The sequence below is a fragment of the Rhinatrema bivittatum genome, chromosome 1 (genome assembly GCF_901001135.1).
Source record: "Rhinatrema bivittatum chromosome 1, aRhiBiv1.1, whole genome shotgun sequence".
In the NCBI taxonomy this organism is placed as follows: domain Eukaryota; kingdom Metazoa; phylum Chordata; class Amphibia; order Gymnophiona; family Rhinatrematidae; genus Rhinatrema; species Rhinatrema bivittatum.
In genome coordinates, this window is record NC_042615.1 from 747,893,395 (window position 1) to 747,965,483 (window position 72,089).

Sequence of the window (72,089 nt, forward strand, 5' to 3'; positions counted from 1 at the left end):
CATTGAGACCATCCGCTTCTTCACCCCGAACTCCCACCCAGTCAGTACTGCACAATAAAACGTTTACTGTCACTTACACCAGATAATCAGCAGGTGTAAAATTACATGAGTAAATTAGCAAATCTGTGGGTATCTTTTAAAATAGTAACTTATGTACTTAAATGTGGCTTTTTTTTTTTTAACACGCTTGTATGTGCGTGCACAAGTGATAATGCAAAAGTATTTTCAACTTTTATAAAATATGGAATATAAGAGTACACGCTCCTTACATGCATATATGCTAATTTTTATGCACATAACATTTTAAAAATTCATCCCATAGAGTCTTGTTTCAGTACCTGTCTCCAACTGTGATGCAGTCTTTGCATCAATGTTGTTTCACAGACAGAGGTAACAAAATGTCTAACATGTTCCGAAACCTTAGTAAAAATCCAGTCTCAGGGATTGAAGTGTTGGTAAATGAACCTCTGGTTTCTTCTGACCCATTTCTGGTTCTGAATACCTACTCATCCCCCGCACATGGAGCAGCTGCGGGTTCTTCTGCTGCAGCCATTAAATGGGGCTAAGCCACATTTAAGGACATAAGTTGCTATTTTCTTTCAGGCTGTTAAGAATCCCGACTTGTCAGTGTTTCTCCTTTTCACTATTTTAAGAAAATGCTATGTGAATTGCTTACTGTAAAGCTACGCAGATGGTAAAAAGTGCTTCATTCCTAATGTAGAGTGCAGAAAGATAATCAAATAGTACTCACTGCCAACGAAGAAAACCGTCCCCACCGTTCTTTTTCTCAGACAAACTGCAAAAAACAATTCTCCCAGATGCACTTGAAAGTGCCACATCATGCAGGGGTGATTGCAACACTTCTGTTGCTTACATAAGAAAGTGGATAAGAGGAGCCATTATATTCCACAGACAGAATGTGTTGGCCTTTGCCTGCTACACAGCTGAAAGTGATGTTAGAACCCTTTTTCACGACTTTGTTTTTGGGGAAAGACGGACGGTTCTTTGCTGTCCGATGTGTCCAGCCCTGCAAGACAAATTAGAATGTAAAAGTACATTGCTCAGCGCCTGGAAAAGTTTCTGTGTACCTATTTGACATACATAGTCTGGTGCTTAGGGTATCAAGGTTTTTAAACCATAACATATGGATGCTGGTAAGCTGAAACTTTTTTTTTTTTTTAACTCCCACATCTGAAAGTATGGGGGGCAATCTTGAAAAACCTGCAGGCTGTTGCAAAACCTATGGGTACTTTTACCCTCTGATTTTGCACTGGTTCTCGAAGGAAAGCACGGATCTACTTTCCCTTTGAAAACCATGCAGGCAAAGCGCATGGTTTTGAAAATGCAGGACAACACATATTAATGCTTCCCCTGGCCTAAACCTGCCCAGAGAACCTCTCTGCCAGAATGTCTGTATAAGCATGCACGTTGTGGGATAGCACCACTTACTTGTACCACCCGCATAAAGTGTGAGCAATTTGCAGACAACCTATTAACCATTTAAAAGTCATTTAAATGGTTTTTGAAAATTGCTTTTGGATGTCCTTTTGTTCTGTTAATGAAAAACTGGAAAGTTTATGGTCATCTCAAAACATACAGAGGTCAATACTAAAAGACTCACTAAAAATTAGCCTATTATCTTTGGGTGATTAGATTTAGGGAAAACATTCAGATGATTAGACAGTCAAAATGTGCCCAACTAGACTTAGTGTAGCTATGTTCCCCAGCTACAATTAGCCAGTAAGAATATGTATTCATTGGTCCATTCGTTTCAGGTATGTGCACCTATTGTCAGTTTTTGTATGCCTACCTTCTGTTTGCGAGATATGTGCACACTGCCAAAACAAATGAAATGAATGGACCACAAATGCACATCTCTATCAGGCACTAAAGGGCTGAGTCCTCTAACTTCTTCCCATGCCCCCTCCTCTCATTACCACCACCAAGCCAGGATCTTCCCTCCAGATTGTATGTTTATCCAAAGAAAAAAAAAAAGTTCATTTCCCTTCCATTAAAATGTAAAAATAAAAGTCCCTACTGGCCACCTTCCCCAATCTCCCCATCATATAAAGATTATTTTTTATTATTATTTTTCCATGGGCCTCCGTTCCCAGTCTCCCTGCTTTAAAATTTTTTTGAAAATATCCCAGGCATCCTCCTCTCCCCCTAAGTCTCCCCACTGTCAAAAAAATAAAAGCCCTGCAGGGGATCTCCTGCTTTCTCCCTGCTTTACAAAAGAGGTGGTAGCAGCAATGATAAGGCCAAACATCCCCTGACTGTGCTTTTCCTAACATTTTTGACTGCAAAGAGGCAGGATGGCCATAGGGATATATATATATTTTTTAATGCTTTATGAAGCAAGGAGGCCTGCAAGGGAAATTATTTTACTTTTTAATGGCATGGACACCCAGAGGGAAGGGATCTTGCCAGAAATGTTGGGGGGAGGGGGGATATTTTTAAAATCTCATTGGAATGGGAGCACTGGAAGGAAGAGGAAGTGGCTAGGGAACATGTGTCTACTTTTTAAATGGCAGGGAGAGCAGTGGGACAGGTTTTTAAAAAAAATAAATTACAATGGAGTGGCAGGGAAGGCACCTAATTTTGGCCAACCAATGTAGGATACAGGCTTGGGGTGAAGAGGACTGAACTGAGGACTCAAGAAGGATTTTTCCAGAATTGAGTGATTCACCTCATCCACAGGATTTCCCTAGTCCTCTGGTTCAGTTTATGCAATCAGACCAGGCATGATGAGCCTTATCCCAGGAACCTGAGAGAAAGGACACATATACCAGAGAGAAGCATAAATCTGTGTAACCCTAGCTGTAAATTGGCACAGTAGTTATTAATTGGACATTGATTTTATTTCTGAAGAAATCAGTACATTTTATTTTGAATACTCACAAGAGTGTCTAACCTGCCTGTCCCTGCAGCACAGCACCACAGGAACAAGAGTGACTGTGAGATACATACACAAAACACAAAAGGGGCCACAAAGGTCTGCCCTTCACCCCGGACTGAAAGGACCCACACTTTGGGGACAAGCAGAAAGGGAAAGAGAACTAGTGGAAACAGTCCCCAGAAAAATGTGTGTGCGCGCCCTTTGGAAACAGTCAAATCCATGAAAAAAAGGGTTACACATACATTGCCTCCTTTTGTATGCAGATCTATTCCATGCATATTCATTGTGGGAATCCTGAAGACCTGAACTGGCTGGGTGTGCCCCTAAGGCCGCACTGTGCTGCAGAATTAACTGCTAAACACCCCATTTTCAACTGGTGCTTCTAGTGTACACTACAAAGAACTTTGTTGAAAATAGGACACTGAAAAGAACACATCAAAGCATTGCTAACCTAAAACAGTCTGCCAGGGGGTCCAATCACTCCAGACTGCAGCAGCAGGAAACCTGGGGTCATCCACTGCACTCCTGATTCTGACCGAGTGAGACGAGCATTGCAGGGGGAGATTTGAATCCCACATCCATCTCAGAACTTTATCTAACTTTGGAAAGCATTTGCTGTAGTTCCCCTACAAAACATCATCACAGTAATGTCAATACAGTGCCATGAGATCTTCCTTAACAGCAGGGTAAACAAGTGAAAAGCTGTACATATGTTAGCTACGGGCTTACAATTCAGTGGATGCAGCACACAATTTGAATGAGACAATTTTACTAATGCAAGGAAAATGTGCATCAATGTTTATGCTATACGTAGCGTGCAACTCTCCCTTAGCATGTTTTATTTCTCATTGGTCTAATTTATCCCTAAAAAATCCCAAATGTCTAGAGATATGGAGTTTTTTTTCACTTTGAATAAACTCCATCAAGTGTAAATATGTTTACAGTCAAATACTTTTCAATACATGTAAATGATTGATGGAGAAGACTTGGAACCTCTTGGCCTTATACAATCATATTAAACAGGGACCCCAGCACCTAACATTGCTATCTATAAGTTAGCTGATGATCTTAGGATCATTTTCAGCCACAAACCTTTGCAGCTGAAACGGAACCTAAATTTGGGTAGTCAATTGAGGGCTATCTTTTCTGTGCTCTGGGTCAGCAGCCACATGTGACTGTCTAGTGCCACAAATCAGTGCTAAAGGGCTAAGTCCACTCCAGGAATGTAGCTTGACCGTCCAATTTTTTGAGCAGCTAAAATTTAGGCTTCTAGATGCCACTGAAAATAGCACCATAATGCCCCGTCAACTCTAGTGTTAGTCAGTTTAGCAGATCCTTCACCAGTAGCAAATGTTAAGGACACGAATAAATGGCTTTCAAGATTTGTTTTATAAACACAGAGGAAATATTTCCAAAAATTAGAAAAAAAAAACTAATAGTATCAAACATGAAAAAAGCCAATTTGTATGACTTGACTTCAACAAAACAAATACTGCACAAAAAAATGAATTGCTCAAATTCTGGATAAATGCATTGTCCCACCCACTCTTTTTTAAGCCTTTGGTGTTCAGCATCACATAGATGGGTTTCCTGCAAAAAAACCACCTGTGAATGCATGCGATTAAAGTGGGTTAACAATTTTTTCCGCTTGATGGGGGAATGAATACCATCGACATTCAGCGTAGTCACTTTAACCTTTGCCATTCCAACCAACGACGCTTAACAGTACATGCACAGCCCCAAAAATAGGGCTGAAAATCACAGCAGACGTAGTCTCGCAGTTTCCCAGCCTAAGCCGCAAGACCCACACTTTGATTTTTTGTCCAGTAGTTTTCTCCTGCTCCTTTGGGTTAGTGGCTTAATTAGAACCAGTCTCTATTGGGCTTAAGTACCATGATCCTTTATTCACAACCAGGGCCAGTGCTAGGGTACAGTGCACTGTATTATCTTTTTTCTTCACCGCCACCAAACTAGTCTGGCTTAATAGAAAATTCTGTCAAAGTACCCTTAAGGGAGCCCTAGTTGAGCTTTCAGCATAGTGACTGCTCCCTTCTAACACCCCCAATATATTAACTGTAGCTAGCACCCACCCCCAAGGTAATGTAGTATCCTCTTGCACTCAGGATGTGTCTCCAGAGGAACATGCCCAGGAGGGAAGAATTAGGATGGCCATTGTACTTGGTGATTTGATCATTAGAAACGTAGATAGCTGGGTGGCTGGTAGGCATGAGGATCTCTTGCTAACTTGCCTGGCTGGTGCGAAAGTGGGAGACTTAATGCATTACCTAGACAGGATTTTATAAAGTGCTGGGGGAGGAGCAGGTTGTCTTGGTACATGTGGGTACCAATGACCCTGGTAAGATGCAGGAGGGACATTCAGGAAGCCAGGATAGCATTCCCAGAAATGCTCCCCATTCCATACCAGGAACCTGGATGCAGCAGAGCTCTGGAGTCTCAATGCATGGAAGAGGCGATGGTGCAGGAAGAGGGCTTTAGGTTTGTTAGGAAATGAACAAACATTTTGAAGAAGGGGTGGGGATGGCGGAGCATTTTCCGAAAGGATAGACTCCTTCTTGATCCAGGGAGAAGCCAGGCTACTGGCTCTAATCTTTAAAAAGGAGATAGAGTAGCTTTTAAAGTAGATAATTGGGGAAAGCCGACAGTCACTCAGGAGTGTATGATTTGAAATGGTGAATCTTTGATAGATACTAAAAAAAAAGAAAAAACAATCATAGAAATTACGGTATCCCAATAGGGAGATTGCAATAAATACTAAAGTAGCCTAGATGCCTTTAAGTAAAAAGCAGACAGAGCTGATAGATTCCAAATTATCCCATCAACTGATCAGCAGGTTGTTAACACAAAACAAAAAACATACTTTAAAATGTTAGTATACAAATGCTAGATAGGAGAGTTAGAATGTATAGCAGTGAACAAAGAAGTCAATAGAATGGCATCTTAGAGATCTGGTGTAAGGAGTGGCTGTGATACCAGGGAACAAATTATATCACAATGATAGAATGGATTTAAATTGGTGAAGGCTGGCACTATATGTAAAAGAGGCATTGAGTCAAACACGCATGAAGAAATGTGGAAGGAAGGCAAAACGATTACCTTCATGGTTAAAAGGTGAGGTGAAAGAGGCTATTTTAGCCAAAAAAATCATCCTTCAAAAATTGGAAGAAGGATCCATCTGAAAAAAATAGGATAAAACATAAGAATTGTCAAGTTAAGTGTAAAACATTGATAAGACAGGCAAAGAAAGAATTTGAAATGAAGTTGGCCATAGAGGCCATAGAGGCAAAAACTCATAATATCCAAAGCAAGAAACCTGTGAGAGAGTCGGTTGGACCATTAGATGACCGAGGGGTTAAAGGGGCTCTTAGGGAAGATGAGGCCATTGTAGAAAGACTAAATGAATTCTTTGCTTCCGTGTCTACTAATGAGGATGTTGGGGAGATAGCAGTTCCGGAGATGGTTTTCAGGGGTGATGAGTCAGACGAACTGAACGAAATCACAGTGAACCTGGAAGATGTAGTAGGCCAGATTGACAAAACTAAAGAGTATCAAATCACCTGGTCCAGATGGTATGCATCCTAGGGTACTAAAGGAACTCAAAAATGAAATTTCTGACGAGTGAGATAATCAAATTTGCAGATGACACAAAATTGTTCAGAGTAGTTAAATCACAAGCAGATTGTGATAAATTGCAGGAAGACCTTGTGAGACTGGAAAATTTGGCATCCAAATGACAGATGAAATTTAATGTGGATAAGTGCAAGGTGATGCATATAGGGAAAAATAACCCATGCTATAATTACACGATGTCGGGTTCCATATTAGGTGCTACAACCAAGAAAGAGATCTAGGTGTCATAGTGGATAACACATTGAAAATCGTCGGTTCAGTGTGCTGCGGCAGTCAAAAAGCAAACAGAATGTTGGGAATTATTAGAAAAGGAATGATGAATAAAACGGAAAATGTCATAATGCCTCTGTATCGCTCCATGGTGAGGCCGCACCTTGAATACTGTGTACAATTCTGGTCGCCGCATCTCAAAAAAGATATAATTGCAATGGAGAAGGTACAGAGAAGGCTACCAAAATGATAAGGGGAATGGAACAACTCCCCTATGAGGAAAGACTAAAGAGGTTAGGACTTTTCAGCTTGGAGAAGAGACGACTGAGGGGGGATATGATAGAGGTGTTTAAAATCATGAGAGGTCTTAGAATGGGTTAGATGTGTGAATCGGTTATTTACTCTTTCGGATAGTAGAAAGACTAGGGGACACTCCATGAAGTTAGCATGGGGCACATTTAAAACTAATCGGAGAAAGTTCTTTTTTACTCAACGCACAATTAAACTCTGGAATTTGTTGCCAGAGAATGTGGTTCGTGCAGTTAGTATAGCTGTGTTTAAAAAAGGATTGGATAAGTTCTTGGAGGAGAAGTCCATTACCTGCTATTAAGTTCACTTAGAGAATAGCCACTGCCATTAGCAATGGTAACATGGAATAGACTTAGTTTTTGGGTACTTGCCAGGTTCTTATGGCCTGGATTGGCCACTGTTGGAAACAGGATGCTGGGCTTGATGGACCCTTGGTCTGACCCAGTATGGCATTTTCTTATGTTCTATTAGTTAAAATTTGTAACCTATCATTAAAATCATCCATTGTACCTGGAGGGTGGCCCAATGTAACCCCAATATTTAAAAAAGGCTCCAGGGGCGATCCGGGTAACTATAGACCAGTGAGCCTAACTTCAAGTGCCGGGAAAAATAGTGGAAACTATCTCAAGATCAAATCGTAGAGCATATAGAAAGACCTGATTTAATGGGAAAACAGTCAACACGGATTTACCCAAGGGAATTCTTGCCTAACAAATCTGCTTCATTTTTTTGAAGGGGTTAATAAACATGTGGATAAAGGTAAACCGGTAGATGTAGTGTATTTGGATTTTCAGAAGGCGTTTGACAAAGTCCCTCATGAGAGGCTTCTTCGAAAACTAAAAAGTCATGGGATAGGAGGCAATGCCTTTTCGTGGATTACTAACTAGTTAAAAGACAGGAAACAGAGAGTAGGATTAAATGGTCAATTTTCTCAGTGGAAAGGGTAAACGGTGGAGTGCCTCAGGGATCTGTTCTTGGACCGGTGCTTTTCAATATATATATAAATGATCTGGAAAGGAATACGACGAGTGAGGTTATCAAATTTGCGGATGATACAAAATTATTCAGAGTAGTTAAATCACAAGCAGACTGTGATACATTACAGGAGGATCTTGCAAGACTGGAAGATTGGGCATCCAAATGGCAGATGAAATTTAAATGTGGACAAGTGCAAGGTGTTGCATATAGGGAAAAATAACCCTTGCTGTGGTTACACGATATTAGGTTCCATATTAGGAGCTACCTCCCGGGAAAAAGATCTAGGCATCATAGTGGATAATACTTTAAAATCATTGGCTCAGTGTGCTGCAGCAGTCAAAAAGCAACAGAATGTTAGGAATTATTAGGAAGGGTATGGTTAATAAAATGGAAATTGTCGTATTGCCTCTATATCGCTCCATGGTGAGACCACACCTTGAATACTGTGTACAATTCTGGTCACCGCATCTCAAAAAAGATATAGTTGAGATGGAGAAGGTACAGAGAAGAGCAACCAAAATGATAAAGGGGATGGAACAGCTCCCCTATGAGGAAAGGTTGAAGAGGTTAGGGCTGTTCAGCTTGGCGAAGAGACAGCTGAGGGGGGATATGATAGAGGTCTTTAAGATCATAAGAGGTCTTGAACGAGTAGATGTGACTCGGTTATTTACACTTTCGAATAATAGAACGACTAGGGGGCATTCCATGAAGTTAGCAAGTAGCACATTTAAGACTAATCTGAGAAAATTCTTTAACTCAACGCACAATAAAGCTCTGGAATTTGTTGCCAGAGGATGTGGTTAGTGCAGTTACTGTAGCTGGGTTCAAAAAAGGTTTGGATATGGGAGAAGTCCATTAATGGCTATTAATCAAGTTTACTTAGGGAATAGCCACTGCTATTAATTGCATCAGTAGCATGGGATCTTCTTAGTGTTTGGATAATTGCCAGGTTCTTGTGGCCTGCTTTGGCCTCTGTTGGAAACAGGATGATGGGCTGATGGACCCTTGGTCTGACCCAGCATGGCAATTTCTTATGTTCTTATGCTGGAAACAAAATGCCATGTAGAATTCTTATGGACGGAAATTCCATGTGAGAAGGGGAACAGAATAGCAATAGGGTTGTACTACCATTCATCTGGTCAAAATGAACAGACAAATGATGAAATGCTAACAGAAATTAGGGAAGCTAACAAAATTAGCAAGACATTAATAATAGGCACTTTAAATTACCCCCCAGTATATTGATGAGGTAAAGTCACATCAGGTCATGCTAAGGAGGTAAAGTTTCTAGACGAAATAAAATGACTGCTTTCATGCATCAGCTAATACAAGAACTGACAAGTGGGGGTCTATTTTTAGACCTAATTCTTAGTTGTAACACTGAATTTGGTGTGAATGGGGTGAGGCCACTTCGCAATAGTGATTCATAACATGATCAAATTTGACTTGATAACTGGAGGGAGGATACTAAGGAATTCTACTGCGCTAGCATTTTGACTTTCAAAAGGGAGGACTATTAAAATGAGAAAAATGGTAAGGAAAAACAGAAAGAAGCAGCTGCCAAGGTTAAGAGTTTACAAGCAAGCATGAATGTTGTTTAAAATACCATCTTGGAAGCCAGACCAGATGTATTCCATGCATAGAAAAGGTGGAAGGAAGGCCAAACCCAGTACTGGCATGGTTAAAAGATGGAGGTAAGAGAAGCTATAATAGCTCAAAGAACATCTTTTAAGAAATGGAAAAGGAATCCAATGAAGAAACAGAAAATAGCATAAGTTAGAAGCAAAGCACTGCCTAAAGAAGCCAAAGACAGAATTTGAAAGGATGCTTGCCGTGAAAGCCAAAAACTCATAATATAATCAAAGCATTCATAATACATTCAAGCAAAAGCACCTGTGAGAGAAACAGTTTGACTGTTAAATTGAGTGGTAAAAGGGGCACTAAGGGAGAACAAGGCCCATAGTGGACAGACTAAACTAATTCTTTGCTTTGATCTTTTTTGAAGATGATGTAAGGGAGGTACTAATTAAATAAATATGATCACCTAGAAATCAACAAAAACCTGTGAGCTGTTATTCAAAATATTAGTACCAACAGCTAAAAAAATCGTAAAATGTATAGATATTAATCAGAATTAAAAAACAGGTGTCGTCTACCAAATAGACAACACTATATTACACCATCATGTCCCCTTTCCTCTGGAAAGTCTTTTTTGTTAGTTTTTTGAAAATATTTGGAAATTTGCAAATTAAAAATATTACTATGTCTCTATATTTTCTTTAAACATCTTTATGCAAATATTCCAAAGCTCAACAAGTTTCCAGGTTATGTGATGTCATGAAGAACATGCCATACCTGGTCAAGACCAAGGGTCCATCAAGCCCAGGATCCTGTTTCCAACAGAGGCCAATCCAAGGCCATAAGAACCTGGCAATTACCCCAAATTAAGTCTATTCCATGTTACCGTTGCTAGTAATAGCAGTGGCTATTTTCTAAGTCAACTTAATTAATAGTAGGTAAATCTGCAAATTTGATTAACCTCACTCGTCGTATTCCTTTCCAGATCATTCATATATATATTGAAAAGCACCGGTCCAAGTACAGATCCCTGAGGCACTCCACTGTTTACCCTTTTCCACTGAGAAAATTGACCATTTAATCTTACTCCTTGTTTCCTGTCTTTTAACCAGTTTGTAATCCTCCTATCCCATGACTCTTTTAGTTTTCGTAGAAGCCTTCATGAGGGACTTTGTCAAACGCCTTCTGAAAATCCAAATACACTGCATCTACCGCTTCACCTTTATCTACATGTTTAACTCCTTCTGCTCATAGAACAGTCTTTTTTTGAACAGCTGTTTCTATAAAAGGGTTTCAGTTTTTTTCCTAGAGAGAGATGCTAAAGTCTGTATTTCAGATTTCCAGGCTATTTTGAATTCTGTAAGGGAAAAAAGGTACATTGCAGAGGACCAAAGTGAAACCAGATGGGAAGTCTTGATCAGGTTGACACTACTAGCTAGCTGTGCTCGAATCAAAAGATGGAAACCTGAGCCCCGATGGGGAAGGAGCCTTGGTCTCATATTCTCTGTATGTAACCCTTGGTATGGCTTGTGTGAGGATGAAATGGAAGAAAGTCTATTTCCCAACAGAAAATCAGAAACTTTATTAAATTGTAAAGATGCTAACATTTCATCAAACTAAATCATTAGTTTTCAGAGAGTTTTCTGCTTCTTGGGGATCAGTCTCCAAGCAATTATCTGTGCTTCTTCTTTCTAAAGGCCAGAACACTTCTAATTGTTTTTATTATACTCCACTTTAGATGGTGGTCTAGCAGGGCTGGGTACAACAATAATGCTTTGGGAAATGGTTGCCTTCTCTTCCATCCTCAAACCTTCGCACTGCTTTTCCCTCCTCCTGGGCCTTCACATTCCATTCCACTGCAGCCCTGCCCTGGCCTTCTCTCATGGGCCTTGTCATAGCTCCTTCCCCCCCTTCCCTCTCTGCTTCCAAAAATGGGAGAATCTGTTGCAGACAGTTCTAAGCCCACACGCAGACACATCACACACCACTTGCAGCTTAGCTCCAAATTATTCATATTACCCTTTAATAAAATGGGCAGAGTGGCATAGCCACAGAGGCCCTGAAAAGCCACAAAAGGAAAAATTTAAAGGTGCAGTTAATCATAAATTGAGAGTTCACCCTTTGTTATTTTCTTTCTCCAAAACCTTCCCAGACTCCCAATACCTTTCTATGTCCTCAAAAACATTCACATTTATGGCCTGCCTGACTGTGTAAGGAACCAGCCATGGGTGTATGGACTACAGAACAGGATTGCATAGCTCATGAACCAAAGAGAAAAAAAATCTAGAATTGAAAAAGCTTTCCAACCTACTCAGCAGTAAGGATACAGATGATACTGTATATAGAACTGACAGTTTTTGTGTGTGTGTGTGTTAAAAACACAGTCATGAAATACTGCTGGCAGTTCCCGATTTACTTCTGACTGCCATACTGTTTGCCACATCCATAACTATCGTGATATCCCCATAGCTAGTTCAATTTTCAGGATATCCACAATGAATAAGCACGAGAAAGATTTGACTACACTGGAGACCCTGAACATGCAGATTCACTACATGAGATACCCTGAAACCTGATGGGGCTATGGAGGTCACAGCCCTGCCCAACACACTGCCCGCCATCCTTATCAGGAGATTCATGCCAGGAACACCGGGATTCTGTGCTGGTCAAAGACTTCAATAACCCTCCTTTGAGGATGCAGCCTTAAAACTCACCCAGCCTCTCTTTCCTACCACCATCCCCAGAGCATATCAGCTTCAAGATGTGCCTGAATCAGATAACCCTCAGGGACAAAAGACTTGCATGTGCTTCCAACTTTGTTCATAGTTGGGTTTTTTGTTTGTTTTAAAACTTGCATTCTTCTTGCAAATCTTAGTGACTCACTAAGGAATAGGCAGGAACCTATAATTTGGGAAACCACTGGTATAAGTAACAGATGTGAATTAGTTTCAGGCCGAAATTTGGACAGTAGATTTATTTATCCTGATTTGACAGCTAATTTGTGTTACCATAACTGGCATGTGATTTCTTAATAAAAAGTCTGAATTACAAAAAGGGCGACCAAAATGATAAAGGAGATGGAACAATTCCCCTATGAAGAAAGGCTGAAGAGGTTAGGACTCTAGCCTGGAGAAGAGACGGCTGAGGGGAAATGTGATAGCAGTCTATAAAATAATGAGTGCAATGGAACGAGTAAATGGAAATCAGTGTTTACTCTTTCAAAAGGTACAAAGACCAGGGGACACACAATGAAGTTAATAGGTAATACATTTAAACATTTTTTACTCGAGGCATAATTAAGCTCTGGAATTGGTTGCCAGATGATGAGGTGAAAGCTATTAAGTATAGCTGCATTTAATATGGTCAATAGTTTCCAGGCTATTTGGAAGCCTCTGTTTCCCATGCTACCAGTAACAACGTTAAATAAAATCATATTAGAAGTGGGGATATAAGATGTTCTGCTACAAATGTATTTCAGTTGTTCATCCTAGACGCTAACGAAGTGAGCGCTACTCATTTTGAAGAGGGTGGGAAGTTACATTAAAACGTGGTAATGTGATTAGGAATCTTGTCTGCATGTAGATCTACTGGTTAAATGTTCTGAGCTAGGACTGTTTGGTTGTCAGTACTGACTGGATTGCAGTGGTACTATCTTTTGCTGTTTGAAGATGATGTTTTATTCCAAAAATGTATTAAAAAAAAAAACTTCTGGATAAGTTCCTGGAGGAAAAGTCAATTAACCATTATTAAGGTAGACTTGCAGAAATCCCACTGCTATTCTTGAGATAAGCAGTATAGTATATATCTATCCCTTGGAATTCTGACAGGTACTTGTGACCTGGATTGGCCGCTGTTGGATACAGAATACTGGGCTTGAGGACCCTTGGTCTGTCTCAGTATGGCAAGTCTTATGTTCTTATACCTATCTTTTACATGTGCTACTAACCTTATTTAATGAAAAAATATATACAATCCCTGTTTGCATTGATACACTCAATTTTAACACATTACAAATGGCACTTACCGTCCAGATAATGTCCCTCTTTTCAGTCTGACTTATTGAATCTGAAATAGCATTTTTAATTCAGATTCATAAGCCCAGTCACTAACATTCCACTCCAGAAATAAACGTTGTTGAAAGAATCATTAGAGACCTTAAGATGCAAAGGTGGAACTACAAGAGGCTCTAAAAGAAAAGAAAGTAAAATCTTACTTTGGTTATACAATGTCAAAGCCAGAAGAAGCCTCTAATTTGAGCTAGTCATTCTCTGCCTGCCATCACCATGCTACAAGGGCAATGGTGGAGTGCATTCGCAGTCACAGACTTTCCATGCTAAAGGTACTAAGTTGGGAAGAGCTGCAGGACAGGTTTATAGGACAAGTGGTGCACAAATTAAATGTACAGTTCTATCAGGCAGATCGGAAGAAGAGGAAAACTGGATCCTTTTCCAATCAGGATACCTTTTCATTGGGCTATCCAAAGAATTATCCACAGAGGGCCACGAGCTTTTGAAACCACGTATGTCCCAGCTTCAAAAGGTCATGAACAATATCATCTCTGCTTATGTTGGTGAAATGAAAAGTAAAAAAAAATGGAAAAAGGAAGCCACACAATACCACAACTCAATCTCAAAAAAAAGGTGTGGTATCAAAATTAAGAGAAACAGAAATCGAGAAAACGAAATTATGCTGGAAAAGATGGTTATACGATCTCCTTAGGCAATTATCAACTTTGATACAGCAGAATTGCTTACCTGTACAGGTGTTCTCCTAGGACAGCAGGATGTTAGTCCTCACTCATGGGTGACATCATCTGATGGAGCCCAGCACGGAAAACCTATGTCAAAATTTCTGGAACTTTGACTGTGCACACCGAGTATGCCCAGCATGCCCTTATCCATGTGTCCAGGCGGGATCCCTCTTCAGTCTTGTAACACAGAATTATGATTAAAATTTAAAAACAGAAGAAACCCAACTCCGCAGGGTGGCGGATGAGTTTCATGAGACTAACATCCTGCTGTCCTAGGGGACACTCTTGTTACAGGTAAGCAACTCTGCTTTCTCCTAGGACAAGTAGGATGTTAGTTCTCACACATGGGTGAATCCCTAGCTACAGGCTGCTCCCCACAACCAAAGGGGACCAACAAGCACAAATCAGGTGCCAGACACAACAACCTACAGTGCTGTTGGGTAACAGATGGGGACAACCTAAACCCAAACAATGGGCCCTAGGCAGGGAGAGTTCTGTTCTACCCCTCAAAGAGATTCCAAAGAACAGACTGGCCGAACCTACTGTTGAATCGTCCATCCCTATCCAGACAGTAGTGAGATGCGAATGTGAGAAGAGATAAAGTCGCAGCCTTACCGATCTTCTCCACAGGACCACCAATGGTGACATGGCTCTGACAAAATGAGCCTTGACATGACCCCCAAGATCCAGTGTCACCTAGGCATAACAGATGAGATGAAGTCTACTAACCAATTGGATAGTGTCTGTTTGGCAATGGCAACTCCCAACCTATTCCTGTTAAAAGAAATAAAAAGTTGGGTAGACTGTCTGTCGGTTTCTGTCTGCTCCAGATAGAAGGCTAAGGCTCTCTTACAATTCAAACTGTGCAGTGCTCATTCGCCTTGGTGCAAAACGGGAAAGAATGTTGGCAGAACATAAGAATTGTCATACTGCGTCAGACCAAGGGTCCATCAAGCCCAATATCCTGTTTCCAACAGTGGCCAAGTCACAAGAACCTGGCAGAGTACCCAAACATTAATAAATCTCAAGCTACTATACCTTATTAATTAATAGCAGTTTATGGATTTTGCCTCTAGGAACTTATCCAAACCATTTTTGAACTCAGTTACACTCTGCTGTAACCACATCCTCTGGCAATGAATTCCAGAGCTTAATTATGCGCTGAATGAAAAAGAATTTTCTTCTATTTGTTTTAAATGAACTACTTGCTAACTTCATGGAGTGCCCACCTAGTGCTATTATCTGAGAGCGGTAAATAACCAATTTTACATCTCACTTTTTCAAGTCCTTTCATGATTTTGTAGACCTCTATCATATCCCCCCTCAGTCTTCTCTTCTCCAAACTGAACAGCCCTAACTTCCTTAGCCTAGCCATGTCACTTATTTGGTCATCCTCTGTAGACAAGTGACTGGTTAAGATGGAAACCCATCACCGCCTTAGGCAGGAACTTAGGGTCCATATGCAAGACCATGTCATGATAAAACTTAATATAAAGTGGATAAGTCACTAAGGCCTGGAGCTCGCTGACCCTGCACGCTGAAGTGACCATCACCAAAAATATGACCTTCCAAGTTAGGTACTTCAGGTCACAGGAGCACAGCAGTTCAAAGGGAGCTTTCATCAGCTGAGCTAGCACCACGATGAGGTCCCAAGACACCGCAGGAGGCCTTAGGGGAGGCGTCAATTGAAGCCGGCCCTGCATGAAGCGTACAATTATCAGCTGTATAAAGATGGGCGTACCATCTACACCTTGGTGGTATGCGCCAATTGCACTGAGATGAACTCTGAGTTGGTCTTCAAGCCAGCCTCCAATAGGTGTAGTCAAGCAGTTTTTGTGTGGGGCAGGAGAATGGATCTAGGGCCTTCTGCTCACACCACACAGAAAACCACCTCCACCTCAGTCTATAGGACTTTCTAGTGGAAGGCTTTCTGGAAGCCACCAGGACCCAAGACACAACTCAGAGTGATTGAGCAGCTGCAGAATTAACCTCTCAACATCCACGCTGTGAGTGACAGGGCCTGAAGGTTGGAATGCCATACTCTGCCTTGATCTTGCTTGATGAGATCTGGGGAAGTACCCCCGTACTCTTTGGAAGCAGGAAGTACCTGGAGAAGAATCCCTGTTCCCTTTGCCTTGGTGGGACAAGTTCGACTGCTCTAGCCATTAAAGAGCAGAGAGCTCCCTTAACAGTACCTCCTGATGCACTATTGGCCCCCAAAACAGGCACTAGGGACAGTTTAGCGGCATACGCAATAGGTTCAATTAGTACCCTTGAGGAATGATGGACAGATCCCACTGGTCTGAGGTTATACTGGGCCACCGATCCGCAAAGAACCGCAGCCTGCCCACGATCGGGAGGGTCCAGCATCTCGGGTACAGGTGGATGGGTCCATGCTCCCTTAGATTCAGTCAAAACCTCATCCCTGGATTTGACTGGGGCACCAGCTGGGACTTGGGAGCTCTCTGCTGCCTGGGATGGCTGCGGGAGCCTTACCCTCCACAAACGGGAGCGAGGGGACAGAGGATAGTACTTCTGGTGATAGAAAGACCTCCTCTGATCCTGTCTCGCAGATCTCCTAGCTGAGGAGGGCAGATCTGAAATGCTGGCAGAGAGTTGCTGGAGGGTTTCATTTTGATGCCGTAATTGGGCCACTGTGTCCCTCACCTTATCTCTGAAGAGATTCTCTCCTGTACACGACAAGTCAGCGAGTCTTGCTGTACCTGTGGTCAGAGATCCGAGGCCTGTAGCCATGCCAGTCCGTGGGCACTGATTCCCACTGCAGAGACTCTCGATGCCATCACGAAAATATCGTTAAGTTGAATGAACATTGTGTTTTTCACACTCCAGGCCCTGACACACCAGCAATAAGGTGTCCTTACTGCTTTTGAGGCAGCCGCTCAGCCACCTCCTGCACCTGCTCCTAGAGTTTGCATGAGAATTGACTCATGTAGAATACTTTCCTCCCAAGAGCATCCATCACTCTGATTCTTCCCCGGGAGCACCGTGGCATGGGTCCAAGAGGGCTTAGCCCTCTTGAGAGCGGATTTGAATCACTTCCAAGTGGTATGACAGCTTGAATCCGGTAGCATGTTGGTCAAGGTAAACCCCATCTGCCTTCCTGTTTACAGGAGGTACCCTGAAGGGGTGTTCCTAGATCCTCAGCAGCAACTCTTTAAAGATCTTGTGCACTAGGGCCACCACAATCTCCTTAGGGGTCTCCATGAACTGGAGGATTTCCAGCATCTTATACCTGGCATCCTCCTCAGACATCAACTGAAAAGCGATGGCCTTGGCCATCGCCTGCACAAAACCTGTGAAGGTCAAGTCCTCCAGTGGAGACCTCCTTTGTTCTTCTGCAGGAGACTGCTCTGAAGGGAGACCCTTTAGAGCAGAGGATTTGCTCTGTAGTGTCATCCCCACAGGAGTGATATGGGCCCTCGTCCTCACTGTAATTTACAGAGGAATGGGCCCTAGGTGCTCGGCCTTCATCCAGAGGCATGGGCACCAGTGGCACCAGTGCTGGCAAAGCTGGACAGGGGGCTGAAGGCCTCTGTGTCCCTGCCAGCTTCACTGGAGCTTCCTTGGAGGAGGGGCCGGCAACGAGTGCAGGATCGATCAGAGGAAGCATTGGTGCCCTGCTGGGCATCGATGGCCTCCCAGAAACTGAAGCCAGCTGGGTTGCTATTACACCGACGAGCACAATGAGACATTCCAGTTCAGGCATTGACTCCCTTGGTGCCACCAGCTCGATGCTCTGCAATGCCCACTCCACTGTCAGCTGGTCCTCTGCGCTCTAACTCCTCCTCAAAATCTGCCGATGCCAAAATAAACTAGGAGGCAGGAAGGGTGGCCAGATCTTCCTCAGATTCCCGAGGTGAATCAGCGATTGGCACCAGATGGAGACCATCACAGAACCCTGGCATCGATGGAAGATGGGCACTCCTCGCCGAGGGGTCATCATGGCATGAGCCTGCGCCTTTCCGAGCCTGGCACCGTGCATCAAAGATGACCAGTTCCAATGCTTCCTCAGCTTCCCTCTGTGCTCGGCCCGGTCTCTTTCCAGTGCCAAGGTCTATGACAATGAACCCGACATCCTCGACCTGGAAGAGACCAACACGGGCCAGTCCCCAGCGCCCCTATCCACTAGTGGCATCGATGGAACCGACGGCTCCACCGATGTCGATGGGTTGGTGTCTACTGGTGCGGCTCCAAGGTCCATCGGTGCAGATGCTGCTGATGCCAATGGCTCGGACCTCCTTGACCAGAAGAATTTCTCCATCTTATTGAGTCAAGCACAATGTCCCTTAGGAATCATCTGGTGCACAAACGGCAACCCCGGACATTGTGCGATGACCCAGGCAGAAGACACACACCTGACAGGGGTCCAGAATGGACATGGTCCTTGAACACTGGGGGCATCGATGGAAACTGGACAAGCCCATGATGACCAAAAAAAATAGGAAAAACAAGAGACGGTGATGGCAGGTGGTCAATACCGGTGGGTATCAAGGCACTGCCGCCATGGGGGGGGATGGAAGTGAAAATAAACTTACCGAACTGCTGAAAAACCTGACTGAGGAGTCGAAGGAGAACCGAGAAAGACCCAGATGTCAATTGCAATGGGAGAGAAAAATTGGTTAAAGTTTTCCAAGGCAATTTTCTTGAAAAAAAGCCCAAAATTCACTTAACTGCGAGGCAAATGTTCCACGGCAAAAAAAAAAAAAAAAAGAGAGACTGAAGAGGGACGTGGGGTTTAAGACATGCTGGGCATGCTCAGTGTGCACAGTCAAAGTTCCAGAAAGTTTTCTGTGTCAGGCTCCATCCAATGATGTCACCCATGTGTGAGGACTACCATCCTGCTTGTCCTAGGAGAATCATCCATCTCAAAATATTTCAAATAAGTGCCAACTGCACAAAGGTGCTCCTTATGAGGGGTAAAACTGTGTAACAGCCTGCATAAGACAGCAAATATGTGCCTAGGTTACACCAATTTTCAAAGCAAACTTAAAATTATCTGACCAAACCTACCTACACGCACTACACCTGCTATTATGTGCTCACAACTTTTTGGGGACATTTTATGCAAATAATTTCTAAAATGCCAAAGTTTGCAGGTAAGCGAAAACCCCTCTGGGAACACTTCCACTCAGACAAACACGTGTAAGTTTACCCACATACCGTGTTTCCCCGAAAATAAGACATCCCCCAAAAATAAGACCTAGTAGGGATTTAGCCGAATTCTTAAATATAAGACCTCCCCCGAAAGTAAGACATCCCTTGTAAACAGGGGCGGATTGACCTATCGGGGGATCAGGCTTCCCCCGGTGGGCCGGTCAATCCTGTGACGTCATTTTTTATTTATTTTATTATTTTTTTTAAATAAAGTTTCCAAAGTATTAGGAGCAGACGCGAGCAGTGGTATCCGGAGGGGAGCCGATGCGCCCAGGCGCAAGGAGGCTCATGTGGCCACTGAGCCTCCTTGCCCGAAGAAAAAGATCGCGTTCAATGCACTGATGCTCTTCCTCCTTTCTGCCTGTGCGGCCCGGAAGTAAACGTTGCCGGAGCCGCATGGCAGGAAGCAGAAAGAGCATCAGCGCGTGAAGAAGAGGAGCCGCCGCGGGCTGCTGCGAATCCCAGGTCGCAGCGGCCCAAGAAGAGGAAGAGGCCAGAGAAGTTCAGGGCCGCTGCAGAGCCGATCCTGCAGCGACCGCGAAGAGGAGGCCCAGAGGTGAGAGAGAGGCTGAGGGTCTGTAGAGGGTGTGTGCGTGCGTGTATGAGATGAGTTGAGAGATTGTGTGTGGGAGTGAGGATCTGAATGTTTGCAGAGGCAGCATGTGAGAGCCTCTGTGTGTGTGAGAGAGACAGCGTGTGACGGTGAGAGCCTATGCTTGAGCAAGACAGCATGTGGGAGTGAGAGAGAGCCTGTGTGTGTGAGCGTCAGACAGCATGTGCCAGTGAGAGACTGTGTGTGTGTGTGAGAGAGAGAAATGCATGTGAGAATGAGAACCTGACTGTGTTTGAGGGAAGAAGACGGAGAGAAAAGAAATACGGAAGAAAAAAGGACAATATAAAAGGAATTGGCAAAAAAAATAAGAAAGGGAAGGTGGAAAAAAAAAAAGCCTGTGACCAACCGAATAGAAAACTAACATCAGCCAGCAAAGGTAAAAAAAAAAATAAAAATTACTTTTTAGTGATTGGCACATGTAATCTTTGGGAATGTGCAAGAATAGCACTTTCTCTATGCAGATCTCACAATGTACGAGATCAGCATGGAGGAAGTGGAAGCCCACGGGGCCTGCACAGAGGAGGCAGCAGAATGGGCTTCAGTGTCAGTAGCAGCAATCGGCGCCTCCCCAATAGCCAAGTGGCAGCAGTGACAGTGGCAGCAAGATTACAGACATCTGGGGATGGTGGCAGTACCAGTCGGGGGACCCCTTCCAAGCAGTGTGCAGAGGTTCAAAAGCAGCAGAGTCAGCCCAAGCTGACTACCATGAATGCTGCACACTCTTACCTCTCTCTGACAGCACACTGGTGAGGCATGGCTGACGCAGGGGCAGCCAGCAGCTCAACGGTATTAGACATCCCCTGAAAATAAGGCCTAGTGCATCTTTGGTACCAAAAATTAATATAAGACACTGTCTTATTTTCGGGGAAACAGGGTATCAGGATGCAATGTTACAGCAGACCATTTCCATAGGTAAAGCATATTACCGGAAGAAATGTCTTGGAAAATTGAAAAAAGGTTGTACAAAATACTTCAGTGGATTATAGTTTAAAAACAAATAGCAAAATATAGATTAGGTAGCCTTATAAACTCTTCTAAAAATAATCTTTTTTTTCTCTTTTCATAAACTATTCACAGAGTATGGTCAAACATTTGGAGATATCAATCTTACAATGTGAGCTTCCTTAGAAATAAACATGGCTAGATTTGCATAGCCAGTAAATCCACCGTATTCCTTATAGGCAATCTTGCATGAAGGAAGTAAACTGATATTTATTTCTACCCAGCATTATACTACATCATTCCAAAATAGACTCTTATATGCAGGTCTGTTGTATCAAATGGAATTGGAAAGAATATGGCAGATCTGAATTGGCTACTATTGCTGATCTCTAGTGTGGTTAGTGGTTAAGGAAAGAATAAGCTAAACCAGAATTATGTTTCCAGTTTTAGATGCTAAAGGATTATTTAAACTCTTTGATGTTTGTTACATAAAGGTTATGTCTTTACATGATGTTATTTTGTTGGTTTTTATTGTAACTCACCTATAATGCTATGGGTATAAGGCAAGAAATAAATCTGAAGAATAAATACATAGAATAAAGTCAGCCTGAAATCCATACCTTCACTTCGGGACACTTTGGGGTCCAGTATCAGGAGGAGGATTGTTGTTTGAAGTACCATTAATGGATCCATTTATCAGTATCCCACTGCTCCTGAAAGCAAAAATCGCAAAGAAATAAACACTGTGTGTGTTACTTGCCATGGTAGAAAACAAGGCTCAGTCCTCACCGAGAGACTTCTGTTTACTTTCAACCACCAGCTCATTTAGTGAGTCTATATATATAAGCAAGGATGAGGAAAAGAGCTAGGCAGGCAGGATGCAATCCAGCAAAATTACCCCCTTGTTTTGGATCTTGGTCATAAAAGATGGTTTAAATTAAACTCTCCTTTGGATAGGCACACATTACAGAACAAAAGTTATCTTTGAAGAAAGACACTATTAAGTTCAGTCAATGCTCCAAAATAAAGAGATCTTATTCTGCAGTATGCAGCATTTCAGAACAAAGAGCCTCAGCCCTGAGGATTTAAAAAGATAAAACTTATTCGAGTCACAGTGGGCTGTCAAGTTCATTTTCTTTACATAGGCAGCTAACCTAGAGTACTTTATTCATGTCTGAGCAATCCACTCACTCTAGCTTCCCTCTGTATAACAGTAGTTTGTGACTTATCCTTGCTAGGATTTTCAAATGTAAAGGATTTCCCTCTCTAAAGCATCACCTATGGATTGTTCTAATCCATAGGTCTCCTTTCTTTATGGAACCAATACATTTTATTGCAGGGGCTACAAGATGAGAAGAGACCTTTCTGCAGCCCCAGAACCAGATAAAACCAGCAAGAACTGGAGACCCAAGTGAAGACTTGCACTTACTCAGGGAAAAACTACAGAACCAAACCAGAAATGTTTCAAAATAGATGGAAAATTTATTGGAAATTCTAAAACAATCAAGGTCCAGACAGGACAGAATAACTGTAAATGTTCTGTGCACAGAAGGGATTGCAATTTCCCTGACAGTCTGGCACGAGGGCTCCTAGGTTCTAGCACATACTGGACAGGCCAAGACATAAATCCTACAATCCCCTGCAAAGGGAAGACCACAAAAAAAAACCTTGGAAATCAATTCAAAGGTTTTCTTGACTCCAGGATGTCTGGAGTGTTTGTAATTGTACCCCCATTTGAAGACATCTGGGTGGCATGTGTCTGGAACAAAAGTATGCCCAGTAGAAAACCCTACATGGAGGTTCCTTGAGCGAAGATTCCAGGTTCATTTTCTCCATCAGGTCACCCTTGACTGTGTTTGCAACCATCCTGAAGGCTAGTATAATAGGGCCTTTATCACAAGGTTCAGGAGTCTTCTCAGAAGAAAACTGTCGTGACAATGCATCAGCCTTACCATTCTTCGAACCAGAATGATAGGATATAATAAACTGAAAAATGGGGAAAGAACATGGCCCACCAGGCTTGCTGGGGATTCAAACATTTTGCGGCATCAATATAAAGTACATTTTTGTGATCTGTAAGGATTGTAATTGAAAAGGTGGCTCCCTCCAACAGGTGTCTCCATTCTTCCTAGGTCCACGTAATGGCAAGAAGTTCTCAGTTTCCCACATAATTACATTCTACAGGAGAGAACTTTCAGGAACGGTAACCACCTGGATGGAGCCAAGAATCTGAATCGGATCTTTGAGACAAGACTGCACTGCACTAACCTCGGAGCCATCTACTTCTAAGACGAAATGCTTGACTAGGACAGGGTAATGCAGGATTGGAGTGAATACAAAGAGTTGCTTCAGTTTTTGAAAAGCCCGCTGAGCCTGAGGATTCCAAGAATTCTTTTGTATGTCATTGCACGTAAAGGCTGTAAAAGGAGCCATTACCTTAGAGATGTTTTCAATGAAGTGCCCATAATGGTTAGCTAAGTCCAGAAAACTTCGGAGCGCCTTGAGACCTAAAGGTATCAGCCAATTAAGAAATGTGGTCACCTTATCCAGGTCCATTTCAAATCTTTGAGCCAAGATTATCCCAAGAAAGTGTACTTGCTTCTGTTCAAAAACACACATTTCTCAAACTTGGCATAAAGCTGGTACTGATGAAGTCAAGAAAGGACCTCTACTACATGCTGCCTAAGGTTGGCCAGTTCTGGGGAGAAAATAAAGAGATAATCAAGATAGACCTGTTATGGTCCCTGTCGAGAGTGTCGCGACCCGGCCCTTACCCTCCATGGTCCCGTTCCGCATTGGGGCGCCAATGGCCTGTTCCGCGGCGTTCCCGCGGGAGGGACGCCGCCGAGAAGCCCCTCCGGGATGCCTCCTTCCTAGGCGCACGCGCACAAGAGCCGCACTTATGAAGGCCTTTTCCCGCCACCGAAGACTCCGCCTCACACCCGACGTCAGACGCGGCGGCTTATGTAAGGCCGCCACGGATCCCAGAACTTTGCCTTGCAACAGGGTTCCTTGCGATTCTCAGTTGCTCCGAGCCCCGGAGTGTGCTTGCCCAAGCAACTCTGTTCCTGCCTGAAACTCGCTGCGCTCTGGCTCTCGAGTCTTGCCTCTGTTCCTGCCTGCTTCCAGTAACCTGTCTTGCTTCAGTTGCAGTACCCGTCTTGCTTCAGCTCCAGTCCGGTTCCAGTACCTGTCCTGCTTCAGCTCCAGTCCGGTCCCAGTAACCTGTCTTGCTTCAAGTTCCAGTCTGGTTCCAGTACCTGTCTCGCTTCAGTTCCAGCCCAGTTCCAGTATCCGCCCTGCATTGGATCCAGACTCCGATCGCCTAAGTCCCAGCGGCCAGGCTCTATGGGCTCCTCCCGGGGGAGTACCAGCTTCCAGGGTGAAGCCCGTCGTCCACCTCCTGCCTGGTATCCACCTCCCGCTTGTCCCTAGGAGAGACTATAGTCCATCTTCCTCCAGTCTCCTGCAGGCCGGCCCAAAGGTCCACTAAAACACCTCTCTCACAACAAGACCTCTACATAATGAGAAGGGGGTCTCAAAAAACATCATTGATAAAGGCTTGGAGTATGGCAGGAATGTTACAAAGTGCAAAAGGCAACTGGATACTCATAGTGCCCATCCCTGGTACTGAAGGCAGTCTTTCACTTATTCTGTCAGATCCAAATGAAGTTGTAGCCCCACTCCCACTCTGCAAGTCCAGCTTGGTAAAAATCTGGGACCTTAAAGTCTATCACAGAGGTCAGAGGTTAGTAATAGGGGATAATGAATCTTCATTATGATTTTATTGAGGCCCCAGTAATCAATACAGGGCCTAAGGGATCCATCAGTCTTTTATATGAAGAAGAACTCTGTGTTAGCAGAGGACTTTTTTCAAAATGAAGCCTCAAGCCAAATTTTCTTGAATATATTCAGACATAGCCAAAGGGTATGTCTGGCCACAAGAGGTTATGGTTCTGAAGCATTTCAATGCGTCTCCATTTGCTTCTTGTAAAAACATTTGCAATGCATGGTACTGCTAGGATGAGGAATTTTCCACTACAGAGGCCACAATAGAAACTATAGACCTCAGATATGGAACACAGAAAAGAAGCAAAGGAGACCATGAAACAATCTATCCTGCTCGCCAGTCAACAAGTAGGTTATGTAACTGAAGCCAGGGTAACCCCACAAGAATACAAGAACCCAAAAAGATATAAGTTCACAGTGCCACATACCCACTAGAAGATTCAGGTCCACCGTGACCTCTTTACACCCCTCCTTGGTTCAGGGGCCGACCATCAATGGCAACAATGGAGACTGGTGCAGGATTGGTTTGGATAAGAATTACGTGCTGGTGGACAAAATCCAGAGACTTACGAAATTACCCATTGTCCTGGAGTCAATAAAAGCAAGGGCTTCCACTAATCCCGATGGCCAGCGCAAGGATACGGAGACTAAGCAATGCTGAGCCACATGATTGAGGGACACGTCAAAGTTCAAGGGAATCTGCCCCTGTGAGACCAGTAATGAATGCTGATTAGACCTGAGTTTACTTGGACAATTTCTGATTAAGTGCCCGGAGTCAGAGCTGAGTAGGAGGGCTGGATAGTCCAAAACAACTCACAGCATCACCTGCAGTTTGAAAGAGAATCCAGCAGCGGATCCTTACAGTTATCAGATGTAGGGCATTCAGATAAATGAAAGATAGATATATGCACAAGAAGTAGTTATGATCCATAAGATCCTGTTACATTTTTAAAGGTGTATTTCTCTGATAAAATTCTGTAACATTTCTGAAGTACATTCCTTTAAAAGATGTGTTCTAAATTGTATTACTTTGCTACATTTCTAAATTGTATTATTTTAATAAATTTATATTTACTCAATAAAGTAACTGATAAAGAGCAAATTCCCCTTACTATTTTCATATCATAACAGTAGGGAATAAAATTTCAGGAGCACAAGTTCCCTTCTCACTTTCAAATCTCCAGCTCATCATATGTCACTCACACTTTTTTACTTAAAAAATTATCCCAAGCTGTGGCCTTAACACTCTTCCATGGCTTCCTCAAGATGCTCAGGCTTCAAATCCTCAGATCCACTCTAATCACTTCAGCAGGCTGCAAGTTTCAGCCTGTTTTACATTCCACTCCAGGCCTCTTGACTTGTGGGAGTCCCAGTCCTTGCTCCACTAACTCCTTAGTAATCCAAAACAGCAACTCCTCCCAAGCAGTGTTACCTTCACCGTGAAAAGTGTGCAGATTGGGTAAAAAGTAACTAGAACCATATTGTTGCCCAGTGGCATCAGCACAGCTGGTCACCCTAAGATTGGTGCAGTTTGGGAAAGAGGGCTGGCTCACACACCACACACACACTCCTGCTTTCTCAAAAACTAACACATAAATACTTTCTCAGACACACACATGCTTCTGCACTCAGCAAGTGCCATCACCCCAGAGTGGCTAAGCAAGGTACTACAGACATCATCATGCAAAGTTACTGCGCTTGCTGCCAGCCCTTACCCAGCCTACAGCAACCACCTTTACACTTCCTTCTCCCCCTTCCTGCATTCACTGTCTCCATTTGCTCTGTTCATGGTTGGCCCACTGCCATTTTCTGAGATCAGCCCAGCCAGCTGATCTCAGAAAATGGCACTCTGCTTCTTTAGCACACTTCTGAAACATCCCCACTCTTAAACGTTCCTCCTTTAAATAATACATCATTACACTAACAGTATGGACTGAGCTGCTTTACACATATAGAACATGGCAGTATAATTCAAATAAATACTGGGGTCCATTTTCAGCCACTGTGTGGCTGTGTTGAGTAATAGCATATACTAAACTGCAGGACAAATGATTAAGGTCTCAAAATGAGGAAAGTCAGTTCATACCTGATGTAATAGGGATGAATGGTGTAAGGCTGGTGCGAGTGTGGTGCGACTGTGGTTTTCTTCTTTTTGGGGGAGGGTATACAGGGAGAAAAAACTTAAGTATATTGGGTATCATGGAGTGCATGAGTTGTATCCTTCTTTGTTTTATATTATTGAAAAGATTATGTTACTCATTAATAAGCTCTAGAATTCATTACCAGAGCATGTGGTTACAGCAGTATAACTAGGTTTAAAAAGGTTTGGATAAGTTCCTGGAGAAGTCCATAAACTGCTATTAATCAATAAGGGATCTATTTAATGTTGGGTACTTGCCAGGTACTTGTGACTAGGATTGGCCACTGTTGGAAACAGAATACTGAGCTTGATGGACCCTTGGTCTGACCCTGTATGGCTACTTATGTTCTCTTATTGCTATCTACCAATCAGTTTTAAAATTAAAATTCCTGAGTATTGTCCGTACAGTATATTATCTCAGCAGGGCATGCAGGACTACAGGGTCCTGTGCAGTTTCAACTGCAGAGGGGAAAGCAGATACAGCAACAGCTAAGTGCTGCCCTGTGACTCCCCCCATTGACAGGAGGACATCCTGCAGGCCAGCCCTTGCATGGGGCAAGATAAAATGACGTTTGCCACGGTGCCTGAATTCTTATGAGGCTCTGGCTATCAACTGGAAGAAAGGTTTGCAGCACAGCTGTGCTTCAGCCATGGCACACTGGTTACTAGGACACGCTGGTTAATTAGACTCTAATGGGCAGGTTCTCCATTAAGAGGGAAGGGAGAACCATTTCCCCAGGAGTAGATGTGATGATGAGATGACTGCTTTGTAAGAAACATCTCACGAAGATATTTTGGCCAGGAAAAACTTTGGTTGTTACTTTTGCTCTTGATATGGATAGGGATTTCGTTTTGAAACTTTTTTTCACGAATAGATCTCTCTTCTTAGGAGGAAAAGAGAGTGTTTTTCCTGATCTCTGAAAAAAAAAAAAAAAAAAAAAAAAAAAAAAAAAAAAAACACAAAAAACTTACACAGCTTCAGAGGAAAGATTTTCTACAGTTTAAAATACAAGTTTGGGACAGTGTGGTGGTGAATCATGGAAATATATTTTCTATGAGCCTCTTCAGCTGAAGAGATTTTTGGATGTCTGATTCTTAAATAATGTTTTGAATCTTAGTGGATATAAAAAAATGACAGAGATAAATCTGATATAAATTGAATGGTTCTTGCTCTTTTTTTTTTTGTTTTACATTTTTCCCTCCATTATCGACTCGAGGTTATTTTGTGATAAATATTTCATTTGTCATTACTTAATTTTATTTTCACAACTTAACATTTCTTGTATAATTATATGCTTGTTGTCCTGGCAAAATTTTCTAATACTTTAAACCAAAAAAAAAAGAAAAAAAGAGGGAAAAGAGAAAGGTCCCATAGAGGAAAGATTAATCTAATACAAAAGGCAGGTTGGAGGATGTGTTGCGTTGAAAGGTGGACTCTTGGGCTGAGGTGGGGTTGACGCAACCTGCAGGCGAAGACCTACATCAGCAGGTGGAGTGGGCTGAAGTGCGAGGCCACTGGAGCTTCACCTATACCAGCCCTCGTTCCCCTTGGGTTGAGCCTTTGGGTGCCGGAGCCGGCAGCACTTAGGTGGGCCTCGAAGTTAGCTAGGGAAGAATAGTAGTTCAGCCCAGAGACAGCAGTCTGTAGATGGCGTAGTTCTATCCTGGACTGGATTCGGTATGGAGGCTCAGGTGCCAAAAGAACAATGGGGAACTGGAGGCACACAAGCAAAGGAAGGCCTAAGCCTTGAAAGTCCACGTTCAGAGGATAGGCGAGGAGCAGCATCACTGACAGGCTAGGTTCAGAGCCGGTGGTGAATGGAAGTTGTGGCAAGCAACGTAGAACTCTGGACACAGTAAAGTCTATAGCGTAATCGTGCTAGGCAAGGGTCAGGACAAAAAAAAAGCAGGCGTAGTCAATCCAGCAATGGTCAGGATGTGGAGAAGGCAGGCGAGGTCAGGCCGTAGCGGAGGTCCGGGGCTGGAGAGAAGCTGAAGAGTAGTCAGGCGTAGTAGTGCAGGTCCGGGGCTGGATAGAAGCTGAAGAGCAGTCAAGCGTAGCGGTGGTCAAATCCAGAGAGTCAATCCAAAACATAGACGAACAGGAACTAGGAGAACAGGAACCGGGAACACAATGATGAGACGATTTCAAGAATAGCAACGAGTACAAGGAGTACAAGGAGACCTATTGCAAAGGCAATGCTATGGAGCCAGGCCGGAACTTTTATACGCTGAGGAGTCTGACATCAGCATCCGGGGTCCGCAGCCAGGTTCCCGCCGTGGGCCCTTTAAAAAAATCTGTGATGCGCAGAGCTGATGGCGGTGTCTCTCCGTGGGCCACGCGGAGAGGCCCGACGAACAGGGACATCTTGGCTAGCAACACTGGGTAGTATGGCAGGGCTGGAGGCACTGGAGGGAACCAGAGGTCGGAGCTGGTGGCCCACCACCGCCAGCAAGGTGGAGCCAGCAGCTGGAGTCCGTCTGGAAAGGTGAGAGGACCGCACTGCGGGGCTGCTGCGGGTGGCACATGTAACAGGATGGGCCAGGGACTGAGGTGTCCCAGGGCAGCCTCTCAGGTAAGTGGGCCCTACATGGGCTTTCCCATAATGGCCTGGGCTGGAGTGTGGTTTCTCCTCAAGGGGAGACAAGTCCATGCATATGTCCTGAGTCCTACAGGTGGAGGAGAGCTGAAGTGAAAAATCCTTTGAAGGGAGGAGCTGGGGAAATTCCTGTGACTGCATGGATGAGAAAATGGAGAAGCTGTTGAAGAGCTACGGAATCTCCACTGAGAAGGGAGAGAATTACTGTGTGCCAGGGAAAATGTACTGAGGCAATTAACCTGGTATATGCTGGAATAAGACTGAAAACCATGGTCTGCTAGTTAACGGGAGAGGCTTTTGTATTTACTGAGTGTATTTTGAACTACTGAAGTGGAGAGTGGGAATGATTTGCAGGTAGTCTAAAGGGGACGTTTTATATACTCGAAGAGCTTATTTGTTTACTCTTTTCTACTTTAGTAATGAGTGCAACCTAGCAATGGAAGCCTATGCACCCTGACTTAAGCAGTGGGTTTTCACTCTATTACTTACTCTCAGGCAGATACAGAAAAACGCGTGGGAGAGCTGGTGAGCGCCCGCTCTCCCGGCGCGCGCACAGGCCACTCTCCTGGGCATGCGATTCAGGAGGGTGGCCTATGCAATTAGGGCCCGCGGTAAAAGGAGGCATGGCTGTCAGCGGGTTTTGACAGCAGACGCTCAATTTTCCCAGCATCAGTTCTCAAACCCGCTGACAGCCATGGGTTCGGAAAACGGATGCTGGCATAATTGAGCGTCCGTCTTCCGATCCGCGGGCAGATTTTCACTTTTTTTACTTTTGGGGCCTCCGACTTAATATCGCTATGATATTAAGTCGGAGGGTGCACAGAAAAGCAGTTTTTTCTGCTTTTCTGTACACTTTCCTGGCGCTGGCAGAAATTAATGCCAGCCTTTGGGCAGGTGTTAATTTCAGAGAGTAAAATGTGCGGCTTGGCAGGAATCGCGCAGGAATAACTAATAGGGCCATCAAAATGCATTTGCATGCATTTTCATGCATTTTCGACATGCTATTACCCCTTACTGAATAAGGGGTAAAGCTAGCACGTCGAAAATGCATGTCCAAAACCTGGGCTAATAGTGCGCTCCACCAGAGCACTGTACTGTATCGGCCCTGCTGACTGCTAGTAACACCAGAAAATACAATTTTTGTTTGCTGGAATATATCTTTCAAGCCAGTCCCTGTTTTCTGGTTTTGGTGAGGTTTGGGGCAGGGAGGAAAAAGCAGACACAAGGGGGGTGACAGAGGGAATGCTCCTAAAGTTGAGCTTCTATTCAGGATGCCTAAACCCTCATTGCTTCTGGGCACTACACCATCTGCTTGGCCCACATCCCGTTCTGAACCCTCCCGAGAGACCGGCGCCTCTCGCATTTTTATGTGCCCCATCCAGGAGGGAGTTCCCATTACAAAGCTGCAAGTATATAGAAAGTGCGAGTCCAGTATGGGTGCGTAATAATGATGCAAACGTCAGAAAGAGTAGGCAGGAGTGGCTGAGCTCCAGTACACAGCACTGCTGTGCAGAGACCTAGGCTTGGTTCTCAGGCCTGGCTTTCACTTTCCAGAGCAGCTGCAGAGGCAGCATTCACAACCCCAGCCATTGCTCAACAGTGACGCCTTTTGGCAGAGAACATTAATGCATGGGGGAGGGGGGGGGGGGGAGAGAGAGATCATGGCCTGTGGCTCCTGGCTAAGCACTGTCACTGCAATAGCTGTGCTAAGGAATGTCATTAAAAAAAAGAGAGAGAAAATACCACTGGGTAGCCGAGGTTTGAAAACTGAAATGGTCTTAACCTCCCTGTGACCTAGCAGCACAGCAAACTCAGCTTAGTTAGGCCAGCCATTCAAAAAAGTTATAAAGGGGAGTGATGTACACAAAGAAAGAAACCACAACACACAGACGTCAGTATAATCTGACAAACCTCTTTGTACTGAACAGAAGCTAAATAAAGGTTAATTATAATAAAAGAGAAGGTGGTCACAGTGTTTGTCAAAGAAGTTCTAAAAGGCAAGTGCTGAAATGAATGCCCTTTGGCATTGGAACAGATCCGTTTATCTTACCATCGTACTCTAGCTTTACAGCATTTATTTTCATGAGAAATTTACTCACAAAAAGTAAGACATTAAGTGTGATAAGAGTAGCCTGGTGGCTATAGCGGGGGGGGGGGGGGGGGGGGGGGGGGGGGGGGGGAATTGGGAAGCCCCCTGACTCTCCTTATGACCATGAGCAAGTCGCTTCACCCGCCAACGCCTCCAATACAAAACCTAAGGCCCGATTCACTTAAGCGTTTTTTCCCACAGTCACAGAATTGGAGCCTGCTGAGGGACAGGGAAACCCTACAGTACCTGAATGTAATCCAATTTGAAGTGCCTGAAAAGTGGGCTATAAATAAAGTATAACAGGGTTTGTTGCAGCTGGAGTTCTTATCCCCCCCTCCCCACAAGGGGAAAACATATTTTCGAAGTGACAAAATTCCTCCCATAGGGACATAAATGAAACGTACATGGCAATGGCATCGCTCTGCCCTGGACTTTACAACAGCCATAAGAGTAAATATATTTTGGGTTCAATGACCTCTAGAGGCAAATAAAAAGCACCCCAGTGCTCAGATGGGCAGAGCAGGGGACATAAACAGATCTATGCTGGATCCTTCTCCTATGTTTCCTGACTATGATTTTTCAAACTGACTTTCTGTGATATATCTGTGGCTCTCTCTTTTTAATGGCAGTTCCTTTTCATAGAAACCTCAATTATCCAGCCACACTTCTTTTATTTAGATTTTTATATTCTGCTTTTTGGCACTTCAGAGTATATCCCCCACAGGGCTTACAATCTAATTTTGTATCTGAGGTATCAGAGGGTAAATGCCCAAGGGTGTTAACAGGGATTTGAACCCTAGTTTCCCTGTGTTATAATCCACTAGGCTACTCCTCCATTCTCTGTAGCTGGATAACTTTAAGTAAGTACATTCCAGCCTTTGGGCAGGTGTTAATTTCAGAGAGTAAAATGTGCGGCTTGGCAGGAATCGCGCAGGAATAACTAATAGGGCCATCAAAATGCATTTGCATGTTGCGGGCACTATTAGTTTCGGGGGGGGGGGGGGGGGGGTTGGACGCGCGTTTGACACGCTATTACCCCTTACTGAATAAGGGGTAAAGCTAGCACGTCGAAAATGCATGTCCCAAACATGGCCGACAAGTTATTCGGCTAACTATAGCCGGATCACTTGTCCACTAAACGGCCCTACTGACTCTTGGCCTCTTGGCTTTATTGATTAGCTTTTTTCACTGCCATTTCTGTTGCTTATTTCATCTTGGGAAACTCTTCATTTTGAATAGCCTCCTTGGATTACATATTCTGAGCCAACCTGAGTTAAAGCATGAAGGCAAAGGCGTGAAATGTCTTATGCAGGTCTGCCTTTTGAGAGCTCTTACTGTGCCCATCTTCCTGGTAGAGTACATGAACCTCCACCACTATCTCAGCCCTATTGTGTTTCACTTTAAGAAGAGAGAACTAGAATGTAATGACAGCCCAGAGTAATTCCTGAAAATAATGTTTAATCCTTAAAAACTATCAAGAGTAGAGTTCCAGAATCCGTGGATGACTCTAATCACGTTTTATCATAGTATTTTGGTCTTAGAATGAAAAGGTTGGTAAGGTTTCTACTTTAACCACTGCTTTTTGTTGCTCCTGAACCTGAAAGAAATCATTGTTTCTTAAAGTAGCAATGCCAGCATTTTTTAACAACCCAGCTGGCAGTTAAAATGTTCTCCTTTTTTTATGCTTTTGAATTTTTATTCATTTTCCAAGACAAATGAATACTTAATTTTTGTAAACTCTACTTATCTATTCCTAACATTATGATTTCAGAAGAAAATTAGGGTGGTTATGTTTATCAAAACCCCATGCAGGTATCGTAGTTAACGATAGAAGAAAAGACCAAATTGGCCCATCCTCCGTGCTCAGTTATGATTCTTCCTCTTTGGATAGATGAGCATATGCAACCAAACCCCATCACTTAACCCCTATGCTTTATAGTTGTCCTCCATATCAGTCCTAAGCATGCCCAGAACCTGTTAGAGCACTGGCGTCTGCCACCTCCACTGGTAGGCAATTCAGGTCTTGTCGTGTTCCTCTAAGATTCTTACAAGACCAATGCTAAACTCAAGGCCTAGTGAAACCAGTGCCCCAAAACATCCCCACCACCTCATGCTCATGGGTCACTCCTTGCAGATGATCCCACTGCTTTCTTGGAAGTCTGATGCAGCCATACCCCTGCTGTTAGGGTTCTAAACCACTGCTCTGTTATGTAGGACTTGATTTCAGCCTGAATAATTTTGGCCTGGAGTCCAAATAGCAATAATGTGCTACTTAAGTCTTTAAAGACATTCACTTAAGTAGCACTGTCAAAAATGTGTCAGCGCTCTCCCTTCCATCCCACCCATCACAAGTGTTTACTGTATGGTGGAACCTCCTCCCCTCCTGATAACTTAAATTAGTTTGCTGGGAACAAGGGACCCCTTCTCTCCGCTCCCGGTGCCTCCAGACTGCTATCATACATGTATACGGCTTCACTTTGGATACTACTGAACGTGATATTAGGCTGGGATCCTCTGTTCTGGTATCCATGCATCTCATTTTTCCAGGATAGCCAAATTAGCTTAGCTTGTTCTTATGCATGCAAATACATCTGATGAATACTCATTGTGGAAATCATGAAAACCAGAACTGTGTGGGGCCCTCTGTGCTAGATAGTTCCAGCATTGGGTATTTAGGTTAGGAGGAGGGGGGAAGGGCAGGGAAAGGAATAAGACATTTTATTGTGAGCATTGTGCAGCTGTAAATATTTCTCCCCACCCATTCCCTTTTTGCCAAGTTACTCTTAAAACTGTTTATGTGGGATCAATGATTTGGATTTTTATCAGTGCTACTAACACATCTTCCTGGGAGTAAGCAGCACAGCTCTACATCTCCTCATCCTTTGAAATATACAGCAGCCAGAAGAGAAACCTTTAAAAGGATTATTTTTAACAGAACTAGGCATGTTTACATTCCTCCTGTTCGCATGGTTGGTTATTAACTTTTCATTACTCCCACCAGAAAACAGACATAAGAAAAATACATACCCGATTCCTGATAATGCTGCTTTCAAAGCTTGCTATAGAGAGCATATTTCATTGTACTATTTTCTAATAAAAATAAAAAATAAAAAGTCTCAATCCTACATCCTCTCAAAAAACCCAAAATATGTTTGGGCACAAATAAGGAGTGTTCTGTGATATAGAATAAATCTGAAGGCTGATGTGAAATAGGTTTGTATGGGGCAGAGAAGAGTGCTCAACAAAAGAATATGAAACTTACAGGCTTACGATCAGGGTCACCTTTTTATGTATTTATTTGATATATAGTCCACCTTTCAAGTATTCAAAGCAGATTAGATTCAGGTTCTGTAACAGAAAATACATTTTAGGTTCTCTCAGGCCTGGGAAAAAAAAAAATATAAAAAAAAAAGATAGCCCCACCTCCCAAAACAGCTACATCAAGCCCCCATTTTCCATAATGTTAACGAGATAAAAGGGAACACAGGCAATACTTTTAGTGGCTATACATTATCATACTTATGCCCACAACACATCAGAATAAAAGTAAATTCTAGTCAGCATTAAACAAGGAGAATAAGAAATTATTCAATATTTTTCAAATCCTGAAATAAATCCCAATAGCGGGGCTTGCCCCATGGCTCACCGGAAGTCCTGTGCAATGCTGTGTGGGGTTCCTGGGTTTCTCTGAGAGCTTAGAAAGCACTTTGTACAAGCTGCACACACACACAAGACCTCTCCAACAGGAAGGGAGTCGTACATGCGAGGCTGGAAAGCTTCATCTCACTTCTTTTTTTTTTTTAAAGGGAAGAGGGAATGCTTAAACTGAAGTGTAAGACCTCTAAAAGTACCAAACTTAGGGGCGAGGAATGTATCACTAAGGAGAGTACACTATAAGCGATTCCTTTCTCTTTCCCTGTAAGCTTCTTGAATAGGATTCTGCCTGCACTTTGTTTTCTTTTTCTTTCCCATCTTTCTTTACTCTGAGTCTGTCGTAAGGCACAGCACTGCTGTGCAGGTGGTCCCGGATCTGATTCCCCCATTTGGTCTGGGATGCTGCAGAGGCAGCATTCACAGCCCCTGTACGGGGAAAGCTTAGCAATCCATCATTATTTCAACTTTTATATTCCACCACCTCCAGTATATTTTACTGAGAGGATTACAATATTCATATGCATAAAGAATAAAAAACAAACAATTATTGTAAAAACAGAAAACACGAAAACAAACATTTAATACAGATATTATATAAAAAAAAATATCTGCATGACTAACATATCAGCTGCTGGTATGCTTGAGCAAAATAAAATGCTTTAAGCTTTCCAGATCCACCTCGGTTCTAAGTCCTGCCGGAAGGGCATTCCACAAAGCTGGACCTCTCTAGGAGAATGGTCTCCAACGCGTTTGCTGAAGCCTATAATCACAGATTCAGATCGGATGACCATTGGGGTCGATTTAAAAAAAAAAAAAGTCCCTGTAAGTGTTTAATAAAAAAGCAAGATGAATTTTTTATGTTTTTCTCACCCGAGCAGTTAAACTTTCCTTGAGCAATGGAAGCCAACAACCTCATCCCGAGTGTCTAATAACAATAGTTAAGAGTATAGGTTCTATATATTAGCCCTTTATTTGGTAAAAATTATGGATGTATGCTCCCCCTGAATCTGTCATCCCGCACTCCTCTCATTATTGTTTTGATATGGTAATGGTTTAGATAAATATGTACTTACTTTATTTATATGTAGCATTATATGTTAAAGATTTGTTATTTACTAAGCTATAATCTTTTCCTTTCTGTAAATCATTTGATTTGTTTTTTTTGATTTGAAAAAACTCTATAAATAAAGAATTTTAAAAAAAAGTCCGCACGCACATATCCATGTGCACTTGGTTCCCGGTGCATACACATGGACGTGCTGATTTTATAACATGCGCTAGCCGGTACACGCATGATATAAAATCCAGTTAAGGTGTGGGCTGGGAGGGAACTTCCTACCTCTCCCCTCTCCTCCCCTCTCCTCCCTGATCCTTAACCTAACCCTACCTAGCCCTAATTTTTTTGTTTTGTTACTTACTGCTCCCCTGGAGCAGAAGTAATCCACGAGCACCGACCAGCTGCCAGCACAGCGGCTAATGGCGCTGTCCTTGCCCACCCCCTGACCCTTTCTTTAGACCCAGCACGTCTGCACATATCGGTGGTTACACGCATGGCCCGGCCCTTTAGAAAATGCACGCATAGGGTCCGGCCACGCGCGTAACCGCCGGTATTTGCGCATACGGGCCTCTTAAAATTCAGCCACAAATGTATAAACTGAATTTTGCTTGACCAGTAGATTAGATAAACTGCAGGGATTTTCAGAGTAAACAAGTTTATGAATTGTTACTAGTATTTTAAATTGAATTAGCTACTGTATTAGGCGTCAATGGAGAGTTTGTAATGTTGGAGAAATGTGTTTCCTACGCTTGATGCCAGTAAGTAGCCTTGCAGTAGCATTCTGCACCAACTGAAGCATCCATACCAGATACTTTAGCAACCTTATAGATAAAAACCCATTACAGTAATCTAAATGACCGATCACCAGAGCCTGCAGGACCGTTCTAAAATCTTCAGCCGGTATTACAAATTTTATTCGCTTTAGTATTTTTTTTAATTTAAAAAATGCAACCTTAGCCACATGCTTAACTGACGGTTTGCTATTTTTAGCATTTTCCTTTTAAAAAATTGCTTATATATTCACTTTGTCTGTGCACACGTCATCTCCCAAACCACTCAACCTACAGCAACCAGATTTTCAAGGAAGATTTACCTTGCTAGAAACTGAAATAGTTTTTTTTTGTGAAAATAACTTATAAATCTAGCACAAAACTGAAAAAAAAGAAAGTTAAACCAAAGAATCATCAGCTTTTGCATCCAACTGACAGGGAGATTTAGAAAGTTGTGGGTTTGGTTTTTTTTTTAATCGCAGCAGGGGCCCAATATCACGGGAGGGGAGGGGGGTGGTATTCGTGCAATACTGAAAAAAATACTGCAGTAGTATTGCGGCGTGATTTTTTATCGCAACACAAACACACAAGAAAATCGCACCACGGTACAGGCCTAACTGCGCAATGGTGGACTTGCCATTGCATTAAAAGGCTAAGGGGCCCAAATCCCCTCCCCAAAATGTCAGATACCCCCAGGGGGCTTTAGAGACCCTCCTCCTGCCACCTTGCAAGGTGGCTCTGGCCGCCCACAAGTCAAAAAATGTGCCTTTAAAAATGCATGGCGAAGGCCGGCTCCTTTTCCAGACCCCTTCCCTTTTTCATAAGTGGACCCCAGAGCTTCATAGCCCCTACCTTCCAAAACCACCCTCCAGCAGCCCTCATGCCTTCCCCCCACTGGACTAAGTACAATAAACTCCCTGGGGTATAGTAGGCCCCCCAACTTCCACTGCCTTTTAAAAGGCTCGGTGATGTAGAGTTGGGATCTGGAGCATCCCTTAGTAACAGGCCCGGCCATTTTCCAAAATGGCTTTCACCTGACCCTGCCTCTATCACGTGACGGGCCCACAGCTAGAGAGCACTCCGGCCCCCATCGCGTGACAGGGCAAAACATTTTGGAAAATGACATCGAACAGGCCCAAAAGGTAGGGGACATTCTGGGCCCCATTTACACCACGGAGAGTTGTTTTTTTTAAATATAGGGGAAGGTCGGGGATTTAGGGGTGCCCCCAGACCACCAGGGTCTTTTTTTAATGGTTGGGGGGGGGGGGGGAAGGACTAAGGAAGAGGGCAGGCCATTGCTGTGCATTTTTAAAAGGACAGATTTTGGCTTGTGGGGGCTTTAGTTGCTCGACAAGGTGGTTGCGGGACTGGGGATCTCCAAAGACCCTCGGGGTAACTTGTGATGTTTGGAGAGGTGTTTTAGGCCACTTGGCCCTTTACATTCTCCCATGAGGACATAGGAACCCTTGCTGGCATCCCAGTACTCCCGCAGGAAAATATTTACACTTCCCTCAAACGTGATAAAGTAACGTGGCTGAAGTTTTTTCAAAGTCAGCTGTGTTATTTTATTTGCATAGCATTTGGCATGCCTGGATTGCTTTGCATAAGTTAGGAAAATTCATGCATGTAAAGTACTACATGGATAGACTGGATGGGCCATATGGTCTCTCTGCCTTCATGTAGCTAAGTTTTTATGTACGATCAATAAGTAGAGGAGCTGCAAGAGAACCACCATCATTCGTTGAGGAATGGATGCTAACACACAGCTCCTGCAACACAATTATACAACAGGGTCATATAAACAATTGGTTAGTCTGAAATAAAACTACTCCAACCTTCTTTGGTTTGCCTAACAGCAGTTTCTGCATGGTAACTGAAGGGAAAATGGAAAAGCACTGTGCACCATCAGGCCTACAACAGTGAAAACATTAATTCCTGACCCTATACAAATGACTTTTCCCTAGAGAGTGTTGAGATGTCTTCACCAGTATCTTTTTTCTAACAGCATTTGTCCAATGTGTTTTGAATTGATCATTTATGATACAGCCATATCTAGATCTGCTGACAAAATGTTAAAAAAAAAAAAAAATCCCCTTCTCCGAAAGTTGATGAAATCTATTTCCTTTTAACCATACAAAGGATGTGCTCTTGCTTTGTTTGCTGCTCCTGGAGTAAATAGATTACCTGAGAGATCCCCACAATTCCACATCTCTTCCCTCAAAATGTCTTTTTCCTAATGTAAGCCACCCCAGTTGGGGCAATCTCTCGGTATATGTAAGCTCCTGGGTCCCCATGATTAGTTCAGTGCACCTTCCCTATCCTTTCTATTTCTAATATACGGATGCTCTTTTCAAGAATGAGTGCCAATCCTCCAACTGGGGCCTGACAAACACCTTGCACAACGTATGAATATCTTTCCTCCTTGACTCCACACCAGCATGAACCTGATTCTTGTCTGCACTGCTATTTTGTATTTCCTTACTTTTTTCCCCCTTCAACAGTCTCTCCCACCTGCCGATTCCTCTCTCCTCTCCCGGGGCATTCCCTGGCTGCTCAGGCGAAAATCACCAGTCCCTCACTTTGAGCATCGGACTATACCATTTCACTGGAATGCTTGATCAGATCGAAGAGCACGTATAACAATTCCTATCTAAGGGAAGGAGAACCCTTAAAAATTGTGAACAAAGAGTTTAATCGAATACAGAAAGAGCTCAAGAAAAGATCCAATGCTGTATTTAACGCCATGGTAGACAACATCACTGACAGTCCATGGCGTTGCCTCAGACAAAATGGTAAGTTTTGAAAATTGAGCTGTACTCCTTTTCTGAGCAGCAAAAAGAAAAAAAAAAAAAAAACTCAACGGAACAGAAACCACAGTTTAAAAATATTTCTTGTCAGGAATTCACAAGCACTGTACTGCTTGCAGAAGGATATCTAGTTACTTCTACCGCTAAATTTTCCAAAATAATCCTAGTTTCGGTGGTTAGCAGTAATTTACATTCTCTTGGTTAAAGAAAACCTCATTCCCTACCCCCCACAGCTAGGCTAGATGCAAAAAAAAAAAAAAAAAACAACTCACAACCTTGCAGAGGGAAGATTTTTGCAGAAAAACTCAGGTACTTTTCAATTGGAAACGTGCAGTGATGAAATGGAGCCTTCTTTCACAGACATCCATTTAACCTGTGTTTTTGTTGCATTCTAAATTGCTTTAGTGGTGCAAATAAGTTTATCATCTCTCTGCATTTTATTCATTTGGGCTGCCCAGCTGAACGAGATGGCCATATCATTTTACTGATAATATAAATATAAAATGGATGGTTACATATAAAGACGCTACCTTTCTTCTGAGTTATGATCACCAAAAACCACAGCAGAGGTTGACTTGCTTATTCTAAGTCAGCATCATGTAGGCTCATTTAATATACAGGGAGATTCACTTGAGAGGCCCCAAATATTCTGTTGTAACTTCCATTAGGATGAAGCAATCTGAACCCAAAAAATACGCTACATACCTTGATGTATGTGCAATCTTTTGCATTACATGCGATGCTGGAAGTATCTCAGTGCACTGGTGGTCTCCAGTTCCAAAAAGAATATATATTATATATATATATATATATATATATATATATATATATATATATATATATAATAAAACTTTTTGGAACCAGTTCAAGGTTAATCAAGTGTGTTAACAAGTATTAAGCAACATATCTCCACACTGGCTTTTCGAAGACAATACTGAAGAGCTAAGCGTGCTGCACTGGTATATGTAGGCTGACGTCAGCTTTGAAATCTGACTCAGTCTCCCATCTGCTATCAGGAGAGCACAATACCCATTGGTCCTGAGTCCATCTGTCTACACTAAAAAAACGAAATTATTAGATAAGTAATTTCTCCATTGCTTCTATTCCCCCCCCCCCCCTCCCCAATATGCTCACAGACACATTCAGGAACATGGAGCGCCACATCGAAATGTGTCTGGCGGAAAACTGAGATACTTCCAGCATCGCATGTAATGCAAAAGATTGCACATACATCAAGGTATGTAGCGTATTTTTTGGGTTCAGATTGCTTCATCCTAATGGAAGTTACAACAGAATATTTGGGGCCTCTCAAGTGAATCTCCCTGTATATTAATATGAGCCTACATGATGCTGATTTAGAATAAGCAAGTCAACCTCTGCTGTGGTTGCAACAAAGTAATTAATGCAGCCTACACAGAGGCAGGAAAACCATTACCTCTACAGGTCAAGGCGCATTCTACAAGAGCCCAGGCAGTCTCCTGGGCTGAAACCAGGCTACTTTCGTCAGCCGAGATCTGTTGGGTGGCGACATGGTCCTCCCTACACACCTTCTCCAGGTTCTACCACCTGGATGTTCAGGCCAGGGAGGATGCAGCCTCCCACCCTGCAGGGGAGTAGATATATATATATATATATATCTTTTTGCAACTGGAGACCACCAGTGCACTGAAACAATAAACGCTGACACCTGGGCAACTGCAGGTGTCTTGAACTAGATGTAGGATACTTGCTCTGTCTCGAGATTTGATATCCAAGGTTATCTATTTCTGGAGCAGCCGTGGGCAGGATGCTGAGTCCATTTGTCTACACTAAGGAAAACAAAGTTATCAGGTAAGTAATTTTTCATTTCCTAGCATGAAGCCAGATGGACTCAAGACCAATGGGATGTACAAAAGCTACTCCCCTGCAGGGTGGGCCCAGGAGACTGCCTGGGCTCTTGTAGAATGCGCCTTGACCTGTAGAGGTAATGGTTTTCCTGCCTCTATGTAGGCTGCATTAATTACTTTGTTGCATCCGTCGGTCTCAGACGGCTTCGACCCTTGTGCCTCACCTTTTTCTCCGCTCTCCCCGCTAGCCTTGGGAAGATGGCTACCGCCACGTCTGCAAGCCACGCTCCCAACATCCCCGGAATGCCATGTTTCTCCCAAGGGCCTCCTAAGGTGCACGCACTACCCACACCTTTATTCCAGCTATGGCGCGAACCTCGGGGGCGTCCCCCTCAAGTGATGTCACACCATCAGAGTATATAGCCAGTACTTGTTTGCTAGCTCATTGAATTAGCATGGATTGGACTCGTCCAATCTAAGCTACTCTGCCGCTTCCGTGGCTGCCGCTGGAAGCTCTCTCTCTGCCCTTCGGGGGTAATCTCTAAACTGAGTACCCACTTCCTCAGGGGCCCTCTGCTTTATTCAGGTGCCTTACTGGGATCAGGTACTCGCTCCTCGAGGGCCTGCTCTCCCTGCCTCAGTGCCTGTAACCATCAACTTCAGCCTGGTGGAATCGCCAACCTTAAGCTACCATCTAGTAAGTAATCTAATTCTCAATCTGTCTCATCTACAGCTCTGCCGTGCTGGGGAAACAGACAATGGAAACTCCCTATACCAACTTGGTGAGACCGAGGGTCTCGAGACTGCTACCTCTGGATCACCTCACTACTGCCGCCCCTGGTGGTACTCAGCTGCTGTATAATAAAAGAATCTAACTCTGTGTGTGTGCGCGTCCTGAGTCTAGCCCAGTACTGTGGCTCCCCATGGGGTCCCGCCCCGTAGGCATGGTCATCTGCCAAAGTACCCAAGAATCCACCCAAACCACCGCTAAAACCATAACATATTCTTTGATCAGTGGGCTATGGTCGCCCACAATGCCACTTCCCCTTGTTTCTTCCCACTGTGAAGGACGAACAGGTGATCAGTTTTGTGCAAGGATTCTGATCTCTTCAGGTATCGGACTAGGATTCTGCTGACATTAAGGTGGCGAAGGAGGAGGGAGTCTTCCAAATCCCTGTGCTCATCTGGTGATGGTAAGTATATGGTTTGGTTCAAATGGAATTGGGAAACCACTTATAGAAGGAAGGATGGTACCGTACGTAGCTGTATGGTGCCCAGGGTGAACCTGAGGAACGGTTCCCACAGGATAATGCTTGAAGTTCGGAGATGTGCCAAGCTGAGCATATTGCGATAAAAAATGCTGTCTTAAGGTCAAGAGACAGAGACAGGCCGCTTGTTGGTCTGAAGGAATCCCTGCTAGGAAGACTAGTACCAGGTTGAGGGTTCCATAGAGGCACTGACCACTTTAGTGGTGGTCTGAGTTGTTTGACTCCTTTCAGGAAGTGAGACACATCAAGATAAGTTGATAGTCTGATACCATCCCCTTCGGACCTGAAACAGGCCAGAACTGTGACTTGAACCTTGAGGGAGTTGAGGGACAACCCCTTCTGCATTCCAACCTGTAGGAATTCTAGGATCGTGAGAATCTTGGCTGTCCTTGGAAGGAGACCACAGTCTTCACACCAGACTTCGAATACTCTCCAGATCCGTATGCAAGACAGCAATGTGGAGAACTTGCATGCCTGGAGCAGGGTGTCAATCATGGCTTTTGAGCAGCCGCGCTTCTTTAGGTTAGTCCTCTCAAAGGCCATACCATAATCGAGCGGGTCTTCGTGGGAGATCAGACCCTGCTGAAGAAGGTCCTTGTGTGGCGGTAGACGCAGAGGATTCCCCACCAATAGTCTTCGCATGTCTGCATACCATGGTCTTCTTGGCCAATCCGGGGCGACTAGTAGGACTAGTCCCCTGTGGTGCTCTATCTTGTGGATGACCCTGCCCAGTAGTGGCCAGGGGTGGGAAGGCGTACAGAAGTTCTGGACCGCGTCGATTCCCAGAGATTGTGGTTCTCGTCTGCGGCTGAAGAATCTGGGGACTTGGGCATTGTGATGAGTTGCTAGTAGGTCCATGGCTGGGGGGCCCCCATCTATTTACTAGCAGCTGAAAGGCTGTGTCTGCTAGCGACCATTCCCCTGGGTCTAGGCTCTCTCTGCTGAGGTAGTCCGCTGAGATGTTGTCTTTTCCTGCGATGTGGGAGGCCGAAATCCCTTGCAGGTTTGTTTCCACCCACTCCATGAGGGGGTCTATTTCCAGAGAAACCTACTGGCTCTTGGTTCCTCCCTGGCGGTTGATGTAGGCAACGGTTTGCTGCATTGTCCGACATGACCGACAGACTTGCCTCAGTCTGTGGCTGAATCGTAGGCAGGCTAGTCTGACCACTCGAGCTTCCAGGTGGTTTATGTTCCATTCCCCCTCTTTGTTCCATTGTCCCTGGGCCGTCAGTTCCTGACAGTGGGCTCCTCACTCCCGCAGGCTCGCGTCCGTGGTGAACAAGATCTAGTTTGGTGGGGATAGGTTTACACCTCTGCTTAGGTGTTCTTCCTGTAGCCACCATTGAAGCTGATGCCGAACCTCTGTCGGTAGCTGGAGGCGAATTGAGTAGTTCTGGGACACTGAATTCCATCATGACAGTAGGGAGCGTTATAATGGTCACATATGGGCCTTTGCCCATGGAACAACTTCCAGAGTTGATGTCATGAGGCCGAGGACTTGAAGGTAGTCCCATACCTTGGGGCAAGTAGATTTCAACAGTTTTTGTAATTGAGCCATCAGTTTCCTTCTCCTTGGAAGTGGAAGGTAGACCTTGTTCTGTTTGGTATCGAACCGGACTCCCAGGTATTCTAGTGACTGGGAGGGCTGTAGACAGCTCTTGGCTGTGTTCACGACCCACCCGAGCTCTTGTAGTAGGTTCTTGACTCTGGTGGTCGTGTGGCGACTCTCCTCCGGAGACTTGCTCTGATCAGCCAATCGTCCAAGTAAGGATGTACCAAGACTCCTCCTTTCCTCAGTGCTGCCGCCACTACCACCATAATTTTCGTGAAGGTTCTGGGGACGGTAGCTAGTCCAAAGGGTAGTGCTCGGAATTTATAATGATGGCCCAGTATCGCAAAACGCAGGAAACACTGGTGGTTCTGATGGACCAGGATGTGAAGGTAGGCTTCGGATAGGTCCAGGGAGGTTAAGAATTCTCCCGGTTGCACGCCATTATAACAGAGCGTAGGGTTTCTATGCGGAAGTGTGGTACCTTCAGGTAACGGTTGACGGCCTTAAGGTCCAGGATAGGTCGGAATGTTCCTACTTTCTTAGGAACGATAAAATAGATGGAATGGCAGCCAGTATTTTGTTGAAGCATGGGCACTGGGGCTATTGCCTTCAGGCTGAGTAGTCTTGCTAGTGTGGTTTCCATTGACAGTCTCTTGAAGTGGGAGTGGCACGGTGATTTCATAAATTTGTCTGGGGGGATGCTTTGGAATTCCAGTGAGTACCGCTCTCGAATGATAGTTAGGACTCACTTGTCCGATGTTATCTCAACCCATCTTTGGTAGAAGAGGGCAAGTCTGCCCCCTATGTCTTCTTCCTGTGGATGGGTCTGCATCTTCTCATTGCGGGGTATGGCCGGAGCCTGCCCCTCTCAATGTGCCTGTTCCGAAAGGGATGACCTTCCTGAAGGGCGAGGTGCTTGGGACTGTGTGTGTTCTTGTAAGGTTTTAAAACGCTGCGATCCTCTACTCTTGGTTCTTCTGAGGGAGGAGCACTGATATATGTTCTCTTGTTCCTGTCTTCAGGTAATCGGGGTACTTGGGATTCGCCCCATTTGTTGGCTAACTTCTCAAGTTTGCTTCTGAATAGGAGAGATCCTTTAAAAGGCATTTTTGTGAGATTCGCTTTGGAAGTTGCAGCAGCCAACCAATTCCGGAGCCATAATTGTCTTCTGGCCGCTACTGCGGCAGCGACACCCCTGATTAAGGTGCGCACGAGGTCTGCGGTAGCATCGGTGAGGAAGGAGACCGCAGGTTCCATCGCTTCTCCGGGTGTGGTTGCGTCTCTGGAGAGGATCAAACAAGAACGTGCCACTAAGGCGCAGCAGGAAGCAATTTGTAGTGTCATTGCTGATACAAAGGACTGCTTAAGGATGGCTTCCAGCCTTCTGTCCTGGGTGTCCTTCAGTGCCGCTCCTCCCTCCACAGGGATCGTGGTGCGTTTTGAGACCGCACAGATCATAGCATCCTCTTTAGGGAAGCGCAGAAGTTCCTTAGCTGTGGGTTCCAGCGGGTATAGGGCTTCCAGTGCCCGCCCCCCCCTTTGAAGCTGGCCTCTGGAGCATTCCATTCCAGGTAAATCATTTCCTTGATGGGCTCCAACATAGGAAAATAGCATGAGGCCTTACGGAGGTACACCAACATGGGATTCTTCCTTGGTTCCGATGTAGGCTCCGTGCCTGGAAGACCTAGTGTCTTAATAGTCTGGGACACGAGGGCTGGTAATTCATCCTTGTGGAAGAATCAGTGTATGGTCCAGTATGGCTCCATCCCTGGGGGAATTTCTCCTTCTTCCAGGGAGTCGGTTTCCTCATCTTGTTCTGCAATTCGGAGTTAGCAATCTGTTCTATTCAGAGTTAACAGTCTGCTTGGAATTAGCAATCCGTTGTTATTTAGGAGAGTTGTGGGTGGATCCTTGGATCGGTGGCAGATGAGCACACCCCCGGGGGAAGATCCCGAGAGGGACCACCGGTCAGGCTCAGAGTATGGAGACAGACACACACTAGTTCTTTTATTAGACAGTATACTGAACCACCAGAGGTGGCGGTAGTGAGCTAGAATGCCCGGCTGGGCTGTAGTCCCTCAGATACTGAAAGGCTGAGCTGTAGAGAAACTGAAATATAGTGAGTAGGCAGGGAAGCAGAGTTCATGTACTGAACCAGATGGTATCATTCACACAATGTCTCATAGAAGCCCAAGAGCTGGAAAGTATAGGCCCTCGAGGAGCGAGTACCTGGTTCCAGGGAAAGCTCTGAGAGAGCGATGGTAACTCACTAATTTAGTTGGCAGTGACGACTTCCAGGCAGAAGAGAGTACCGAGTAAGTCTGGGAACGAGGGCCCTCAAGGAGCGAGTACCGGTTCCAGACTGTCACCTGCAAAACAAAGGAGAGAGCGAGGCCCCCAAGAAGCAGGTACCCCTAGTAAGTCCGAGGAGGCAGAGTAGCTTCGGTAGAGTAACCCTTGCTAACTTGATATGTTAGCAAATTCTAAGACCTTATATATCTGTCGCAGGTGACATCATCTTCGGGGGACGCCCCCGAGGTTCGCGCCATCGCCAGTACTTCAGTCGGGGCCGCGCCGTGCACGCACCCCTAGGCCTCCAGGAACATGGCGGTTTTGTAGCGTCCAGCCAGTCCGGGGACGCCGGAGGACTTCGGCAGAAGAACACTGCGGCAGCCAATCTTCCCGCGGACGAAGAGGGAGGCGCCAAAGAGGTAAGGAGGGCGGAGAGAGGGCGTCGAGAACCGACGGACCACAACATATCTGAGGTGTCTGGATCCCCATCATGGGGGCTCTTGGTTAGGAGAGGCATGTCTCGAGAAACTTGGGAGGGTGCCGGGAAGAGCTTGTGCTTCCGGCAGGGTTTGAGTCGGGTGGGCAGCAGGGGCTGGTTGTGCCTGGACAAAGGTTTGCAGCCCTTTGAAAAATTCCACCCAGGAGGGGTTGTAGTGGTAGCCCCAGAGGAATTTTCCTGTGGGGGCACAGAGTTGAAAATACTTAGGTCCGGAGTGCCATCATCAGTGGTTCCGGATCCCTCTTCTGGCTGTAGAGGGTCTTGATTTGGTTCTCCCTTGTTCTGTTCACACTTTGGCACAGGAGGGATTCAAATACCTTTCATTGGTAACCCCCAGAGAGAAATATTAAAAACCTAGCCTTATGCCCACACCCGTTCTTAACTCCAGTCTACATTAGGCCCCATATCTTTTACTTTATGTTGTTAACCCCAATTATTATTTTTATCCAAGTTCAATCTACCTGTTTATTGTAAGACATCCTCTTGTCATGGTTATTGTTTAGAATGTAAACCGACTTGATTAGTAATTCTGTTTACTGGAAAATCGGTATATAAAAGTGCTAAATAAATAAATAAATTCAGGCTGCGCGGCTCTTAAGTGGTAGGTTGAGCAAAGGAAGGGTCCCTTGGCTTTCTTGGATGGCGGTGCCATTATTTATGCGCGTGTAGGGCTTAAAAACTCGTCTGTGCGTGGAGTTATGTGCGTGGATGCGCTTAGTTGTGGGCGTCGGATGTGTAGAAGTTATGCGCACAGACAACGGAGTTTGTGCGTGCGGCCTAGTTGTGCGCATTGATGTGCTGACGACCTAGATGTGCGCGCCATGTGCGCTCAAACCGTAGTTAAGCGCTTAAGTTAGGTGCTTCGGGCCTCTGGCCTGCCCTGCGCATACCGGTCGGGAGGGGGAAATGGCGCAGACGACTCCAAAGGCAAGATGGCGACCCCCCCGGAGGATCTCCACGTCTGGTAGTGTCAGATATGGCGAATGCGGTGGCCAAAGCCCCTTTGAAATTACCCTGTTGCCGAAAAAGGACTCAATTTCGGCTATGCTCTTTGCTGATGTGTGACACTTTGCTCCATCTCGCAAACTGAGGTTAAATGTCACGACGGCTTCCAGCACCTACCTCATCGCTCCGACACTGAGGCATTCCGGCTTGTTCGTAGCTCCATATACTGAGTAGCACATTGCAAGTTGTTTCGTCCACATTGCTTCATCCTAGTGAGAGTTATTACAGAATATTTGGGGCCTCTTTCGAAGGAATCTCCCTGTACCCCAATTCATATAGTGAACAAGGAATCAGATCTTTTGAAAAGTCAGTCTTAGCATAAATTCAGCATTTTCCATACATAAAAAAGTAGACTGCTTAGGTAAATATCCACATGCTGTTGCATTATTTTTGTTCTATTGGATGTTAAGCAACACTACATGATTATCCCTTTAAATATGATTTCACGAACATATAATTAAAACGTTTTATAGCAAATTTATTTTTACAAGGCTTCTATGTAATTATAGATGCTTTCAGTGATAACATCTATTTCTCAGGTCAATAAAGTACTTGTCAGGGCTATTAAATTGTAAATGTGAAGGTGATTGGCTTCCTCTGCTGCAGGAAATGTTAACATACGGGCGCGCGATTCAGTAAAGAAAAAATATTCAAATTAGGGCCCGCGGTAAAAAAAAAAAAAAAAAAAAGGCGCTAGGGACACTAGCTCATCCCTAGTGCTTTTTTGACAGGAGTGGCAGCTGTCAGCAAGTTTGATAGCCGACGCTCAGTTTTGCTGGCGTTGGTTCTCAAACCCGCGTCTGTCGCTGCTCGACGCCCTCACTCTGCCCTCTTTACCTCTGTAGCGACTCCCTCCAGGTCTGATGGACGGCTAGCTACCATGGCGTCTCCATGCCGTCTCCCATCCGGTGTTCCCGGACCGGCTCGACGATGCAACTCCGCCATTTTATCCTGATGCCTAGGGTGCGCGCGTCCCGACTCTTGTACCAGAGTACTGAATCACGCGGGAATAACTAATAGGGCTATCAACATGCATTTGCATGTTGCGGGCGCTATTAGTTTCGGGGGGGGGGGGGGGGGGGGGTGTTGGACGCGCATTTTTGACGCACTATTACCCCTTACTGAGTAAGGGGTAAAGATAGCGCATCGAAAACGCGCGTAAACAGTATGCTCTGCCGGAGCGCACTGTACTGTATCAGCCTGATATTGAGCAAAGCAACTACACGCTTTTTTGTTCCAACCACTTCTACAAAAGCTGCCAGTAATTCCAGATACCAAGCATGCTCAGCGACAATTCCTTGTAAAGTGGGATATGTAAGCCGGACTATTATGATGGAAATTAAACCACAAAGGAAGCTTCCAAACTGCGCTGAACTGAAATTCACAGGGATATGGTAAATGTTATTAAAAAGGGCATCCCAGCAGAGGGTAATATCTCAACCAGCTATTGAGAACATAAACAAATGGCTCTCAGGATCATAAAATATCTTGCACAGAGTTTCATGAGGAAACATTTTTCATCTCATTACTGCCAATAGTGTATGCCGTTATAAATTTAGACTGAAAAAGAGGTAAGCTGATTTCCTGTAATAGAACAAATGCAATGTTGAGAAATATGTTTTTCATGCAAAGGGTGGTGGAGGTATGGCACACCCACCCAGAGTGGGTGGTGAAGGCTAAAACAGTAACAGAATTTAAGGCACCTAAAATAAGTACAAAGGATCCTCAGTTGTAAAAAGTGGAGAGACTGGAAGCACTAAGTTCACGCTAAGGTTGTATTTTTTTAATAGTTTATACAGCACTGCACCCGCACTCAGTTACAGATGCGTTTAGTCTGCCACAAGAAACAGCTAGGTTCACTGTATTACTGGTGATTTTACATAGGAATCCTACAAAATTAAAAAAAAAAAAACCCCACAGTGCACGGAGGCTGGCTCTACTTCATGCTCCAAGTTCCCAGCTGCATATATATATTTTTTAAACATAAGAATAGAAGCAGCACCATGATAAGAATTGTCCACTGAGCCCAGCATCCTGAATCCAACAGTGGGCAGACTGCATTATTTGAAGACCACTCATAAAATCCTAACAGGAAAGTCCAATCTCCATCTCTCACTTCCAAAAGCATGAAGTGAAGAAAACAAAGTCTAACTGTTAGTTCATGGATCTGTCCTCTGGAAACTTGTCTAAACCTTCTATAAACTCAGCTATGCCATTAGCCTTGACCACATTCTCTGGCAACAAATTCCATAGCTTGTTTGTTGACTGAAAAAATATATAATTTAAAATTTGCTTTAAACCTGCAACTAGTTTCATGCAAATTCCCCTAGTTCTAGTATTGTTGGATCGAATAAGTAGCCTCTCCCTATTAACTTGTTCTATACCACTCATGATTTTGTAAACCTCATCATATTCCCCCTCAGACCTTGCTTCTCAAAGCTGAAGAGCAGTAACCTGCATCCCCTTCATCAAGTGTGTTGCCCTCTTGTGCTTTTTTCTAGTACTGCTACATCTTTGAGATATGGCAACCAAAACTGCACACAATACTCAAGGTGTGATGGCACTATGGATGAATACAGAGGTATTATTATATTCCCTTGTTTTGGTTTCTATTCTTTCTGAATAAATTTCTTAGCATCTAGCAGTGGCCAAAAGAATGTAATTGATAATTATAAAAAGTGTTTTTCACAAGGACTCCAAGCTCCTTGGGCTGAGTGGTAACTCCTAATCTGGAACCCAGCATTGTATACCCTACGGTCTGGATTTGTTTTTCTCCTTATTTGCATTGCTTTGCACTTGTCTTCATTAAATTTTATCTGGTCATTTAGATGCCCAGTTCTCTAGCCTCGTTAAGTTCGCCTGCAATTCCTCACAATCCACTCATGTTTTAACAACTTTGAATCATTTTGTGTCCTCTGCAAATGTTATCACCTTGCTCTCCCTTTTCCAGATTATTACATAGAAACATAGAAATGACGGCAGAAGAAGACCAAACGGCCCATCCAGTCTGCCCAGCAAGCTTCACACAGCCTTAGGGTTATTTATTCCTGCCTTATATTGCGTTTTCCTATTTGAGGGCTATTCGCAATGTACTAAACGCTAATACCCATCACCAGCCCAGGTGCCCCTATCTAATGGCACATGAGCACCCCTATTTTCATTTTCCTTATTGGCTGGTGAGCTGCCGCCACATGAGGAACCAATAACCCCTTACTAGGACAAACCCCCCAATCTAGGATTCTTTTGTAAACTTCAATTGCCATCTGAAATCTAAATTGAAAATGACTAAAGCCATGTCTGTTAGGTAGATCCCATCCCTCCTAACTAAACTTTCCCATTGGGATATTATTTCCCCATGCTCTGTTTATGCCTCATTCAGCTCCCCCATATGACTGCTGACTTCTGTTCACTTTTTTCCGTCTTTCTCCATTCCTTTTTCATCTGCAAATGCTTAGGAATTAGCTTGTTTCTCTTTTATTCCTCTCCACTGCATCCATCTTACAATTGCCTTTTCTTGAGTTATGCGCAATCCTTCGCCACCTGATCCCATCCATGCTTTTTTCTTTGCCCAATGTAAAAAGGCATGACTTTTAACAACCATTTTTTGGACCACGTTAATTTCCAATATGGCTCACCCTTCACAAAGTTTAGGGGTTGTTTTTTTTTAACCTGTCCTATTCCCAGCATCTGCTTTGTTGCCTCTGCCAATGTTCCATACCCAAAATCCTTGACCAGTAATGTGGCCCCAGTCTCAACAGACTGTCCTTTAACCCTTGGTGACCCTGCTTGCTATCTCAAGGTAGCTTGACATCTGGAACTGGAACTGCAAAAGTGCATGTCACAACTTTATGTTTAAAATTGGGCTCTGCCTCGGAAGCCTTAATTTGTACTCCTTCACAAGCTGAATTATATGAATATATGTTAAAACTGCTGGGCCCCAGTACAAATTCTTAGGATGCTATACTATTCACCTCCCTCCATTGGGAAAACTGAATATTTAGTCCTACTCCCTGCTTCCTATCTTCTAACTAGTTACCTGTCCACAACAGGACATTGCTTCCTATTCCATGACTTTTTACTTTCCTGAGGTGTCTCTCTTAAGGGACTCTGTTAAATGTCTTCTGGAAACTGAGATACAGTACATCAAATGGCTTGCCCTTATCCATAAATATATTTACACTCTCAAAAAATTCTAATAGATGGTAAAGCAAGCCTTCCCTTTGCTATATCTTTGTTGGCTCCTCCCCTTTAAGCCATTTATATCCAAATATCCAGTAATTCTGTTCTTCAGAATAGTTTCTACAATTTTGTCCAGCACCAACATCAGGCTCACAGGTTTATAGTTTCCTGGATCACCTGTAGCCCTTTCTGAAAATTAAGATTAAATTGGCCATCCTCTAGTCTTCAGGAACTGGTCAATTTTAATGATAGCTTACAGATTACTAGAAACAGTCCACAATTTGATACTGGACTTCTTTCAGAACTCTGGAGTGAATACCATCTGGTTCTGGTGATTTGTTACTCTTTAGTTTGTCAATTTGTTCAATTATATTTTCCATTCCCACAGTGATTTCCTTCAGTTCCTCTGAAACATGACATTCAAAGAACCATTTTGAGAGTTTCTCCCCAATATCTTCCTCACTGAAGACTAAAGCAAAAAATTTATTTAGTTTTTCTTTTATGGCCTTGTCTTCCAAGCGCCTTTTTTTTTTTACCTCCTAATCAGCTAATAGTCCAAATGACTTCTTCTTTCTGATGTACTTGAAGAAAAGATTTTAGCCAACATTTTAACATCAAGAAAACTGTTGGCATCTTGCACAGACATCTTTAGTGGGAATAATGAGTGGAGGGAAGGGGTTGGATAAGGAACTTTTTTCTGCTCTGTCCACTCCATGCTTTCCCCCTCCTCTCCTGCTCCCTGCAAGGGATGGAAGGGAAAGGGAAATGGCAAGGAGGTGGGCCAACTAAACCAATTCATTGCAAAGAATAATTTATCAATCCTTATTCAAGCCTTAAGAATCTCTCATTTAGGATTACTGCAGTTTTCAGTTTGTTGGATAACCCATAAAAAGTTACAAGAGCTTGCAGTTAATCTAGAATGCTGCTGCCCGTCTATTATCTAAATCCAGGAATTACATAACACCAGTCTTAAAGAACCTACATTGCCTACCTATTGTTTCACAAGCTAATTTCAAAACATTTCCTCTGGCTCATAAAGCCATACATAATGCAGACGCTATTTAAAGGAGTGTTTGCAGAGTTACATTCCAAAGAGGCTTTGGTCCAGATTCCATCCGCATATGAAGTAAAATTGTAGGGGACTACTAAAAGGGCTTTTTCTTGTGCAGCCCCCACACTATGGACCAGTCTCCCTAAAGCAGCCCGCATGATGCCCAATTACAGGAAGTTGATTAAGGAGCTTATTGCCTCAGTTTTTATGAAGTATTAGAGACTATAACATGGCTCTTTTAATTTTCAGTGTCTTATGGCTTTCTTTTTTGTTTTATCGGGACCAGGCTAATAGGTTTTTATAAGTTCTTATTGTCCAGAAGTTTTAACTATTTAAATATTTGTATCTAAATTTAAAATGTTTATGTTTGCTCTTTTATATGATTTGTTGGATTACTTATCTGTGATTTATTTAATTATGCTGCTTTATTATGATGTAATTCATATGTAATATTAAACCATCTTTAGTATGACTAGAAAGATTAGAAATAAAAATACATAAAATAAATATGCTCATCTACCCAATGTGGATGATAACTGGGTGTGGATGGACAAACTAGTCCTTGTTTCTCATCTACTAAATTGTTGTTTTTGCAGCATGAGAAAACAAATTATGCACATTAATAATCTTTACATATTCCGTTATTCACATGGTTGAAATATTTGACAAGGCCCCTTCCACATACACCCTAAATGGTAAAGCAAAAAAGTTAGAAATGTTTTCAACAGACTTCCAGCTTCACACACTATAGCTGGGAAAACTATGGAATGAATCCTACACTAAAAATAAAAACATTAGGCCAACCTTTGCCTCATTTCCACTCCCCCCCTTCCAATTCTCACAATTGTCCTTTTGAAAGAAAATCTATTTCACTTTTCTACTATTTAGAAAATGTAAATCTGCAAAGCCAAGCAATGGCCTCCTCATCAGCTAAGTTCAAAGGAATTCGTTTGCAGAGAGGACATGCTTACTAACGTTTCTACCAAAAGACAGACGACATCCACACTTCATTTGCACCTGCTCAAGATCTTCTTCCTGTCTGTTTGCCCAACTCCACTGGGCTGACTCTCTACTTGCATTTCATCCTCTTTACTGTTCTGTTCTTTTGCTTATTAGGCTCATCTTCTTACCTATTCCAATAATGTTCTTTTTCATATCCAACTGCCTACCTCTTGATCCCGATCCACTCTTCTCTGAAAACATTTATTTATTTAAGTTTTTTATATACCGGCATTCATGACAACAATCACATCATGCTGGTTCACAATGAAACGGGGGTGCATAATAAACTTCAAACTGGAGCTATGGTGCGGAAGAATACAGTTACATATAACAAGGGTGGAAAGAACTGGGCGAAGAGAGAAAAATAAAGGACAGGTTAACAATGGCTAACAATAAAACATCTCTCCTTTCTTTCTACCTCTGCTTCAAGTCTTCATTCCTTCCTTTCTCCTGGGTCTTTCCTCCTACCCTAGCCATCATCTCTTCAGTTTTGATACTTTGCCCAAGAAAATAAATAGGCACAAGCACCGCATGAAGAGCTTAAACAAATCAATGCAGTATGGCTAAAAGTAACAAAATATATCAAAAGACAAAACAAGAAACACATTTTCAATAGTCAATCACTTGCGTGCTTAGAGTTAGGGGTGATGGGTTTGTAAGGCAATGAGGCAAGGCAGCGGTCACACAAACAACCATGAGGTGACAGGATAGTGCACAACCGCAACATTTGGGGAAGGATTTCTAAGGAGTCTCTGACTGGCTTGAAGTTCATTTGTGCACGGGTTTTGTGGCCTGTACTCTAAAAGCTAAGGTAAATCCTGAAGTACAATCATTTTTTTTGTGCAATAGCCTAAACAAAAGTACAAAATTGCTTAACTTGTTTTGATTAACAATGAAACTGAGTGATACCAAACTACACATACTAATGTTCTGAATTTAATGAATGCACCCAAGGATGAAAAAAAAATGTAAATCTTAAGAAGCCAGGGAAAACAGAGTAATCTTTTTCTTCATAATTTCCTCTTTTTGGGGGCTTTTATCTTGCTCTTTTTTTTTTTTTTTTTTTTTTTGAGGAATGGAAGAAGTTGGATTTTGTGTGTGGAGGAATGTGAAGGTCAGAGAGGTTTCCTCACATTCCTCCCCAGCCTTTCCCTCCTGTCTGCTCCCTTCTCCCCCTTACCAGCATCCTCTACCTCTTACAGGGACCTCAAGGCTACAGACAGGCCCGGCGCCACCAGGTGTGCAAATCGAGCAATTGCATGGGGCGGCACACGGAAACAGGTATGTGAGGCCTGCGGCAGCTACAGGGTCTAAAGGACCCAAACTGAGTTTCTTCCAGTGACAACAGCAGGGCAGCAAGCCCAGACGACAGCATGGTGGTGGCGGTGCCTTATGAAAATTTGCCACCAGAGGCAGTTGCCTACATTGCCTATGCCTAAATCCAGCCCTGCCTGATCTAATTCTTTGGTCACCCAGTTGAAGAAATTGAACAGGCTTTTTTGAAATGAATAGTGTCGATTTGCTGCCAAGTCATCAACCTGGAACCTTTATGAACTGTGCAAATTGCTTTCTTTTCCCCCCATCGCAACCTGAGCAGAAAGCGAAGGCTGCTACAGGTCCTGCCTTCAGACTGAAAATCACCTCTGGATGTGACCCTAAGCAGGGACCCCATGGGTCCTTCACCTGTGCTCCAAATATCTTCCACCGTACCAGACCTTACAGGCACAGGGCTTTAGGCACTGTAAAATTGATTTTTTTTTTCCCAAAATTGTTTTTATTAACAGGAATACGATACACATTCGTGAGACAAAATAAAGTAATACAATGAGAAAACATTGTACATGTAAAGTGGTGTACTTAAAACAAATCGTACAACAACCATTTCCACTGTGTTCGCATTCCCTAATTTCCTTTTTATTTCCCCTTCAGCCACTCCCCTCCCTACCACCCCTTTCCTACAGAAGCAACTCCAAAGCAAAACAATCCCAAGCACCCGTCATGCACACCACTTACAAACCTCCCTCCCCCTGAGTAATCCCCCCCTCCTCCGGGGAACCACAATTAACCCCATATAGACTTATATCCATTATTGCTGAGCTCGGTCTGTAAAGCTGGAGGAAACAGCGCATAGCATGCATTCCAGCAGTCACAGTATATCTTGTCCGGCTTCCTCTTACCACAACAGAAATCCATATATTCCGTCTGTAATAGCATGGCCATCCTTCCAAACCATGCATCAACTGTAAATTGTGCCAATGGATCAGTCCAAATAGCCAGTATGGTACGGCAGGCCATCATAACATTGCTCTAGAGCGCGTACCGGGGACCCGACCTGCTTGCTGATGAACCAGCAAAAGGAGCCCCCTATTAGAGAGAACACAGCCGGTACTTTTATTGATCACCTCAGTAACGGACTTCCAAAAACACTCGCGGACACAGCAGCAATCGGTGGTATAAGTGGCCTTCAGCAGTTCCACACTTGCTACATAATGGAGACTGAGCAAGTTTCATGTGATATCTACGAACATCACAGTAAATATGATGAAGAATTTCAAATTGGACCTCACGTAGTCCCACATCAGGCAGCAACTGATAAAGAGCCGTAAAACATCTCTTCAATCGGTGAATCCAACAGGGCACTCCAGCGCGTCGCCCTGCCTGTCCACGGGACTGACCCAATTTTTTCCATCCAGTAATCGTATTAGTGAGGCAAGCTATGTCAAAGGTAGTAGTAGCAAACGCAATTTCCACTGTCATGTCCTCTACAGACCAGGAGAAGGATCGGATATAATGTCGGGCTTGCAAATATGCATAAAACATTGATTTTAAAGGGGTGGGTATGGTAGTCTCCACTGCCCACCCCAAAAAGTTTCCTTCCTCCCTCCAAAACAGCTGCCTCTGCTTCTCCTTCCTTACCATCTGTAGAGGGCTGTCAGTCAATTCACTCATCTTTTCTCCCAAAGAGCTGGCTCCTGGGTTGATCTTCTGCTTCTCTCAACCCAAGAACTACTTCTGTTCCTGCTGGAGGAAAGGCCAACCAGCAACCTTGGGCTGGCCACCTTCTTCCCTTCCTGACACTCTCCTTGACTCCACCATCATAGAGAGAGCAAAGATGACAGCAGAAAGAGACCGTACAGCCCATCCTAGCTGCCCACTTGGACCTCCTACTCTGAGTTTCACTCCCTACCTCTCCCCCATATCCTCTCTGATGGTCCCATGCTTTCCTGAATTCTGGTACCAGGTGTGCCACATGCTGCCAGAAAGAAAACGGCCGGCCAGTGAGCCACTCCCCCCCCCCCTTCCCTGAAGAGCTGACCCTGCCAAGAGAAGAGACAGCACACGGAGGAGGATGAAAGCATTTTGAACGACAGCGAGAGAAAGAACACAAAGAGGGTTTAGAGGAGAAGAGAAAGAGGTACAAATACAAATGCCCAGCCAACTTAGCGACTTACCCAAGTCTGTGGATTTGAAGACTGCTCCACTTGCTTCTGCCCTAGGGCTGGTCTCATGCATTTCCGTTACGGGAGTCAGTCGGCTCGTGTATCAGTCCCCGGGCTCGGTGGGGAGTTTCCATGGCGTAGCAGACAGAGGCCCTCGGTTTTTAACACCAACGAGGAAAGAAATACATTGAAGAATGTCAGAGCCTTGGAAGCAGGGACTGGGAGGGAGGTAACTCCACCCCTCCCTCCCGCAGCAGCCCACGCAGGCTCTCCCCTCCCACTAACTTCCCGAGAAAAAGTCCAGGAAAGAGCACCGGAGAGCAGCAAAGGAGAGGAAAGAGCAAAGAGAGAACGAGCTGAAGACTTCTGAAACCTCCGAATCAGATGAAAGTCCCCATCTCTAGGCGCGATCTCAGCAGATCCTGCCGGTGCCCCTCACCCCCACCACATCGCGATCCCCTCCCGCCGCCATCCATCGCGGAGCCGGGGAGGGAGGGAGAGTGCCCCCTCCTGGAGGAGCTGTAAGATGGCGGGCGCCCTGCTCCCTCCCTCCCTTGGGAGGCCGGGGATCCTCTAGGCAGCCCCTCCTCCTCCTCTCCACCCCGGGCTGGACCCCCGCAGGCGGGGGGGCAGCTGAAGTTCCCGGAGTCGGCGCTGACTCAGCGGCGGGGGTGGGGGCCTCCAGCTGCATCTTATCCATCCAAGAGAAACCGAGGGAGCGAGGCGTGTCTGGGCCGGTGGAAGTGGTCTCCGTGCGGGCTTTTACGCAACGCCGGCAGCCGCGCCCGGCCCCCAGCCTGCAATTCTGGGAAATTGTTGGCGAAAGTGGCGCAGGACAGTGCCAAGCTCTCCCCCCCCCCCCCCCCCCCCCAATTCCCCAACAACTTTCTCTAGCGCTTTTGAAGCCATAAATTGTGGTTGCGGCACAGATTTGAGCCATCCCAGATCAAGGTGGCAGGCTCTGGAAATACTCCAAAAAAAAAAAAAACCCAAACTTTCCAGTTACAATAGGAGTTGAAGTGGGGGGAAAAATGCTGAGCTGCTCTTCATCCTGTCTGGCCATAACCCAGGCACGCCGCACCACTTTTTCTCCCCACTCTTCCTCCCTAATAAGCACTGGGATATCTGTTCAGAATCCAAAGTTTATTCATTCCACATAACCTAACCCATAACTCTGGCACGCCGTAGCTCACGGCTTATTGGCTCATTGGGCCACCCCCAGACCGGCCATTATCTCAGTCTCTGCCATGCTTAGTTATATCCATGCCCCCGCTTTCCCCCTATGCAAAGTCCTTGGTGCTGTGCTCCTCCCCTTCCCCCTCCCCCAACACCAAAAACTTCCCCTCTATGCAGAGATACATCCCCTTATGCTCAGGTGAGGGCACCCGCTGTTCCTTTTGTTATGGCTGTGACGACTTATCCCCCCAATCCCAGTGTCCCCTTGCGCTGTGGGGTGGTGGGAGGGTTGCTCTCGCTTCCAGGCTGCAAATGTGCTCCCCCCACCCCGCCCTACCTCTAAGTACCTGAGCTCAGAGACGCCGCCTTCCTTGTCTCATGCTCAGGTTTGAACTGGCCCCTAGTCCCATTGTCCGCCCCTCTCCGCACCTAGGCTGTGCCCCCCCTCCCTCTTGCCTACAGCACGTCTGCCCAGTTATACGGCCCTTGCCTCGAGAGGCAGGGCCTCCTTAACTCTGGCACGCCGTAGCTCACGGATGACCGCCCCTCCCACCCTTGACCACGCGACAACAGAGTAGGTAAACCAGGATAACTTTTATTAAGTGGAAGAAACGGCCACAGCCAAAATTAACATTATAACATTATTACTTTATATTGCAGCAGCTTAAACGCAATTGGCATTAGCTAAATGCCATGCCCTCACCGGTACCTTCCTTGTTCTTCCCACCCCAATGCTTTTTTGGAGATGGCAGCCCTCCATCCTTCCGCTCCGTGAAGGTGGTATACCATTGGCACCCCGCTCCGTGAATGCCAATCCCGCCTTCCGCTCCGTGAAGGGGAACACCCGCCACTGGCATCCCGCTCCGTGAACGCCTCCGTGGCTACTGCCGCTCCGTGCAGTATTCTGCCGCCTCCTCCCACCCCTGGCCTTGCGGGCCGCGGTTATTGCTTATGCCAGGCCTTCATTGGGCCACCCCCAGACCGGCCATTATCTCGGTCTCCACCATGCTTAGTTATATCCATGCCCCCGCTTTCCCCCTATGCAAAGTCCTTGGTGCTGTGCTCCTCCCCTTCCCCCTCCCCCAACACCAAAAACGTCCCCCCTATGCAGCGACACATCCCCTTATGCTCCGGTGAGGGCACCCGCCAAAGTAGGAAACAGTAAAACCTTATTTGTTTCCTACCCCCACTAATTAACTAAAGCTGCTGTGGCCGTTTGCAGAGCGAGGATGAAGATATCTACCCCAACGTCTGATAAGTGAACCCCATCTGAACATGAGAGCGAAATATCATCATGCTTGATGACATATCCCCCTATAGCTCTCAACCACGTCCCCACTTCTTTATTTAATTTGCGCCTGCTTTTTCCGATGGCTTTATGTGACCTCGCGTCCCTCCATACCAAACGGGGGATAACACCAATACCACAGCTGGCCATAAAGCCTTAATTGCAGTCAAGTCCTTCTTGATCGTGATTATTAAATCAATTGTTTTTGACTGCGACCAAATCGTTACCACCCAAATGACAGATGATAATATCCGGCTGTGGTAGTTGCCTGGCGTATTGGAGGCTGCAAGGCATTAGTTGGCCCCACCTCATCCCTCGTTTGCCGAGCCAGAATAAGCTGGCCTTGCTACGTGGTATGCCCATCTGCTCGCTGGAGGTCTTTTTCTTTGTTCTAATGTGCGCCCAATAAATGTACGCGTGCCCCATGATCCATATCACTTTCGCGCTCCCCGCTGACGAGTCTATGATAGACAAAATAAAATGGTTATGTGTAACAGGACGGTAAATATATGCTTTTCATGTTTCCCAGTGAAACTGTTCATTGGGCTGTCTGGTTATTGGGTCGTATGTATGTTTAGAATTTACCGGATTTCCACCGCCCTAGCGCCTTAATTTGGTCTTCGCTTAAACAGCTGCTGCTGGCGAAGGATGCTGCGCCTATTCGGGATGAATGTGTGTGATAAGCTCCCGCGTCTTCCCCTATCTTTTCCAAGCCTTTGCGTAGTATACTGATAAACTGGTAACGTGATAGCGCGTTGCCATCTTTGTGTTTTAGAAAGGGCCCTCCCCCCAGCGGGCGTACTTTGAGGTATTCTGTTGTAGCCCTTACGGGGCATATCTCCCCCGTATGAGCCGGGTATAATGTAATCCATCGACCTACTGCCCGTTGATCAGTTTTTGCTCGCCTGAGAAAGATCTGTACTGTCTCCGTAACCAGCCTTATGTTTTCTATCAGGAGACCCCCATCCGATGCCCTGGTGGTCACCTTTGCCCTCGGGATAAGCTTGCTGTTTCTAAATGCACCAAAGAACATTAGTGAAAAGGCCACGGTCCATAGCTTTACCTCATAATTGTCCCAAACTAGGCTGGGGAGCACCTTTACCAGTGCTTGTGGATAGGCTTTCTGGCGTCCCTTCTAACTGTTTCTTGTCTCCGCCAACCCTCTAATATCTTTTTTATGAGAAAGGAGTTGCTAATGGTGCCTATACCCCATAGTTTGGAGACGAAAACAATAGCAGCTACGTGTTGCCCTGCCTGTGCTCTAGATACCCCCGAGTTCTTAAGGTAGAGCAAGAACTCTGCTACATTTCCCTCTGTCATTACATTTCTGTCTGTCATTGTCCCCTGAACTTGCGTGTTTAGTGTTTGGCAAAATTTTTGGAACAAGCTCCAGCCGCGTGCATATGCTCTCCCAGTACTCTCTGCCAGAGCCGATCTCAATATGGAGGCGATTCCGGGCACCCTAATTCCCAAATCCGAGGAGGGATGCGATAAGGTTGATGCTCTGCTTCCGGGGCCAGGAATCTGAAACGAGACCACTGACAACGAGACAATGCATCAGCGATGCCGTTAACTTCCCCCGGAACGTACTTCGCCTTAAAGACCAGGTTAACGCGCAGGCAGAGCAGTACTAAATCCCGCAATAGCCTAATGACCCTAGGGGAGTGAGCAGTGAGAGAATTTATCGCCTGTACAACCGCCATGTTGTCTGACCAAAAAACCACTCTTCTATTGTGGAAACATGCTTTCCACATGTGTATTGCTGCAACAATGGGGAACAAATCGAGAAAAGTGATGTCTCTGAGCACACCCTTGGCTTCCCACTGGACTGGCCATCGTTCCGCGCACCATTTCCCAGCCAGATAGGCCCCAAATCAAGCGCTCCCCGCTGCGTCGGTGTAGAGCTGCAGCTCCCTATTGGTCATGATTGGGTCCCTCCAAACTGTCCACCCATTATATTCTCCTAGGAATGTCTTCCATACTATGCGGTCCTCCCTGAGCTCCTTGGTGATTCTAATGAAATGATGGCTCTTGCGAATACCTGCTGTGGCTTGGGACAATCTTCTAATGAAGGGGCGACCCGTGGGCATGATCTTGCAAGCGAAATTGAGGTGACCAATGAGTGACTGCATTTGTTGTAGCGTGATTTTGCGTGATTGTTCGGTAGTAGATATGTTGGCGCGTAACGCTTCTAGTTTTGCGGGCGGTAGGCGTGTGACCATTTGCAGAGTATCAATTTCGATACCGAGAAATGATAATTTTTTGTGACGCTTTCCGGGTGAATGCTTCGAGGGCTTGCGCACAGGCCTGTGTGTCCCTATGGCCGGTAAACAGAAAATCATCCAAATAGTGTATGATTTTCCCTTTCCCGATGTCCTGCTCTACAGCCCATTGCACAAATGTGCTAAACCTCTCAAAGTAGGCGCAAGATATAGAGCAGCCCCTCGGGAGGCATTTATCGAAGTAATATTTACCTCGGAATTGAAACCCCAACAGCTGGAAGCAGCTTGGATGTATTGGAAGCCAGCGGAAGGCTGATTCAATGTCGGTTTTTGCCCCCCATGCCCCTTGCCCCCAATGCCTCACCATGTCTAATGCCTGGTCGAATGAGGTGTAGGCGACCGAGCATGCTTCGGGGTCCAAGTAATCATTCACTGACCCACCCTCTGGGAAGGATAAATGGTGAATCATTCGGAATTCCCCTGGCTCTTTTTTTTTTTTTTGGGAACCACACCAAGAGGGGAAATCCTAAAGTGAGGTAGAGGTTTGTCATTGAATGGGCCTTCCACCCTACCCATGTCGCTTTCTTTTTTGATCTTTAGTGCAATGACCTCTTCATTATTCCTCACAGATAACAGATTCTTAGCCTCTGTGTCGGTTGCTGGCCCCCTGAAAGGTACTCTGTGTGGGGGATGGTTCCTCCCCTTGTGCATTTTGTTTGAGGGTGGCCTGCACCGCATCCCATGCAGGCGTGTCTGAATTTGCAGGCAGCAGCGAATCTGCAAAACCCAGAGTTGAACAGCCTACAGATGGGAGTCCCCCCGCCCCTAAATCTAGTGGCTTGACCCCACCTTTGCCCTTGACGAAAGGGCTGACCTTGCCGAAATGGAAATCTTCCCGTAAAAGTGTGTTGGCGAGGAGTTAACCATGTACTCGGCTGGTATACATTACCAGCGAAGCCCGGGACAACCTCCTGCACCGGTCGGTACGGTGTGATTTTGGAGAGCCAGAGGTCAATATCCTTGCGATCCCAGTCTAAACATGGGTTCACAGCCATATTCCTTCTGAACTGCTCATCATACTCTAACCAAGCCATACCGCCATACGTGCAATAAGCACCACAAATGACGTCCTGGTAAGCAATTAAGGAGCAACATTTTTCAGGAAATTTTTGACCTATGCGGGATGACAGAATTCTGAATCCTGCTGACCAATTAGCTAGCGTCTTAGCGATGAAGGGTTTCTCCCTAGCTGAGAGTTTGCACGCTTCGTGGCATTTGGGATCGGAACCCTCCCCTTCTTTCCTGAGCAGCTCGAATATATCTACATATTCGCTGCGCCATATTTTCTCTTTTAACGCCTCTGACACATGCGCGGTTAGTGAGCCCACTGTACATGTGTATTGTGCAGCGTTATTGCCATTCGTGGCTGAGCTACCAGTGGTATTGTGCCCATTGGTCCCCAGCTGACCCACCGTTGTTCCAACCGCTGTAGCTGTGGCTGGGGTTGGTGTTCCAACAGCTGTAGCTGTGGCTGGGGTTGGTGTCACAAGTAAAAAATATCCCCCATGGGTCGTCCTGACTGCCCTGTTTCCTGTGTTGGGCTAGTGTTAGCATTACCCTGCCCATGCCAGTTATCGAAAATAGCTTTCATAGCAGCGAAAATGTCAGTAGGAGCGCTTTGTGGCCCCAGCCACACTTCGCTGCCATTCCTTGGTGGTGGGTAACTGGGCTGTGTTGGGGGTACCTGTGCATTACCCTGGCCCCGGTTTAAATCAGGGTACTCACAGTTCTGTCCTTCTTGCGGTTGCCCATGTTGTCCATGAGCTGTCTGTTGACGTGCTGGTGGCTGGGTGTTGCCAGCTGAACTGTTGGAGCTGCCCGCTGCACCGTGCTGTGGACCGATGGGCACTGAGCCAGGGGATGGGCTAGTGGTATGCGTTAAGGCATCCAGCATTGCCTTCACCCTGTCCGTGCCATGGATAGCAGCCGCTGAACAAGGTTTGGTCCATGAGCTGACGCAGCTGTCGTTCGGTAACATTGCCGAAGTTCTCTCGTGGCGGTGCTGCAGGGGTCATGCCCCGTGGAGGGGGCTGCTCTGGTACATAGCAGCCCAAATGGCTGATGCTACGCGGTTGTCGTGTGCTTGCGGATTTCCTCTTCTTATTCCTCTGTGTCTTGGTCTTACGTTTTTCGACTTCTGGCGTTGCCGTGAAGTTTTCCTGCAATTTGCTTGGCTTCCGACGTGCTCGCTTGGCTGGAGCCTGAGCCTGGTCCGGCATAAGTGCGGACGGGGCAGAAGCCATAGCAAGCTGAGTGGTAGCCATGCTGTGTAGACATATTAAATGGTTAGATCCCGCACAGTTTTTGGGGGGGGGGGGGGGCATATGAATAGGTAGCCAAATGTGGGTGTGCGCACACCTGCTAAGGGGGGTGGGTGGGGGAGGGGGCAGCCGGGGTATGGGGGGGCGGTGGGTGGGGTGCAAGGAGCCGGGGGGGGGCTGGGGCTGGGGGGGGCGCACGTTTGGGCCCGGCAAGTTTGGGGGGGCTGGACGGGAATAGGATGGGGGTGGGGGCAGCTGAGGAAGGTGGGGGGGGGGGGGGCGAGGGGCGGCCGGACTCCGTGGGGAGGCAGGAGTGCCGGCGCATGGGGGGGGGGGGCCTGGGGAGTAAAAGAAAAGTAATAGTAAAAGAAAATCCTGAAAGTCCATGTGCTGACCTCCCAAAATGGCCGCTGCCATGTGCTGACCTCCCAAAATGGCCGCTGCCATGTGCTGACCTCCCAAAATGGCCGCTGCCATGTGCTGACCTCCCAAAATGGCCGCTGCCATGTGCTGACCTCTGCTGGCAAGCCCTTCCAATAAGAACCACAATACCATGCTAAGATGTAAGCTGACCTTTCATTAATATTTTAATTTACTTTGTATAGAGCTGCATAGCGCAGCCTGAATCATATCTATCAAGCTGAGGGTCCTGTACCCCTTATAATTCAGTATAAACGTGCACATGGGACAGCTGTCCCTTTAAATGGTAACTGAATACTAAATATCACCTTTAGGATTAATATAAAAAACATCCTGTTAACCTGGCTGAGCACTCAAATGCCGTACCGCTGTCCCATAGACATATCATCAGAATTCCCAACTACGGGATGCTGGCTACTTTTTAAATTGTCAGGTTACTTAGGTATAACAAAGCACATCCACAGGTTGTTGAGGTAGCATGGTAGACCTGAAGCCTGCCCACTTCCTAGCAATTTAGAGAGCGAGGGGTAAAGCAATACATAGAAAACCTCGATTTTAAAGTAAAGCAAGCCTACAAGATCAGTGCTCTAACCACTGAGCTACCAAGCCTGCTACTGCCAGCCATGTGCTCTAACCACCTATGCATTCACCATGTGCAGACCCCCTCAATGGCGTTTCTTAAGAGGCTACAAGTGAAAGATAACCAGCCCTGCACTCGCTGCCCTTTCAATAAATACAGCAACATGCAGAGCAAGCATTGTGCTGAAAGCCAGCCATGAGTTCATAAAATATATATATAATAACAGGTAAAGTGTGGCCATGTGCCCATGGCATTTCACTAAATATATATTAGTTAAAATATATATAACCAGCCATGTGCTAAGGCATTTCCTTAAATAAAATAACATTCCAGGCAGAAACAGCCATGCATTCAGAGCCTTTTCATTAAATAAAGTACTGGTAATGCAGAGCCAGCTCAATGCAAAAGGGGGGAGGGGGTGAGCATACCTTCCAGACCTTAGCAACACAAAATTACCATTAATATTCTCAACATTTTGCCTATCAGCCACAAAATCTTTGTACTTTACCCCATGATGTAATCAAAGATATCGTTCCTGCTCCTATAGCTGATCTGCTCCTCTTACAGCAGAGCCGTGCTGGAGGCAAAGTGAAAGTAAAAGCAAAACTGTTGTAGCACAGCTGTGCTGGAGGCAAAGTGAAAGTAAAAGCAAAACTGTTGTAGCACAGCCGTGCTGAGATCAGCCTGTTGCTCTCGCTTCCAGGCTGCAAATGTGCTCCCCCCACCCCACCCTACCTCTAAGTACCTAAGCTCAGAGACGCCGCCTTCCTTGTCTCATTGGCTCATGCTCAGGTTTGAACTGGCCCCTAGTCCCATTGTCCGCCCCTCTCCGCACCTAGGCTGTGCCCCCCCTCCCTCTTGCCTACAGCACGTCTGCCCAGTTATACGGCCCTTGCCTCGAGAGGCAGGGCCTCCTTTAACGCTGATCTTGCAACAGAAAGAAAACAGTGGAAGATATAGGCCACATCTTTTAATAAATTAAAGTATTACCAACCAAAAAACCCACACCTGTGTTGCCGCTGAGGAGACTTTTCTTTTGTTATCAATACCACCTTTTCCACCATAATTTATTTATTATTTTTATCCACCTCTTAGCCCGTCGTCAGTCTGTACCATGCAAGATGTTTGGGGTTGGGACAGCTGTACTGTGTGTCCCCAGACTAGCCGGACTGCGGGCTACGTCAGATCCCAGCCTTAGGGTTATTTATTCCTGCCTTATATTGCGTTTTCCTATTTGAGGGCTATTCGCAATGTACTAAACGCTAATACCCATCACCAGCCCAGGTGCCCCCTATCTAATGGCACATGAGCACCCCTATTTTCATTTTCCTTATTGGCCGGTGAGCTGCCTCCACATGAGGAACCAATAACCCCTTACTAGCACCCCCCCCCCCCCCCCCCCCCCAAATCTAGGATTCTTTTGTAAACTTCAGTTGCCATCTGAAATCTAAATTGAAAATGACTAAAGCCATGTCTGTTAAGTAGATCCCATCCCTCCTAACTAAACTTTCCCATTGGGATATTATTTCCCCATGCTCTGTTTATGCCTCATTCAGCTCCCCCATATGACTGCTGACTTCTGTTCACTTTTTTCCGTCTTTCTCCATTCCTTTTTCATCTGCAAATGCTTAGGAATTAGCTTGTTTCTCTTTTATTCCTCTCCACTGCATCCATCTTACAATTGCCTTTTCTTGAGTTATGCGCAATCCTTCGCCACCTGATCCCATCCATGCTTTTTTCTTTGCCCAATGTAAAAAGGCAATACTTTTAACAACCATTTCTTGGACCACGTTAATTTCCAATATGGCTCACCCTTCACAAAGTTTAGGGGTTGTTTTTTTTAACCTGTCCTATTCCCAGCATCTGCTTTGTTGCCTCTGCCAATGTTCCATACCCAAAATCCTTGACCAGTAATGTGGCCCCAGTCTCAGACTGTCCTTTAACCCTTGGTGACCCTGCTTGCTATCTCAAGGTAGCTTGACATCTGGAACTGGAACTGCAAAAGTGCATGTCACAACTTTATGTTTAAAATTGGGCTCTGCCTCGGAAGCCTTAATTTGTACTCCTTCACAAGCTGAATTATGCATAATATTTTGTCCCATGTCTGTCATAACGTTACTTTTGCATTCTCCTTTATATCTGCTTTTGGATCGACACAGCCACAGCTCTACCTAGTCTTCCCCCAAATGCACATCTCTGCTAGCACTGGACAGTAGGTTTCAAAACTAGTTTATTGCTCAACCACTGTTCCCTCTAAGCTGTGCCCATGTGTGTACATTCACAGATCATGAACCCTGCGCATACAGCACAACGTACCGCACACAAGAAATCCCAATATCATTTGCATTATACTGCCTCGTAGTGCATGCAATTGAACTTGGCTTATAAAAAGCTGCCCCGTAAGAAAATTTGAGGGAACATTGGGTACAACCTCACTAACTCTAAATGCCCCAAAGTACATGATTAGGAATGCTGCACCAAATAGTTCAGCCTCATAGCTATTTCATTCTAATTCAAACAGGATCTTTCCCCAAGATGCTTGTCGTTGTAGACCTTGAGTGCTTCTTCCGTTATTTGCTTTATTGTGAATGTAGGTGGTTGCCTAATGGGGAATTAATTTGCATCTTGTGCCATGAGTAGCAATGCTTTGCCCCCTTTATACCTTTTATGCATCTTTCAAAAAACAATTAAGACTGGGTTTTTAAAACCAGCCTACTTATTTGACCCACTGCATTGAATATGGTTCCACCCAGTTTTTGTTATTAATTTGTTGCTGTTACGGAAATTATTTTTAGACTTGCGCTCTTATAAAACTTTTGCCTGCTGATGTATATCTGATTGTATTTTACTTACATTTTTTTTTTATTTTAAACCCCTTTGATTCCAAGATAGTGAAACTTCTCCCAGCTTTTCTGGGAGTGGCAACGTAGCCCATTGACTAAAGTCATGATCAGAATAGATTGATCCTGTCCTTGAGTGGTTATGAAAACCCTATGTGCAACCACCTAATTGAATTTTCTCCTAGACCTTCCAGTAGCCCTTCCATAAACGTTCTGCTTTCCTGAGTGTTATCATACCAAGGAAAATCCACAGCCCCCTTCACCGTGCTGGGATCCTCACAGCTCACCCCTCTGCCTCAGATGTCAATCACTTGCATTCAATCCAGTGCCTTAGACCACTCGGCCATGTAACCCTATAAAACCACTGTACATGTGTAAACACATGACCTTTTGCTGTAAAATGCAATTCTAAAACGTACCAAACCCATTTCTTGAAGCAGTTAAGCAGAAGCCTGAATGTAGGGAAGTGATTTAATCTACTTTTGTTTATCTGCAGCTTATAATTGTGCACAGCAGCAAATGGGAGGGATCCTCTTGTCCAGCGGCGGATTCCAGAGGAAGACCGGCCCGGTTATTCGCCCCCCAGGACACATCACGTGGTCTGCCGAGCCCAGCTCCATCATGGCCACGCACGGCAGACCACGTGACTGGAGCGACCGGCCCACCGGAGGATGCCCAATACCCCGATAGGCCAATCCGCCCCTGCTCCTGTCCACTGTTCATTCTTTCAACAATCGTGAGAGACTTCCTTACCCATGGAAGAAATGCTCCACATAGAAACACAGAAAAGGATCACTGGTCCATCCAGTCTGCCCTGCAAGCTTCCCATGGTAGCCTCTGCTGCTCTGTGCAGGTAACCTTCCATATATCAGTCAGTTTTGCTTGATGTGCTTTGCTTATGGGCTTGACCGTAGAAGCAGTCCTGTGTTTTTTTCCTTAATGTCTGCGCAATCAGTATCCCAGACTGTAGAAAAGTCATGGCTCGTTTGGTGTCTCTGAATACAAATTTCTCGTTCCTTTCACTCCTCCCTCCCCCCCCCCCCCCCCACCCCCTTCGAAGCAGAGAGCAATGTGGCCGTTGCAGCAAAAGCATCCAGGCATCCCTTTTGGTTAAGGGTAGTAATCCCATGCCTTCTGTTAAAGGTAGTAACAGCTGCTCTGTGCTGGTTACCCCACAATGTTTATCAGTTCTGCAGTCTGTAAAAGTCGGGGCCCTCATTGCTTATGTCTAAATCAAATTCCCCTTTTCCCCTGCCATTGAAGCAGAGAGTAATGTTGGAGTTGCATCAAAAGTATCAAGGCTTATTGGTTAAGGGTAGTAACCGCCGCATCAGCAAGTTAACCCCATGAACACTTTCATTGTTTCCTTTAGGCCTTAGAAGCAGTCCTGTGCTTTTTCCTTTATGTCTGCATAACAGTATCCCAGAGCATGGAAGTCGGGGCCCTCGGTTGTCGTCTTGAGTCCAATTCCTCTTATCCCCCTGCTGTCTCAGCGGGAAACAATGTTGCAGTTGCATTAAAAGTATCAAAGCACCCTTCTGCTAAGGGTAGTAACTGCTGTTCCAGCAAGTTACCCCCCTTGCATGTTTAATTTCCTTCCTCTAGCCTTTAAGGATCTACAGTATTTATTCCATGCCCCTTTGAATTTTTTGACTGTTTTCTTCTTCACCACCTCCTCTGGAAGGGCATTCCAGGCATCCACCACCCTGTCCGTGAAGAAATATTTCCTGATGTTGGTTCTGTCATCCCCCCGGAGTTTCATTTTGTGACCCCTAGTTCTACTGTTTTCTTTCCAACAGAAATGGTTCTAAGTCCATACATCACTGAAACCTTTTAGGTATCTAAAGGTCTGTATCATATCTCCCATGCACCTCCTCTCTTCCAGGGTATTCATATTCACATCCTTCAACCTCTCCTCATAAGTCGATACAGACCCAACACCATTTTCATTGCCCTTTTCTGGACCACCTCCATCCTGCCTCTCTCCTTTTTGAGATAACGGGCTCCAGAGCTGAACACAATACTCCAGGTGAGGCCTCACCAAGGACCTGTACAAGGGAATCATCACCTCTTTTTCTTACTGCATTACTCTGGTCCCACTATTGTATAACTAAGCCATGTCCAGTCTCCTGTGTTAGCTTCCAGTGCATCTCATGAGTCTCCTCAACTTTTAACAAAATTGAAAATTGCTTATTCCCTTCCTGCTGTTCTCACAAGTGCTGAGTTCCTCCCTGCCTAACGTTTTTGAAAGGAGATTGTGGCTAGTGTTGTAAATAGGGTGGCCAACTTTTCCATGGCCCATAACTGGATACTCCACTAAACCTCATGTTTTGGGAGGGGAGGCTGGGGGGAAGTTTAAAGAATATTGGATTCTCAGCTTACCTTGCACGCTCATGTTCGTCAAGTGGCACAGTCTTCTGTTTATAAATTGAAGTTGATAAATCCACTTAGTGAAAGATATGTTTAGGACTACACTCCAGGCCTTGGTTCTAGGTCAGCTTGATTACTGCAGCGCTCTTTATGTTGGGTGTACCCAATACATTGTTGCATGCATTGCATCTGATCCAACATGCCGCCCCACGTATCCTTATAGGATTGCGACATAGTGATCATATTCAACCTGCACTAATAGGCCGATACAGTACAGTGCGCACCGGCAGAGCGCACTGTTAACCCGCGATTGGACGTGCGTTTTCGACACGCTAGCATCACCCCTTATTCAGTAAAGGGTCGAAAACGTGTGTCCAACCTCCCCGAACCTAATAGCACCGGCAACATGCAAATGCATGTTGATGGCCCTATTAGGTATTCCCGCGCGATTCAGAAAGGAAAATGTGCGGCCAAGCCACACATTTTACTTTCAGAAATTAGCGCCTACCCAAAGGTAGGCGCTAATTTCTCTGGGCACCGGGAAAGTGCACAGAAAAGCAGTAAAAACTGCTTTTCTGTGCACCCGCTGATTTAATATCATGGCGATATTAAGTCAGAGGTCCCGAAAGTTACAAAAAGTTAAAAAAAAAAAAATTGAAGTCAGCCCGTGGCTCACATGTTGAAAACCGAACGCTCAATTTTGCTGGCGTCCGGTTTCCGAACCCGTGGCTGTCGGCGGGTTTGAGAACC

At 44.9% G+C, this 72,089-nt stretch overlaps 2 long non-coding RNA genes across 2 annotated transcripts; both read right to left on the reverse strand.

Moving 5' to 3' along the window:
• Positions 1 to 986: 986 nt before the first annotated feature.
• On the reverse strand, positions 987 to 3,497 carry LOC115082194. Its single transcript, XR_003854103.1, has 2 exons — positions 3,351 to 3,497; positions 987 to 1,027 (listed from the first exon to the last, which is right to left on the reverse strand). It is a non-coding gene; the product is annotated as an uncharacterized LOC115082194 (long non-coding RNA).
• Positions 3,498 to 13,759: 10,262 nt separating this feature from the next.
• On the reverse strand, positions 13,760 to 58,900 carry LOC115076691. Its single transcript, XR_003852841.1, has 3 exons — positions 58,135 to 58,900; positions 21,723 to 21,815; positions 13,760 to 13,808 (listed from the first exon to the last, which is right to left on the reverse strand). It is a non-coding gene; the product is annotated as an uncharacterized LOC115076691 (long non-coding RNA).
• Between the last annotated feature and the right edge of the window lie 13,189 nt (positions 58,901 to 72,089).